The sequence below is a fragment of the Lynx rufus genome, unplaced genomic scaffold (genome assembly GCF_022079265.1).
Source record: "Lynx rufus isolate CCGP_SWC_20201006 ecotype Redwood Valley unplaced genomic scaffold, mLynRuf1.p SCAF_8, whole genome shotgun sequence".
Classification (NCBI taxonomy): domain Eukaryota; kingdom Metazoa; phylum Chordata; class Mammalia; order Carnivora; family Felidae; genus Lynx; species Lynx rufus.
The window spans coordinates 135670766-135742854 of NW_025814896.1; positions in this window are offsets into that span (position 1 = coordinate 135670766).

Here is a 72089-nt window from a genome sequence, read left to right on the forward strand (position 1 = left end):
GCTGCACATGTCGCCTCAGGCATCCAGGAACTGATGGGAGCAAGGGCAGGGTCCAGGTGTCCATTACAAGCCACTCATTCCCAGGAGCCCGAGGGTCTTGGCATTAAGATATCTAGCACCAATGATCTGGAATATATACATAACGGCCTTGCCTGGTCTTTCTTCAGATGTTACCTACAATGCTGGGAGAGTCTAAAGAAATCATTAACTCCTTGTCCCTTACAAGGAGGACATGCACTAAGGCGGGTATAGGGCAGTGTACAGGTCCTGGCAGAAATAGAAACAGGAAAAGGAGCAAAAAGATGTTTTATGGCGTTCTTTCAGTTTCCCTGTCTCAACCCCAAGCTCCCCTTCCCTCCCCCGGAAGGATGACTTCATGTGGTTGTTCCCGGTTGTGGCATCAGGAAAATGGGCCACTCTGAGGCAGGGCTGGATTGGGAGGGAGCTGGTGCTAAGGAGGCCAGCTGCACTGCCCACCATTCACTCCAAAGTTGGAAGCAGGGCATGGGAGGTATCAGGACCACATTTACACCTTGGCGTTTCACCCGCGCCTCAGCATTTCTCCATCTTCTCTCCTGGATGTTGTCCTCTCCAGATCTCTCCGGGGCCGCTTTCGCTTCTGGCCATTCTCCACTTCAACAGGTGCCTCCCTCTTTTCCCCAGACCTCAGCTTCGGTGCTGATCTTCCAGCTTGTCCATATTCGAATCCACCCGTTTACCTCTTTCTCTTCCTAGTCCTAATGGGCAGCCTGAGAGGACAAGTGGGGAGCAGAGGCTGGGGCTCTAATGCACAGAGGCAAGGCCACTGGGTCACCTGCTCACGGAGTGCTGAGTTTGCCTCCTATGGAACCAGCCACTTTTTCTTCCCCATTGTTTACAGATGACAAGGTGACCCTGGCTGAGAATGGACCTCAAGATTTTTGAACCCTAGATGAAAAGACAGAGAGAAACTCTTTAATTTGTAAGCAGTTCTGTGCTTTCTACCAGGTGGAGGCCAGGATTTACTTTTGATGTAGACTGTTCTTTTCTTCTGGGAAAACCACCCCAAGGACCTTTAGATATGCAAATGTAGATCAAAGATCCTCTTCTGGAATGGATTTAAACTGCTCTGAATAACAATGTGGCAGGTTCTGTGTACAACTTCAGAGCTACACTTCCTAGGGCTACCTTCTCTTTAAAAGAATACTTCTTTTCCAAAGCAGGTTAAGACAATAAACATGAGATTGAAAATTATTATTATTTTTTAGAGGAGATGGTGTGTGTGTGTGTGTGTGTGTGTGTGCATGTGTGGAGAGAGAGGTTTCGTGTGTGTGTTCGTGTTCAAACATTTGCCCTTAGAAAATCAGGAGTGACCCCCAAACACTGCTTAAAAGATACACATAGCTAAAGGAATGACTTGGAAAGAGACTGAGCATGGATGAGCACTGTTCAGTCTAGACTTGGGAGACAGTTCTACAGCATTCAGGCTACTTGTAGGCCTGCAGTTCTTTGGGGGTGAGTATCTTCCCCGCCCCTTCCTTCATTCACTTGGTTTCAGGTTTCTATCATGCTGCTCTTCTCAATGTAGGCTCCTGTAGGTCAAAAATCTTTTAAATTGAGATGCCCAGAAGCCAACGGGCAGCCCAAGCAATACGAAGTAGAACTTACCAGTGGCCTCTTGAAGCTTTTCAGAAATTCCACCTCTATTAATGTAGCTGAAGAATACATTATCTTTCTTGGGTACCACATTTCAGTGTTGACTCACACTCAGTTAAATTTATGATAGAGGAAAACTGTGAAATGTAATCCTCATCTTTCTGAGATTGAGGTGCTTTCTTGGAACCAAGTATAAGACAACCCTCCCCATTAAACTTAATTTTGCTGTATTTACTTCTATCTATTTGGATCGTTTTGTGACTCAGGGTAGAGCTTGAAGACACAGCTCTCTCACTAAACAACTGTATTAGGTTGACATTGACCTATTAATCTGCTTCTTTCAGGGCAGAGCCTCTCCTCCAGTGAAAAATCCTTTTAAGATTACCATCACCCAGATGAGTCATGAGTCACCTGTATTTAGACCATAAAAGTCTGGCCAAGACTAAAAGTCTTGGCAAAATGCGTTGCTGAAGTTCTGATCTGTGCCTTTTCTGTGAAATGCCTGTCTAAAGGTCTGGCCAAATGAGGTGCACCTGGGTGGTTCGGTCAGTTAGGCATCAGACTCTTGGTTTTGGCTTAGGTTACTATCTTGTGGGTTCCTGAGATCAAGCCCCTCATCTGGTTTTGCATCCCTCTGTCTCTGCCACTCCCCATCCTGTGGGTGTGCTCTCTATCTCAAAATAAATAAACATTATAAATAAATCAATAAATCGTTCAATAAATAAGTAATAAATGTCTGGCAAAATTAAAAATACAGTAATTAGGGGCGCCTGGGTGGTTCAGTTGATTGAGCGTCCGACTTCCACTCAGGTCACGATCTCATGGTCCGGTCCTTGAGTTCGAGCCCCGCATCAGGCTCTGTTCGGACAGCTCGGAGCCTGGAGCCTGCTTTGGATTCTGTGTCTCCCTCTCTCTCTTCCTCTTCCCCACTCGTGCACTGCCTCTTTCTCTCTCTCAAATATAAATAAACATTTTTGAAAGAGAAATAACCATAATTATTATGCACAGAGGGAAAACGTAGTCTCTGTGCCTTATGTTGACTCTGTTAAGGTGCATAAACACATATGATCTTCCCTGGAATTCACAGCAACGAATAAAGACAAAGAAGATACCCCTTCACACGTTTTACATCTGAGAAAGTTGAGAGGCATGTCGGTCAGTCACAACCACAGTCGAACCATCTGCTGTGCAGACAGCCCAGCTCCATCTCGTGGCATCTCCGAATTTCCCTCTCCGACCCACTGCCCGCAGCTCCAGCCCCAAGCATTCACCACAAAGCCTACTGATCGATTTGGCTTGTTCCAAACAGTCCCAATAGAATACCCCAAATTATAGGATCTCAGAGTTGGGGGGAATCCTGAGGATTCACCCGACCCAGGCCCCCCACACTCCAGAAATCCCCACCACAGCGCGGCATGAGCGGGGCAGCCCCCTCAGGTCTACACCACTGCGGGAAGGGCTCCTGCTTTCCCAAGGCTGCCATTTCATGGCAGATTGGCCATTCCTCTATATGACAATGAAAAGCTGCCTCTTCTACCTTCTCCTTGAGGGCTCTAGATCAATCCCTCGTACCTGCCCAGATCGTCTTTCTCTACTTCGGGTATTTGAAAAACTGCCTTTGCCTTTCTTCTCCAGATAGTGCTCCCCCAAATATTTAGCCACTCGCCTGTGGCCCAGTTCTCAAACCACCTCAGAGTGCCTCCTCCTTTCCGTGCGCTCCAGTTTTTCAACATCTTAAAATGCAACACCCATAATTAAACAGAATGCTCCAGATGTGGTTTGATTGGCACAAAATTACTTCCTCTTTTGTTCTGGACTATGTTGTTTCCTAATGTTGTTTACTGCTTTTTCCATAATTATTATTTCATACTGGAGATACTTCTGATCCTGAAATTCCCTAAAGCCAGGGACCTTTTTCCCTGAATGCAGTGAACAGTCCCAGTTTTCCGCTCTCTGGCTCCCTGTACTGGTTCCCTGGACTCAAGTGTAGGTTTCCAAATTTGTCCTTATTGGATTTTCTCTCTAGTTTTTCCCCATAATTCAATCCAGTGAACTCTGTGAACTTCCATAAATACTGTTTAATATTTTCATGTCTGATGAACATATCTCCTGTGTCTTTAACAAAATTCTGCACAAAAGTACAAAACGTTCAGGAATGAGTCCTTCACACTCATAAAATAAAAGAGATCTGCAACAGTTAGCCCTGTTCAACACACCTTGGAGAGACAGAAACACACAAAGAGCTTAGCTTCTAATTGAGGAAACAAGTCTAGCACAACTGGAAGTGACCCACTGAGGAAACCAGATGATTAGGTAAGATATTGATTTAAATAGGCATCAAAAGTTTTAAGGATTTAGGGGATTTAAGGATTAAGGACTCTTTTTTTTTAAGTAGTTGGAGCAAATGCAAAGGCATATTGCAAATGTCACGGGCACCGGGAGGCTTGAAGACGGTGGTCTCTAAGGCGGAGGCTGTTGCAGTTCCCAGGTGACAGATGAGAGTAGTTTCCAAAGGATGGCAGCAGTGGAGGTGATGGAAGGTACTGAATTCTGGATATAATTTAAAGGTAATGACTCAAGGGTGAGAATGAGTGCAACGGAGGAAGGTCTCATCGATGATGAAAACTTTCAGCTTCCGCAATTCTAGAGTTAGAGTCACCAATTACCCAGAGGGGGGAAGGTGACAAAGTGGCTCAGAAGGGACAGTTAGGAGCTCAGTTATGTACACGTTAACCTTGAGAAGCTTGTGAAACAGCCAAGAGGAACGTTCACTGGCAAGTAGACTACGTGAGTATGGACTTCAGGAAAGGTTTTCCATCTGTTGGTATATTTGGGAGACATTGCGTATGAATGGCACTCAGTGCCATGGTAGAAATCACAGGACAGGGAGCATTAATAAACCTGAGATACCCGAGTGGAGCTGGGACATTGCAACACGAAATGAAAGGGAATGAGTCAAGGACATGAGAATCAGTGACCAGTGAGCAGCTGTAGACGGGACAGATAGAACATGCTCCATGGGGCAGGAGCACAGTTAAGAAAGAGGCGGAACACAAAGCTGACGGAAGAGATTGAGGCCGTCTCAGGAAAGCCGTGCCTTCCATGCTGAGGACATGGATTTGGCTGGAGGCAAAACTGTTATTATGGTGTTTTAAGTACAACAGTGTTTTCTTCCCTGTCCTCCTGGCCTAAAGACAGTCCGAAAACCCCAATTATTCTGACAGCAGTCTCCTGAATAGGTCTGTTCAGGATGTCATAAGCAGGGATGTCATAAGACATCACAGACCTGAATGTGACAACTGCAAGGATTCTCTGCTTCTAGATTTAAAAGCATCTTGAAGGGATGGATGCCTGGGTGGCTCAGTTGGTTGAGCGTCCGACTTCAGCTCAGGTCACGATCTAACAATTCCTGAGTTCAAGCCCCGCATCGGGCTCGCTGATGTCAGTGCCCAGCCTGCTTCAGATCCTTTGTCCCCCTCTTTCTCTGCCCCTCCCCTGCTCACACTCTCTCTCTCTTTAAAAATAAATCAGTAAACTTAAAAAAATAAAGAAAAGCATCTCTGGTCATCAACACAAAACTGAGATGGCAAAGCAACAATCTTAAGGGTTGCTTTGCTCAAACTTCTGTTCCTGTGGGCCTCCGAGCATTGCCATCATGGGAAAGCAGATGATTACATATGGAGGTGGGGTGGGGTGGGGTGGGGTGGGGGTCCAGGGACAGGTCTTCTGCATGGCAAGTGATATCTTGAGTTCCCCTGTAGAACAGCTAAGGACGGGAGAAGCAAATTTGCTGAAAAGGACCAGTGATTTCATTTTATTCATCCTGTATCAAATTTCTGCATCTTGCAGTTTGGGCACAACAGGAGGTGACACTGTTAACTGTTACTCTTTTCACTTCCTTTTTTTCCCCCTCGCTGAACATAAACATATCATTACACAGTTACACTCCACTATATTTAGAGTTGATTTTTAACTATCTATTAAATCAAACGGGGAATCTGGGCTCTTCTACCTGGAACCAGTGGGACCGGCTGGGAACACGGACGTGTTCACTGGGAGAGGACAAGACAAGAGTGAGAGCCACGTTGGCAACCGCCACATACCCCCAGGAGCCCCCACCCTCTCTTCTTGGAGACGCAAGCAGACCACTCTAACTGGGGCAGGGCCAACATCCTCCCCAGAACCCCCCCTGCAAACCTCTTGTTCACCAGTAATACAGGCTTCATCTCCTTCTCAAGGTCTAGATGGAAGGGACTCCAAAGTTGTCTATAGTGTCTATTCCAAGCGGTGCCCTCATCAAAAACAAAAACAAAAACAAAAACAAAAACAAACCATGATTTAAAGTAGTTCAAGACATGACATGCTCTGTGGAATGTGTACTTTTATTGTTAAACAAATTTGGAAAGCACTGCTTATTCCACTCCTTCTTGGAGTCTTGAAGGTGTATGTCGGCATCCTAGGCGGTCAGAGCTCTGCACTGGAGAAACTTTCCTGGTATCGTTCACCCCAAGGTTCTCCCGTCCTATTTTACCATGGAATCTTCTATTGCTGACGATGCCCGTTAATGCTTCTAGAACTAACCGTTATAGAACACGCTTTAGAAGACACTACTACGACTCGTACCGGTATGGTGGTTTACAACATGCCAACTGGGCATTGTTTGTGGCTTTGTCACAACACTGTATGTGAAGACCTGGAGATGTTTTCTCCATCTTATGATCCAAGAAAATGAGACAGTTGGAGGCGTCCAGATCAACAGAGATAATGGTGGTGGAGCCCTGAATAAGAATGCAGCCCTCAGGATGTCTCTCCAATTATGCTTCCTTTAGGCAAGACAACCCATGCCTGGTGGAAGATCGAGTAGAACTCTTTCAATCAGGGTGAGTACCAGGGATTGGAAACGGGCTGACTAGTAGTACTGATAATGAGTGTAGCCGGGGACAGGAAAATTGGAGGGAAAGGATTGGGAGGGTACAGGGGCCATGCTACTACATCACCGGCTGCCCCTGTCTATATCTTTAATTCTTCTTTATGTCTTTTAATCAAATCTAATTACAACATGATTAACACAGAATCAAACAGGTCCCACTCTCCCAGTTGGCCACATCATCATTCATCAGTTATCTGCCAACTTTGTCATGAAGTGTATTGTTATTTACCCATTCTCTGATTTTTAACTTAGTACTCTTTCCGTTGTCTCACTCTGTCTTGTTTTTGCATCTTCTAACCTAAAAATGGACGTTAGAAATCGCAGATAATAAGCAGGATCTAAGAAATCTTCAGAAATGAAGGACACTATTATTCATCTGAAAAGATGCATTTACCAGACTAAACCAACCTTTCCGTAAAATTTTCTAATCTAGAAGGGAATTATGTCACGTTGGTGAACTAGACAGTCATGAGTTCCAGCTTCTCCCTACTTTCTTCGCGAAGAGAAAATGCCACATCTGATATGAAGCGAAACAGGATGATATTAAGAGTTTCTACAATATGTTAAAGCCCTGGTTCTAGGTGGTGCCGTGATTATTAAGCGAAGCCCCAAATGCACTTAGTGTGATTGTTTGCATGCCAAAATTTGCATGTTTTTACAGTACAATTTAAATGCATATTGACTTCATTCTACTACCCCACACATATCATCGAGTATCTATTTTGTGCCAGGTACAGACGATTCATAAATGAATCCCTTCCTACATGTTGCTCAGTCTATCAGCCTCTTTTTCACATCTAAGAAGAATTCAAATGAATGTGTGTTCTGGGCAATAAAACTTAAAACATGTAAGAACATAGTGAACCAATCAAACTTCTCCGTGCCTGCGTATAACCGGACTCCGTTAGATTTTCTGTTGCATCCACCAACAACACATAGGCTCACTGCAGCCACATGGTTCTCGATCTGCTTGGGGAGGGGAGCCATAAATTCATAAAACCAATGGACAGAATAAACAAAAACGCCTAAATTGAATAAAGCGACAGTAGGTATGAAATAGCCACAAAAGTTTAAAGTTTGTTGTATAATGTCTGAGGAAATAAAAACTTCTAAGTTCGGTAGGAAAGAGCCCCCTTTGCTGTAGTTTGGATAAGCCTGTGAAAGAAGAAGAGAGTCCTGAAGGATAAATATTTTGCGAATGGGAAGAGAGAAAAGAGGTCTTCCGGAAAACATTGTTCGCAAAGCCTTAGGGCTAAAAATTGTCAAAGATTGTAGGGGGATAGATAGTAAGAACTGGGGGTGGGGGGGCTGTTCTTTACGATGGCATACGTAGCCCTTAAAGTGCAGAGACCATTTTTTAGTACCTCTCTCTTCTGTGTGTGTTCTGCTCAGCAACACTGCCACCGTCACCTACTCTAACACATCAACCGCATCCCTGCTTTGCCCTATGCCCTTTGTCCAGAATACCCTCCTCTCTGCTGTTTTCATAAGCAACCCTGTCTTGTTACCTATATACCAGTTCATCAGAAAGACCTTCTCTGACCCAAAGATTTGAAGATTTGAAATCGCTACCCTCTCATCCCCTCAATGGCTCTCATGTTTCAACCCGCCTCCTATGACTAATTTAATTTGATTCCTAGTACTTATCACCGCCTGATAGTTTTACCTTCTTTGCCTTGTTTGATTGGTTGGCTGAACGGCTGTCCCCTCCCTGTCGAAGTGTTCTGCCCAACACAGTAAACAGGAGCCAAGCCTGGCTATTTACTGTTAGATTTAAATGAATTAGACTTGAATACGATTTAAAATTCTAGCCCTCAGTTCCCAAAGCCATCTTTCATGGACTCAAGACTCACCTTTGTTTAGTGATTATGATCATGAAAAATGCAGAAATAAAATGCTTCCATCACTCTAGAAAGTTTTTTTGGACACTACTGCTCTTGAATGTAAGTTTTTCGAGGTCTAGGGACCTTGTTCTGTATACCACAGTGGGTATTTGTTGACTGAATAAATGGACCAGTTTCATAGAGCAAATGGATCATGCAGAGAAGAAAAATAGGAGGAAATGGGGCGCCTGGGTGGCTCAGTCAGTTAAACATCTGCTTCTTGATTTCAGCTTGGGTCATGATCTCATGGTTCGTGGGATCGAGCCCCTTGTCTGGCTCTGCACTGACAGCACGGGGCTTGCTTGGGATCCTCTCTCTTCCTTTCTCCATGCCTCTCCCCCTCCTCTTGAAAAATGGGATGAAGCTGAATCTATCATTGGATCCAGAAAATAAAAGGACTCATATGATTAAACAAGGGTTTTATGCTCCTACCTTAAAAGTCATAAGAGAGTCATTGAAAGTTTTTGAAATGCAGAATGGCCTGATTGACCATCTTGCTTGAAATGATTCTTCCAGCAGCATGAGCAGAGTGAGGTGTGACAGAAGGGACTGAGGTCACGAAGACCAGCCAGGAGGTTACGGTCACTGTAAAGACACGAGATGACAAGGGACTGAACTGACTTCGACGAGGAAGAATCGATCAAGTTGGCGCCCATGTTAGCCAGAAGAGTCTATGTCATGGCAACATCACAAACAACTTCAGCCGTCTCTGTGGTTTTATACAAGAACAAAGAGTTTTGGGGGTTTTTTGTTTGTTTGTTTTTTACGTGAAACATTGCATGTGGGGGGCAGATAGTTCTGTTCCACGCAGTCACTCAGGAACCCAGGCTGACGGCAGCTCCACTCTGTGTGACTACATCATCTAGAATGCCTGACTCCCTTAGTCACCACGGCAGGAAAAGAGATGCTGGCAATCGCAGGTGGCTTTGCAGTCCCTCACTGCTAAAGTGACACATGTTATTTCTATGGAATGTAATGAGCCCCAACTAAATCACATGGCTCTGTCTTACTGCAAGTATTTAGGAAATTCAGATGAGCAAAGAGGTTTATCTATATATTTATTTTGTGAATCAATCTGTCCACCATATTGATAACGAGATTGGAGGAAGTAGGGAGAGAGAAGTGAGTCACATATATCTCTGAACTTCCCTGCTCATATGCAATTTAAATCTGTACATAGCAGAATTCCCAGAGATGTTTGACTGTCCAAAGAGAGGTATGTTCAACATAATGTGAGTGGTACCAAGCATAGCATCCTAGCAGATGATGGGTGATGAAATGATGAATAATAATATATGAGTAACACTGTTGATGTGTCAAGCACTTGGAAGAGTGGAATGAACACAGCAAACATTATCTCTGCTCTGACTGAGCTTAGATTTGTTTTTAAAAAAATTTTAATGTTTATTTATTTTAAAAGGGAGAGAGAGAGAGAAACAGAGCGTGAGTGGGGGAGGATCAGAGAGACACGGAATCTGAAGCAGGCTCCATGCTCTGAGCTATCAGCACAGAGCCCCACGTGGGCTTGAACCCACGAACTGAGAGATGGTGACCTGAGCCAAAATCGGATGCTTAACCGACTGAGCCACCCAGATGCCCCTGAGCTTAGATTTTAGTGTACAAGGCATGTGACAAATAGCCAGTCCCATAACTTGTTAATTATAATTTTATATGCTACAAAAAGAACATATAGCATTATACCATAACAATCGTTTATCTGTAATGCTAGTTAGTGATCATTTTTTAAAATTTCTGCCTTTGTTATTTTAATATTTCTTTAATGCATATTCTCTCCGAGAACTTAGACCATTCATCAGCTGAAAATAATAAGAAAAGAGAATTCATGATAAGATGAGACTTTAGTGAGCACCTCTAATAATCTATTCATTTATTAAAATTTTTTCCACTGGGGTATTCTACCAGTGAGTTTTGCTAAATCACTTCATTTTTCTTTTTATTCTTCTTTTATAATTTATATCTAGAGAAAGAGTATGTGAGCACACAGGGAAGGGACATCAAGAAAGAGAGAGAGAGAGAGAGAGAGACAGAGAACTCCATCCGGGCTCCAAGCCGTGAGCACAGAGCCCAACGCAGGACTTGAATCCACAAAACGTGAGAGCAGGACCTGAGCCAAAATCAAGAGTTGGACGCTTGACTGACTGAGCCACTCTGGTGCCTAGTTTTTTTTTTTCTTTATTTAAATATCTAACTATTGTGTAGGGATCAGTACGCTGTCTGTCTTTGCATAATCTTTAGTGTAATACAGATATTCCAGAATACGTTATAAATTGAGGTAACACATCATAAAGTATATGCTAGGAAAAGAAATATGAGGATACTGTATCAGCTCAGATTTTATATGCCTGCCACCTTATCACTTCATGGGGCTTTACAAATGGCCTATGTTTGCTTCCTGAATGAAAACGGATGTGTAGAAATGATTGCACACTATGTATGTGACTCTAAGAATTAGGAAACGGTGCTTCTCGATGACTCTGAATTGAGTTACTCTCAGGCCAGAGTCATCACTGTTGAGGTTCTTTGTGGCATGGTTAACAGGGGAATGGCCACATTTTAATAATATTTCTGTTGTCATGTTATTCGAGAAACAAAGATACCAGACAGGAATCACCAGTCCCAAAATGCTTCATCCTTCTGAGACCCGGCATATTTTCTGTTTTTGTCTTTTCCTTTTAAGCGAAGATATTTTCTGATCAACTCATTTCTGCCAAGTATCATTGGAGTTCCAAAAACGGTCGTCTGTTATTTAGAAGGCACACGATGAAGAGGGCTGGTACATCACCTACCTCCAAAAAGAATATAAACCCAAACGATATTCCCATCTCTGCAGAAGTTTCCCTAGTAAGATCCAATAACCTCAGTGGCCCCGATTCCTCTCTTTGAGCCCAGTGCCCTCTGCATGCTCTCCCTCACTCTGCTAGAAAATTCCTCGGCCTTGGGTGCCCCATAGCCATCGGAAGGGCATACCGTGCATATTTCTGTCCTGTACCGGCAGAGGGTAATAGACCTCACAGCACTGCTCACATTCCTCTTTCCCGTTCGGCATTGTCTCTCTTCCAGAACAAGCGCGTTCAGACTCTGGGCTGGATTCAGCCTTCAAACGTTCACGAAAGGCTGCAGTGCAGCCAACATATTGCTGAAGCTGCAACATCAGTGTGACGATACAGAATGCATTATGCAGCGGTGGGGCCATGTTTTGCTTTGACTGGAGTGCCAATAACTCAGAGATGGGCTTTCTTTGTTTTTGTTTTTTCCTCCCCCCACTATTCTAAAGGCATAAAGGATTGTGCCCATAACATTTTCTGGCCATGCTGTAACTGTAGCTCCCCCGCCGCCGACTGCCCACATGATAATGGAACTCTGCAATAATATTAGGGGTGTGTGGAAAATCTATGGCCAATTTAGTCACTCAAGCAGTGCTCAAAATCTCTGGGTTAGGGCTGCAATGGGAGATAACTTGCCATAAGATGAGCTGCCTGGAACTCTGCGAAATACATGCTTCAGTGCCTCCTGGAACAGTCCAGAGCCGTGCATGCGCTCGCGAGGGAGAAGGGAATGGGCAAGGCAGATGCCAGAAGCCACAGTTTTTTGGGCTTCAGTATAATGACTGATTTGATGGCTGTTTTACTTATTTTTCAAAGGTAATTTGGATGCTGTGCTCTCAAAATGTCACCACCAAACAGTCCTCTCATATGGTAGAGAGCCATTCTCGGCCCTGTTGTGCGGAAGGCTCCCCGTCTATTTTGCCACAGCAAAGTTAAAAAGTAGAAAACTTCATTCCTTTTTTAAAAAAAATGGGGGGCATCAAATTGTATCGGGCACAAAGCTCAGACAATAGAATTTTGCTTCTCGGGGTAACGCGGCTTGGCCAGCGTGGAGCTGCACGCGTCCAGTGGTTTCTGGCACCAAATGTGCGCGTAGGAACACCTGGAGTTTGTGCAAATTAACCTATGTGGCCGGGTCAGAAAGAAGAATGGCCGTCTCATCATCAAGCCAAATCCGTTCAGTATGGACCCTAAGTAGCGACGGCAAAAATCACAGACTTTCAGTCCTGGAGCACAGACAGCGGAGCGATGGAACATTCTTACATAGCAGTGACTGTATTGTTTATCTCCCGTGTCAGGGAATGACAGCTTCCGAGCAGGATAAGTCTTCTGGAGGATTCAAAACGCTGCTTAGATTTGTATAAAATTCACTTCTTGGTTCACTTTGTTAATGACTTACGAGTCAATGTTACATCCACCTGCAGCAGTCAACAAGACAGGTGTGCCCTCCTCTCAGGAAGCATATGATTTAAGGCAAAAGCCAAACAAGCAATTACACTAAAGAGTGATGAATGGTCTGTCTGGGGACGCACGCGGGCGCTGCGGGAACACAAGACGGGCACACTTGACGGGGTCCCGGGGGCAGAGCCGAAGCGTGAGCAGAGTCACTGGCCAAGGGTAGCCGGACTGGAGTTCCGTATCTCTCCCCTACCATAGTTTCCTCACGGTCAGGCAGAGGGGAGTGGAAACAGTGGTAGAGGCTGGTGGCTTCTCTGAGGAACCGCTTTACTGAGCCTCCCTCCTCCTTCTGTCCCTCTGTGTGCAGGGACAGAAGGAAAGCTGGAGGAGAGGGCTCCGTGGCCACAGTGTGGGGCTTGTTCACGTCTTGGCTCCAGGGGAAGGAAGGACTCCCTTCAGGTGGCAAGACCGTCCTGGGCTGCTCTGGGCCCCGGTACTGAAGTCCTGTGGGGCGTCCATCCTGAGATTCCATGGAAGGTGTCACTCTGTCCTCCCTTGACCTTTCCCCTTACCCATTTAGCCGTGTGTCCTTCCAGTGTGGACGGGCCCGCAGGAGCCTGGACCGATCGGCCGACGGTTGAACCCTCAGCCCGGCTGCCCTGTCTGCCATCAGCAAAGACATCCACTCATTTTCCTCTGGATGCGGGGCTAGGCCCCAGTCTTGACACACAAGTTGCTTGTCGTATCAGAGGGGATTTTCCTCCGAGCAAAACGTCCACATCTAATTTAACAATTTGAGCCGACACTTTGCCCTGCTCATCAGGTGTTTTATCACCGTGAACTTGTCCTGCTTAGATATGCCAACTATACACTAAACACACGCTTCACGGTCTCCCTCAGACCCCCTGCGCCCCTCAGCATGGATCCCACAGAACTCCTGGGGCAAAAGCCGGGGGCCCACTCTGCTATAGGAGGTGATGGGAAGCAGCGTTAGGAAGCAAACCCCCAGGAGAAAGTCTGCCCTCCCCCAAACCGTCCACAGCTGACAGCCTGAGCAAGGGCTCGGGGGGAGCTTTCTTCAGTGTAGCAGGAAGAGAGAGGGGCGATGTGGTGGTGGAGACCTGGGGCGGGGGGGACCTTCCAGGGAAAGTGAGTTACATCACTTTCGAGAAAGACAATGGAAACACAATTAGCCTATTTTAATGAGGGGGTGTGTGTGAAACTGATTAGAGGTCTGTTTTGGGGGAGATCTGTCCTCTTACAACAGCCATACAAGGACAAAGAGGCTTTTTATTCCCATTTGACAGATCTCTGCCCGAGATCACAGAGCTGGAGGAGGGGGGTGACGGCTGATTCCCAGAGCTCATTCCCAGACCGCGGCCAGCACATACAGCCAAACTGGTTATTGCCAATCCGTAAACCCTTAATAGCCAATTTTTAAAAAGTGATGCATGAAGAACATCGTTCCTTGGCTGTCAATCCTGGTGCCATCCTATAAAACGATACTGGTGTTTTCCCTTTGGTGACAGTGCTCTCATTGTTGATATAGGCGGGAAAGAGCTCAACCACTTTCTAATCTTTTCCTGCGTCAATTAGGTACATATTTAATTGTAAGACAAGGACGATCACACGGCAGAATATTAGACGCGCTCCCAAGCCACACCTTGATCTTTTCCTCCTTTTGAAGTTTGAGCATAAAGTAACTTATGGTAAAGAGTTAATAGACATTCCTTTTTGGAGTAACTTTATTTTGTTGAGGAAAAATCAGTTAAATTTAAAATTCTGTGGAGAAAATTCACTTATTATGGAAAGAAGAAATCTGCTGAACCGCCCAAAAATAACTCAGGCGGCGAACATTCCCCAGCTTGCCTACACTATTGATACATTTCGTTTACTACTTTCATTCCATCTGCCAGATTCACCTGGTTTCAGATGGGGTGGTATTTGCTAGCTGAATTAATGAAGAATACAGGATCTTTAGAAAAAAATAACCCATTTGACGCATCATTTAGCCGAAGTTATCATATATATCACTGTGCCCTTAATGTGGCTTTAAGTCACAAAAAATACATAATTAAGACACATCCATCAATGCAGAGTTCTTAGTACAGCTCAATCCCATATTGCTTAACATGATCTGACGAAACAAAATATGGATTTTTAAGGACGACTTTTTTTTCCCATAAGCTAAACCAAATTCAAGGGCACCAAGTTTGGACTCGATGAAAACAAAATAGCTTGCTAGTAAATAAATAGTCTAAGCTGGTTCTTTATTCTTTTATTCATAGTACATGGTCATAGGAAACAGATAATACTTTTGAGTGCTTTTATGGATTTTACAAGCTCTTCTCATGCAAAATCTCTGTTAAGCCTTTAAGTATTGTCTTAATCCCCTGGGGAGGTAGAGACCTGAATTAGACGATCTTCTGTTGGAAGGTGGTCAGGACTGGGTTTGGCATTGAGTATAGGGGACCCAAATCTGAGGGGTGCGGTTGGGGACCTCAGGAGAGTGAAGGAGTTCAACCTGTGCTTGATGGGAGACCCAGAGATTCAGAGCATCACGTGGAGAAAGATCACACGAAGCGGTTGATAACCTTACAAATGGGTAGGATCTCATGTGACATGGTTAATGGCAACAGCTAACCTGAATGCTTCAAAGGCAAGAAAAACAGTCCCCTCCTCTTAGGACGAAGGAAGCAGCAATTATAGCAGGGAAAATTGGGGGTGAAGATCTTATTCACAGATACTTGCGACAAAACATGTGAATGCTGATATCCCTGACTAATGTGCGCTAGGTCTTATCAAGGGGGAAGGTTGGGACAGACACAGGAGAGCCAAACCTGAGAGGCCATTACTCAGAGAAGGAATGGAATGGAGTGCTGAAACCATCTGTAAACAACAGATGTGGGCTGTCTGCAACAGTCCTAGCATTTCCGCGTACTTGGGAAATGCCTGGGTCCCAGCCGGGATCCTGAGACTAGAACGTGCCCACCTTGCCGACCTGACAAGAATGCTGAGGCGCTGAGAGAACCCACCGCGGGAGCAGATGTCAACCATCGTGTTCACTGTGGTGTGACGCCAACAGAAGCCATTAGTATTTCGCCTCTTTGGAGTCAAGCAAAATAAACTGAATCGGCAGGAATGGGAGGGCATTGAAATTGGGAACCTTCCTGGATCCATTCATCCATCCCTTTATTTATTCTTTGACTTTTTCTTCAATAAATATTTCCTGAGCGCGTGCTTGTTTCTTCACCGACCGGCCCCAGCACCCAGAGGCAGGGAGAGACTGGAGGAGGAGGCAGGCCCCCGCAGACGGGTCCCTGGTGGGTTTTACAAGCAAGGAAACTCACTTACAGGCTTGTCCTGGGCACCACGAGACAAGATCTGCGCGCTCTGCAGAATCTCACAAGTTCACAGAGAGACAGAGAGGCGGCCTCAACACGGCTCAGGCCCGACCACCGTTGGATGGTCTCAACACCGCTTGCTCTCTCAAGGCTGTGTCCTTGAAAATGCTTCCTGGCTGTGGGAACGGTGGGCAGGGCACACCCTGGAAGGACGGTGGAGGGGGTCAGGAGCCTCCGAGTGAGCACAAGGGGCCAGCTTGAGGTTTAACTGGCGGTCACGTCTTCTTGATAGAGGCTCTGGATTTTAAGTGAGGGAGGAGGCCATCGGAGGGTCTTCAGTGGGAGAAGGATGGACCTAATTACCTTATAAAAGGTTCCTCTGGCTGCTTGCTCACCACCATGGGAAGGAGGCCCAGGACAGCTGAAGCAAGGAGGTAGCAAGGATCTCCTCACGACACTCCCAGCAAGCCCGACCACACTGCAGCAGGGTGAGGGCAGTGTGGGTGCTAAGACCCTGAGAGGTCCAGGATGTCTTCTGAAAGAGTTGTTGAGCCATGCTTTTGGGTCTGCTTTGAAGGCATGCACTCAGATCAACGCACAAGCATTGTGTGTGCAAGCCTCTATGCGCTACGCTCTTGGTGGCCACTTGGGACATCCTGGTGGCCACTGAGGTTTACACATCAGATGGAAGTCAAGGAGCTAGCTGTGTGAGGATCTCATGGTGTAGCATATGAACCTCGGAAGTAGGATGTGATTATTTGGACACTGGGTTTTGCTCAAACATCGCTGATTTTTTCAGAGAAAGAGAGAGAGTGCTCACAGACGTGTGCATTGCACAGAAGAATAAAGTGTAACTCAGGGCTGACGAAATGGAAGCCCAATGATTTTAATACTTTGTCCAAGGGTTTAAAGCAAAAACGAAAATTGCAGGCATTGCCATGACAGGCCCGTCTTAAAACGGACTTCATGGCCTTCGAACAATATTGTGCTGCCTTAACACTCCTGATTGTCACTTAACTTGTGCTCCTAAGTTTTATAATAACATGAGGGTTTGTTTCTGTAATTTTTTTTTAATGAGAAAAATTTTAGATGAAAACTTTAAGCAACGTCGGTAGCCGATACCGTAGGGTGACTCACTCAACATCCATTTTATTCATCCCCCCTCTGCCATCCTTTTTTAGAGACAGAAGGAAGCCTGCTGTTTAATTTTTACACCTAGTTTCGATCAGGAAGGACCTATAGAAGATAATTGTGTCCAGGGAACTCTATGTAGATATCTGCTGGCAAAGTCTCCCTTTCCTAAACAAAATGCAAAGTCTCGCAAAAAGAAGGTTTTTAAAACATTCCTTTTCGGGGCACCTGGGTGGCTCAGTTGGTTGAGCATCCGACTTCGGCTCAGGTCACGATCTTGCTGTTCATGAGTTTGAGCCCCACATCGGGCTCTGTGCCGACAGCTCAGAGCCTGGAGCCTGCTTCGGATTCTGTGTCTCCCTCTCTCTGACCCTCCCCCGTTCATGCTCTCTCTCTCTCTCTCTCTCTCTCTGTGAAAAATAAATAAACTTAAAAAAAATTTTTTTAATTACTTTTCCACCTTCTGATGCCTCGAGATACAGCAGGCATCTTGTGACCAGGAGGACAAAAGACACAACAGTAATGACAGCAAAGCAAGAAACTAGGCATCTGTCATTTTGTTGTTGGATTGTTCATTGTGAGATCTCATACCATGAATCTTATCTACCTTTGGACTTCATTCTACGTGCGGAGGATACTCCGTGTACGTATTTAAGACAGTTCGATCACACGTGTAGCTGATTGATTCTAGAACCCGCTACGCTGACGCATTTCTTCCACTTCTCTGTATTTTAAAGTTCTAAAAATAAACTTCGTGCTCCAAGAATGCTTGAGGTCACATCATTTGACCAGTTGAGGAAACCTGGGCTCAGAAGGGAGGGGCTTGAACAAGCAAACACGGAAGGTTTCATGGCAGGTTTTCTGACACTTGGCTCCGTGTTCTAGTCACCAAACCCAACTGCCACGTTCATCTGAGAATTCAGTACCGAACCGCCTCTTCTCTTTGTCTTTCTAGAACAGCCGCCCGCCTAGGCAGTAGTTAGTAATGCTTTTCTGTTGATGGTGGGGACTCCGACGGCCGGGGCTGGGGCCCAGGTGGGGCAGGGAGCTACAGGCAATGCCAGCACCCCCAGTGCGCCCCACCCCCGGGACACCCACACTAGGCGACCTGCAGGGTTAGTGCAGCGAGCTGAGTGTGGAAAGCAGATGAAGACAGGTGTATTTCTGCTCCCTTTAATTTCATATGATCGGAAAAAGAATATGGAGATTTCCTTGAAGGGGCTATTTGCAAAGGGGGCGGTTTACTGTCGCAGGAGCAATGTAAAAACTGCAACATAAGGAATCTGTAAAGGAGGCGAAGGTGGATAAAGCCCTGTGTTCAGAAGGAAGGGGATGCTGTGTGCAGCAGAGCGAGTACAGAGTTCCAGGAGGACACAGAGACGGGAAGTCCCCACGAGGAAAAGAGGAAAAACAGAACCGGTACAAAGGATGGAAAATACTCAAAGGAACTGATAGAGGAAGCATTGTGGGCCCCTATCATTTGCTGTCAGTCCTGGAAAAGGATATTCGTCCCTGCCTGTCGCTGTGTGGCCCGCCGTGCCTCCCCCGAGGGATGTACATCCCCACCCCTGACAAGGGTCGGAGCAGAAGGGAAAGTGATGTGTCCCAGTCCCCAGTAGGTGCATTAACCCTGGCTCTTCTCTGTCTTCTGCAAGCATGACAGAGGCTGCCTGTCAGGCAGAGGCGGGTCTGGGAGAGGGACCGCAGAGCCCAGCCGGACCCGGAGGGAGGAGCCAGTGTGGAACCGGACCTTAGAAAGGAGCCTGGCTGGTGCAAGTAACAGAGGCATCAGGAGAGCGTTGTTCGTCAGTGAATCTCGCCAACCCACAACGTATCGAGATCGAGAGCTTTCAGATCCTTTCATTAATATTGCCCAACAACACAGCAGAAGTGGAGGCCCCCCGAGGACACACCAGTTACAATAAATGAGTGTCGTACACATAATCATGCCCGGACGTCGCAGGCAACCGCATTACCCTGGAGGCAATGGCCCAGGAGGCGAGAGATGCTGTGGGATCATGGAACCAGAGGTCCCCTTCCGGGTGGATTATCTGCTCCTTTCAGGTTTCTGTTTCCGCCGTGGTTCTGTCCCTTTCCCTTCTCTCTCCCGATCCGCCCCTAAATATAAAGTGGCACAACATCCCTGAAGCGGCAACGCGGAGAAGATCAAGTAAATCACTGCTGCAAAGCCCAGGACCTGCTCAGAAGAAAGTCTGGATAAATCCTGGCTCTAATTATAACATTAATATGGCTGGGATCACGGAGGCAGAGACAACCGACATATGGCAAAAGTTGCGGGCCCCAGAACTGCAAAGGAGAGACGCGTTCTGAAAGAGAAGACAGGTTGCCTAGGGAAACAAGGCCACCCTGCACACAGCCTGCACCCGGAAAGTTTCTTCCTTCCAACTGCAGGACGCCAGCTCCCTGAAGACAGCGAGTGGGACAAACCCCGGGGGGGTGGGGGTGGGGGTGGGGTGAGGCCGTCCGGTGGGACTCCGAAAATTCTAGCCCCGTTCATCGATTCACCCTACACTGCATGTCAGACACCGGGTACGGCTACTGGGCAATGAGTGACGTGTGGTTTTCCCCCCAACGCATGTAGAGACACTTGAAAGAGAAGGATAATCAAGCCGGGGTCTCAGCATGATGTGACGGGTGGGGATAAGGAGGCGATGCCAGGGACACCCAGAGGGAGTGTCTACTCAAAAGGGGAGCCCAGACAGAGGGCATCCTGAGCCATGATCAACAGAAAAGGGAGGAGGAGCTCTGAGCCAAGCTGACCTTTCTCCTCCCAAGTCCCCCCCTCCCCCCGACAGTCAGAGCTTAGCTGGGGCTGCGGGAAGGGGGCGGGGGGGGGGGCGGCACCACAGAGTCGGAGCCCCTGGCCTGGAGCCCCTTCTCTGCCTAACAGGTGTGTGGCTTTCCTGGTCTTCACAGGCACCTGAAGCTTCTCTGGAGCCGATACTAGGTCTGAGAAGAGGAGCTTCTGGACTCTTCTCTAAAGCCACACGGCTTCCCACTCCCTGGAGTTCTGGAAGAACTCTCCCTGGTGGTGTGCCTCCTTTGAGATGCTTTTGTTCACCATTTGGTCCTGGTTCATGGTCTAGGCCAGGACTTGCACACGAGAAATAAAGGTTCGCCTTTAAGCAATTAAGTACCATGTGGGGTCTTTGAGGATAGAAAGAGGTTTTAAAATGATCCTCTTCAAGGTTGGAAAGGTGGGATGAACTTAGCACCTTCCTACACTTCAGAAGGGCACAAAAATTGCACGTGTTTTCTGGAAAACAAGGGGAGCGTGTGCGTGCGTGTGTGCGTGTTGTGAGAATGTACGTAGCGTAGCCTGGTGATTCCACTGCTGGTAATCAATGACAACGGAATGCAATGGTGGTGAATGTGTGTGTTCCAGGTTGCAAAGAGAGTCACTAAGTGGTGTGTGTGATAAAACAGTGGAGCCCACCCCCGCTCATCACCAGAGGGAACATCAGACATGTCAAGGCACATGCATAGAAACACAGATCATTTAAACTTTACTTTAAACAATTCGGCGGAAATTTGAGAAACTGCTAAAATGTCACGGGAAGGGAAATGCGAAGAAACTGCAAAAGCTCTAGACTGCGTATCTGGGATAACGATACCGCGACCTTAAGTAAGTCTTAGGATCGTAAGACTCGGTGCGATTTCCATTCTCTTCTTTGTGTATTTCTCAATTTTCAAATTCCTTACAATGAGCCTGTACGATTAACAAGTCATTTTAAAGAGCGTTATGGAAAAAAAAACTAGAATCGAAAGTCTCCAAAGGTTACAGGGTTGGTGTCAGGAGGGGATGGATGGTGGCCAACCTGGGACAACATCAGCGTGAGCCCAGCGCGAGGGCCAGCCCTGTCTCTTAACATCACTGTGACCCTGAGGCCAGCCAGCAGGCTCATTCCATCCTTCAAAGGGCATTTGTAGAGAATTACTCTGTCAGGTCCTTCCTTGCACCTGGTCAATGTCATGTCTAAAAACAGGACCCGTGAGCAGAGGAAGATGACATCCCTTCCTCGCTCACTTTGGTCAGGAAATAGCATCATATCTTCATTCTTCCTCTTCACTTGTCTCACTTTCTCGAAAGCCAGAGCCACCTCTGGGGGCAAGTCGCTTCTGGGGCGCTGCTTACATCACTTGTACTCTTAGAGGCTCGCTTGTCTGCAGGCCTGTCTGTCCACCCTCCCCTGCACTCCCCACCCCTCCCCTGCACACACACACACACACACACACACACACACAGGCTCAGGCGTCCTGAGCTGAAGGGCTCTCTGGCTAAGCTCCCTCAGCCATCAGCTGCTGTTTATTTCTTCGCCTCCTCATTTGGCTCCTGGGAGGATGTTTCAGCAGACTTTTTAGAGAAAGAGAAAAAAATACAATAGCTCATTAAGCTAATGACCCTTAGCCAGGCAGGCTGCAAGCGAACAGAGGCAGGGACAATTGGGAAGAAGCTTTCCACTGCACAATTTCCTACATAAAGTATCCTTTTCCCCTCTGCTTTCAGCTGGCTAACTAAAAAATACGTGGGCAACCCCCCCTACCTGCATTTTGGGAAGGAGTTTTAGGCTCGGCTGGTCTTCAGATGAGAAGGGACCATGCCCTGGAATACAACTGCAATCAAGAAACCCATAATAGCCACGACACCCAGTATGCATGAATGCTTTTGCCTTTAGAAATTGGATCCGCACCCTGCACTCACTCAGTCCTCAGCCTCTCTTGCAATGGCTGGCACTGTGTTGTTTCTAGAAAAGGGGGAGTTTGCAACAGATAAGTAACTGGAGGAAGATCCAGCTTCTAGTTACAGACTTAGGTTAATACCCAGCATCAGGAATTGACAAAATGCATCTTCCACTGTGGCTTCTCAGCCTGACCTGGTGACTTTCCCATGAACGCTTTATTTTTGTCCTCTCTGATGTGAGTTTACGGAGAGATCCATTTCTCATCTCCCCCGTTCTTCACCGGTGCCCCCCCTCCCACTGTCTTGCTCGATCCAACTGAGCCTTGGTCTCTAAACACCCTTTCCCCACCCTCACAAGATAGGTATGGGTCTACAAGAAGACATTGCTTTTGAGCACAAATCAGATGTTCATGTGTCCAAAGGCATTCCTCTGGTGCCCCAGCCAGGATTTTCTTGTTCGCTTTTACGAATTAAGGGGGAAGGGATAGTATTGCCTGCCCGGCCTTCATTTTAGGACATTTCCAGCACACATATACACACACCCCGTTTTAGTCTTTCTCTCTTCAAAAAATTTGAGGTGAACTGATAAGAATTTACACCAAAAAAAAAAAAAAAAGTAAGAGGCTAGAAGCAAAGACTTGGAAAATACAAAGTGGAAGGGGAATCTAGCACATAAATATTCAGACTGTGAAGTCCATACAATCATTTCTGTTGAACTGCAAGTTTAGTTCTGAGCTTCCTCTTAGCCAAACCAAAAATAGGAAATATGTTCATTACATTAATCACTTTCTGTCTAATAATGATGGCTATTTATTGAATGCATGCTCCAAGGGAGGTTCTGTTCTGAGCACTTCACATGACCTAACTCATTTGATCCTTAACAATATCCTCTATAAAAGAGACACACTTAGTGATGCCGTTGTACAAATGGGCAAACTGAGGCAGAGTGAGGACACGCGGCAAGTTAGAGCTGATGGTAATCCAGTTCCTCTCCGTGGACGCCAGACATGAACCCTCATTTCTGAGCAACCAGCATAAAGAGAACAACAAAAATGTCACTTCTTCAGGGAAAACAACACATTTTCTGGCATAGGAATTTGAAAAAAAAAAAAGATTCTAACTTGCTTCGTGATGTAGAGTGAACGAAATCTCACAGTGATGTGTCCTCGGCAACGTCTACCCAGTACCGCAGGCTCTGCACAAGCCCTTGGCTGAAAGCTGGGAACGTTTTGGTGTTAACCCACTTGACTTTGTGGCCAGTATTTGGCATACCTGGGCATTTCAAGTGAGGTTGGATTCGAAGGCTAAAGCAGAAACTCCAGAAACAAGTAGACTTTTAAACACGTCAACAAATACAAAAGTGTCCGGATCCCTGACTCGGAATGGGTTGTTCAAAGTCTCTGGAAGGACCGATGAAACAAGCAGAAGGACTCTGGAGGGGAGAAGGACTTCCTTTCTCACCATCGGACCGTATGTGATCGCCACCGCCGACCGGGTCTAGGCTCCGGACTGGAAAGCTCGGCACCCAAACTGAGCGGTACGCCTTACCTGTCCGAGTCACGAAAAGGAGCCTACGCCACTGCCCTAAAAGGGAGTGTTTGAGACAAATCAAATTTCGAAGCTACTCACCATCTGCTTTGGCTGAAAGTCAAGAATACTTAATTCTTGTGAGGTGTGGCACCAACCCGCCTATCAACAAATGCTGAGAGTTGGGTTGGCAACTCTAAACTCTGCATGCAATCCAGACGGCGTGGCCCCACCCCAGATATTTTCAATAGGCATTTTCAAGGATAGATCATTTTTGTGTGTGTTTACCAGCATTTGGAATGAGACGGTGTCATCTTTCGAAATGAAGAAGCTGCTTCTTTTGTTATGAGATAGTATCCCTGGGCTGCCTGGCTGCCTCAGTCGGTTAAGCGGCTGACTTTGGCTCAGGTCATGATCTCACGGTTCGTGAGTTCGGGCCCTGCGTCGGGCCCTGTGCATGACAGCTCAGAGCCTGGGAGTCTGCTTAGGATTCTGTGTCTCCCTCTCTCTAGGCCCCTCCCCTGCTCACACTCTGTCTGTCTCTCTCTCTCTGTCTCTCAGAAATAAATAAACATTAAAAAAATTTTTAAATAAAATCCCTAATGGACTTTATGTGCAGAATCTGCTATACTCAACTCCTGAACCAGCTGTCTTTAACCAAATGGAAGCAAGCCATTGGCATCACCTCCACACCCAACATTAGTGTCAGCTCAACGTCGGAATAGACTTTTGTGGAGGACCTTTCACCTACCATGCAGGAAGGCAAGCCAGCCTGTCCCTGCTAAGAACAGCTCACCTTCCTGCACCCACTCAGCGGGGCGGCTGTCTTCCCGATTAAGCATAGCGGGTCTCAGTGGAGACTCAAACCCTGTCCTCAGTCTCTCCATGTTTGCGTAGAGCCCTGACATTCTACAGCCCCCAAGCCCACCACTCCTGCTTTCTCTGTGTTTAAAAAAATATGGAAAATTCTATAACAAAGCCTCCTATATTCAACAAAGAAGTAGCAAATGCCAACTTTTGGCCCTAATTATTTTAATCAAAAATAGAATTTTACAGATAAATTGAATTACTTTCGTACTTAAAATCAGCCCCCCCCCCCGTATTTAATGCCCTCCCTCCCCAGAAGCAATTTCTATTACAGATTTGATGTATATCTCCCCAGCTCATGTTTCAGGCTTCTCCACAAATTTTTCTGTCATCAAAAACATAGCAATGCTTTGCTTGTTTTTTTAGATTTTGAACACATGGAATCATATTGCAGTCATCACTCTGCTATTATAAAAAGTACTTCTCTATTCCTAATTAGCTATGAATTGTGAGTTGAAGCTCTGCCGGTTTTTAGATATTAATTATTATGCAATAAACATACTAAACTCTATTTTTTAGTTCTAGTAGTTTATAGATTATCTTGGATTTTCTATGTAGACAATAATTTTATCTTCAAACTATTATTTTTTTCTGCCTCTTGTGACAGCTCCTCTTTGTTTTTCTTGCTTTATTGCATTGGGTAAGATTATTGAGTAATAGTTATGATAGCAGGATCTTTCTCTAGCTTTCGATTTAAATGAGAATACCTTTAAAATTCTGCCAAGAAAAAAATAAATAAATAAAATAAAATTCTGCCAAGAGATGTAAGTTTTGATACGGATTTTGAGTAGTTATACTTTATCAGATTAAGACGACTTTCTTGGGGGCACCTGATTGGCTCAGTTGGTTAAGCATCCAACTCTTGGTTTCTACTCAGGTCATGGTCTCATGGTTTGTGAGTTCAAGTCCTGCATTGGGTTCTGCACTGACAGCACAGAGCCTGCTTGTGATTCTCTCCATCTCTGTCTCTCTCTCTCTCTGTCCCTCCCCCTGCTCACACTTTCTCTCTTTCTCTCTCTCAAAAATAAATAAACAAACAAACAAACAAACAAACAAACTTGAAATTAAGAAGACTTTCTTCTACGCCTAGATTGCTATCAGTGCTCCTTTAAATAAATTAGTTTTCTCCCAAATGTTTTTCCTTCTTCTACTAAGATGATCATATTTCTTACGTCGTACTGTATAATATGATAAAGCACATTGGTAGTTATTTTTATGCTGAATGATAATTACACTCTTCGGATAAAAAATTGGTTAAAAAATAAAATATGTGTATATACTACTTGTTGTAGTTTGGGTTGCCAGAACAAAAAATGCCACAGACGGGGTGGCTTCAAGAGCAAACATCTTTTCCCTTACAGTTCTGGAAGTTGGGAAGTCCAGGATCAAGGCACTTGCAGACTAGGTGTCTGGTAAGGGCCCACTTCCTGTTTGCAGATGGCCATCTTCTTCCATGGTGGAAGAGGAGAAAGGAGAGACAGAAAGAATGAGAAAGAGAGAGAGAGAGAGAGGAAAAAAATAAAAGAAAGGAAGATCCCTTGTCTCATTTTTTTAAATAAGGAAATTAACCCCATTCATGAGGGCTCCATGTCATAGCCTAATTGCTTCCTAAAGACCCCACCTCCTAACCCATCACACTGGGGATGAGTCTTCAATATATGAGTATTTGGGGGGAACACAAATACTTAGTCCATGGATCATACATGGATCATACATGCTAGGATTTTATATAGCATCTTCCTGCCTAAGTTCTATTCAACTATTCATTTATTCTTCCATCCACTACTTAGCACCCAACTAAACAACCAAAACTGTGGATATAGAGCTGCGTGAGAGATGCTGTCCATTGAGTTACATGCTAGCATAGACGTAGATATATAAGGAAAAATATAAAATAATGAGATGCATGTTGCAAGAATAATGTACAAAATGATTTGTAGCTATAATCTCTGTATCTATAATCTTTATATATGTATGTGTATGTATATATATGTATACACATGTTCTCTGTATACATAGACATGAACATAGATAGAGGGTACCTGGGTGGCTCAGTGGGTTGAACATCTGACTCTTGATTTCGACTCGGGTAATGATCCCAGGGTTATAGGATCGAGCCCCATATCAGTCTCTTCACTGGGAGCGGAGCTTATTTAAACTTCTCTCTCTCTCCTTCTGTCCCTCTCCTCCACTCATGCTCTTCCTCTCTAAAATAAAATAAAAAAAAAAAAAGAGAGATTAATGGATAGAGCAATTTCACATCTTCCTCTATTCTTCTCAAATACTAAATGTTGGAACACTTTATAGAGTTCTTCCCTGAGTACCTTTTCTGTCTGTTTTCTAGCTTCTGTTCATTCCTTACAGATGTGATCTCACATATTCCTTGGGTTTTAAGTATCAGTGCTAGACTTATGAACTCCAGTTAATATTTTCTGTTTTTATACTCCTAAAGCCAATGGCCTCCTTGATATTTCAGCTTCAATGTCTTACAAGGATCTCAAAATTTAAATCTCTAAAATAGAATCCACGACCCCACACTCCCGTCTCAATCCTGCTTACACAAGCCTTTCCCCATCTTAGTGAATGACTTTACCATTCAGCTAGTTCCCCAGGATAGAAACCTAGGAATGATATTTGTTCCTGCTTTTTCTCAGCTCTGAATTATCAGAACCATCAAGTCCTATAGACTATACCTCCAAAATATGCATCCAATTTATCCACTGTTGTCGCTTTTTCTCTGACACCACTGAAGTTGACAGCCTTAGGAAAATATTCCCATTTTAATCGGAAGATGGGTGAGATACCCTCTATCCTCCAAACCATATCACATCATTGTCAATTTCTTGGCAAGCAATACACATGAAATAAAAGTAAGAAATATTACTTTTTAAAATCCAAGAGGCAAAATTATTTTTTGCAGAGAAGCTCACCCAGAAGAACCTAGGGAAGAAACTTAAAAAAAAAAACATTTTAAGTATTGTGAAATTAAAATAGAAAATGCATAGAGGAATCCAATGTCTTTCCTCGAAACCACTTGGTAAATGTAATGAAAAACTGTAAAAAAATACCTTCATAAGATAGCAAAATTTCATAACATTTAGGAATGTGCCATCTAGATTATGGATATGATATTTTGATGCCTTATACATGGTAGATTTCAATAAATATGTGTCTGATCAAAAGGATAAGTAAAGGAATAAATAAATGAGTTTGTTGTCATAAAATCAGTTTAACCCCCATGGGAGTCCAGTGAGGATTTTAAAAATATTTTTAGTAGCTATATACACACTATACTACCATAAAGAGTGGGATCTTTGGTTATTTCAATGTATTTATTATTTTGTAACACTGTAATAAATATGTGCATCCAGATATTATTTGCTATTTCCTCATCTGTTATTAGAGGCGATTGTTGGTACCAAAAATCCCTGGTTCAGGAAGGAGAGCACGGTTTTCGGGACCCATGATACAGAGAGTCATGCTGTCCCTGTCTCCCTGCCCGTCGAGAACACACTGACCCTTTCTTGTCCCATGAGTGTTCATCCGTGGCTGTTACGACGAGGGTCATCAGCAAATGTCTAGAAACAGAGAGAAAACAAGCGACAGCGTTGGCCAAAACGACCCCAGTTCCTTTCTCTGGACGATTTCAGGCATAGGCTATGCCTCACAGCAGGGAGAAACCCAAGAACCCTTGCCAGGGAGAGTCAGAGAACATCAACAACTCAGGCAGAAGTGCGTGAACTTGTTGGCAGTTTGTGGACTAGAAAACAGGCTCTTAGGGGCATCCGTGGATATTCTTCTGCTAGGAAAATGTAAATATAAACCCTTCCTTGTTTTTTTTTTTTTTTTCCTTTCTTAATTGATTACAATCTGACTAACCAAAACATGCCCGCGAGTCACCATCTCAATAATTTTCCATTCTGGCAATTTAGAAATGGTTTGGAGCATAACAGAATGCCCAGGTCCCACCTGAGGCCAATTAAATCAGAATCGCTGGAGGCAGGGTCTGGACAGGCAGTACTTTTGAAAGTTCTCCAGTGATTCGAGGGTGTTACCAGGGTTGAGTTGTGCCCACTTCCTGCCGCCGATCGTCAACTGGGCACCAAAGTGGGCATCCAGCAAATGCCTTGTTCACTCAGGGCTGGCCTCGGCTGCCAAGGAAGGCTGCCTGGCGGTGGCATCGCTTGACAAAGGTCTTGAAAGGCATTTCAGTTGGACTGGGGATGGGATGCTATACATAACAGGCGAAAAGAATGGCAGGAACAGAAGTAGGTCAGAGAGATAAGACCAGATGCTGCTCCAGGCAGGAGGGCTGGAAAAGGGAAGACTTCAAACTAAGTGAGCTGAGAAAAAAATGAGAAAAGTCAGTGTGGGGCACAACTTCACTTGAAACGGTGGAGTTTTCAAACTGGTGGCCCATGGCCCCCGTCAGACCGATAAACATGTTTGTGTATCTCACACGATCATTTTTCATTTGAGGCAATGTCTAAAAATCGAGAGTTTTCACATAAAAAAAGTAAGATCTATCACCACCAGGTCAGGGCTGCTTGCTTCAGGTGGACAAGCATTCTTGGATGCCCTCCCTGCCCTGAAATGCTCCCATGTGCTTACATCACCTATGTGCTCCTGGAAGCGACTGCCCCTCTCTCTCTGGCCAACACAGCCTGTTTCTATAGAGGTGGCATGATGAACTGCAAGTTTCCCACCCAAGTGACCTTGGGCAAGTTCCCTCGCCTTCAGTAGGGCGAGCTGAACAAGGAAGACATGGAGGTCCACAATTCCTGGGGCCCTTTAAACCTTGAGAGTCTTTGTTTCTACCTAAAGGTGGATCGATCCCACCAGCAGCTTGTGTGTATGTCGTATGGAAAGCCAGCCCTGAAGGGCAGGGGACCCAGAAGTCAGGAAGGAGAGCCACAGAGAGCAACAGACCCTTAGACTTCAGTCCTTTGCCATGAAAAGAAAGACTTTGGGTCAATGGTCAGCCATGTAAATTTCTCCTTTCATTTCTACTGGGGCTGAAAGAGCTGTTGACCTCACCCAACTACACCACACAAAGAAATCAACCATCCCCTAAGGATCCAGTAGTCAACTTAAAGGGACAGGACCGCAGAGTTTAAGTGTCCCACATATCCTGAAATGAACCCATGTGTCACATCCGCCCGGGGCCTCTGACGCCCTCCCTTAACCCCATAGGACTTTGAGTCTGGGGCTGTCATGAGCTCAGCAGAACAACACAGCAGAACAACGATGGGACTGAGGGCTTCCTGGAAGGAGCCTATAGAATTGCAATGATATGTGATTTAGTAAATGAAAGTAGCAGAGAAACAATCAATAAGATCAAATGTCAAAAGTTCCCTAAAAATAAATATAGTCAGTGATGGGTACCAAACAAAGTTCTCTGTGAAGGTGTAAAAAAAGGCTGGAGAGCCCAGCCCTTAACTTCATCAGGAGGAAAGGTCAAGATGGAGAAATTCTGCTGGCTGAAAGCGAGCTTCATTATCATTGTTCATGCTATGTTCTCAATTAGAAAGCAGCAGAAACACTTGTTGGGCTACTTAAAACCAGACTGCTAAGCTCCATGTCAGGAGAGTTTGACTCAGTACAATTGGGGGTGCTTTTGAGGCAAATTGTCCACCAGTTACACTCTGAGAACGTGCGTTATACGATGTTTAATTCAAAACAAAATAAAACTCTGCACGGCAATGAACCTGGTGGACCCCGGCCCATAGTGAACCTCCAGTTGTGCTGTTTCTCCTCAGTATCTTTCTCTTTCTGGCCATTGGCTGTTCCAAGTCGCGAATATGGCTACCGTAAGGAATCTTGAAGTTCAGGAGAAGACAGGGAAATTTTTACCTTGTACTTACATTGTTCTCTTCACCAAGTCCAAACCTATCTATCATGCATATCTCAATAAAAGATACTTTTTCTTTTTTTTTTATTAATTTTCTTTCTTATTTTTTTAAATTTACATCCAAATGAGTTAGCATCTAGCGCAACAATGATTTCAGGAGCAGATTCCTTAGTGCCCCTGACCCGTTTAGCCCATCCCCTTCCCGCCACCCCTCCAGTAAAAAGGTGCTTTTTCAAGGGAAGACTTTCTTTCAAAATGCTACTGCCTTCACAGCAAGATTTCCCAGTCCTCCAGTGGAAAGAATCTTCCCCTCCACGTATCACCTTTACATGCACCTTCATTGCTCATGGTGCCAATTATCGGTGTGTTTATATACACACATTATATGCATCATATCTCCCACCTTTCATACCCTAGAAGATGCTGGGTCATTAGGCCTTGGAGAGTAACAGGCATACATTTTTTTATAAAAGCCCCCCCAGAACTTTGATTTAACTCCTGCAAAAGAAAAAAAAACTATTAAACTATACTGGGTACAGACATTCCACACTCAGAAACGCGTATGGACACATATGCACGTGCATCAAATGAAAAAACTGACTTTCCCAAAGGACTGCATCCCGACAGACAATTTGAGGAAAGGGTAGTTGGAAGCTCAAAGCACAAAGGTGGCTTTAGAAAAATGTGGATCTCAAAATGGAGGAGGCTTTCTCCTGAACTTTCTCCTCTGCTACGGCTATGTGACTCTCTCTATGGCTCCTACATATCTTTGTGTATCTACATGAGGCTTGAGGCTTGGGTGCGTGTGTGTGTGTGTGTGTGTGTGTGTGAACCTTGTTTCTCTCTTTGGCTGTAAGTTCTGTTTTGTATTATGTTCGCCTGCATTAAGTCTGTTTGGTGTGATTCTTACAGATGGCGTAAAAGGGTATTATTGAAATGACGTTTCTAATAGTCTGGACATCTTCCAACACGTAGAATCATAGAACCAAATTCTTTCATCTAATTAAGTTTGAAGATAATTTAGCTGATTGATAGTTGGGGTAGGAAGAACTGGTCTAGACCGGGGAGCCAAAAATGGCACATGCTTTAAGTAATCTCACCTCCTGGCACTTTCAGAACTTTCCATAAATTAATTCTGCTAATGTATTTCCCAAAATGTGCTGAATTATCGACAGCAGAAATCATAGTGGGAAATTTGATCCATCACCTCTCTGATGCTTGTCATTATAAACTCAATTCTGTATCGCCACCGTAATTTCGTTTTCTCTTTTCATGTCTTTATGAGTAAACAATTCGCAAAGTTCAGTTTTATTCGCAAATAAATTAACAACGAAACATTTTTATTAGCAGTTCTTATTTCACATTCTATTAGTGCTTCAATTAACTAATGCAAAGCCATACAACCCATTTAATAAATAATTGATTATTAGGATCACCTGCAGACTATTACAGGCCATTTACTAGCTACTCTAGTTTGCAAATCAAGACTGCTGATCCCAAGGGAATAAAAGAAAAGTGGAGGGCTACTGATCAGGTTGATTGCTGGACAAACCACTCAAAGTCTGTGCCAAATTGAGATGTGTCTGTAATAGCCCCTTGAGAACACAGAGGAGACCGCTCTAGTTACAAGGCACTTTGTCCCTAGTGACAAGCCCCCTCTGGGTAGAATTACTTCCCATTCACCTGGTGACACCAGCCCTTTACATATAATAGGCACTTAGTATGTGTTTATAGGAATGAATATAAAACCCACATTGCTCTTAAACTTCCACTTAGTGTTCTATGAAAATTAAAATGATGTAACCTTAAATGCAATCTCATAGAATTTGAATTCTGTCATTATTTTGTCCATTTCATTATTTAGCCAGTTATCTAGTTAATTTTGTGGGCTCTTAAATGCTTTGAATAGAGGAAAGTCCAAACATGTCTGTGAATAGAAAAAAAAAAAAAACAACAACTTTTTTTTTCAAAGCAGAGAAATCTTTCATTATCTTAGATTATCCAGATAGTGCCTTATTTGCTAAATTCAAAAGGAATTCGCAAGCAAGACAAGGAGTCTCTCCACTCTCTCAAGACTGTTGTCAAGACTCAGTTATGTTACAGTACGTTCCATCCCAAAAATATCGCTGACAGCATTTTTTTAGGCAAACCCTTCATCTCTGCACCAAAGCCACTCAATTTTCATTATCTAGTATTTTAAGAGCAATTATCTTTTAATATGATTCCAAAATTATTCTCAAAGCCGAAGTAAATGTTGGCTGCCCTAGCCATTTGATTTCTTTATAGAGTTATTTAACTAATAGCCGTAAAGCCACAAAACCTGGGAAAAATGGACGAAAAAATGTTACAAAGCTCTGCTTTTCCTTAGTGGTTTCAATCGCCTGAACCCAACCATGTTAAAATTATAGCTGCACATAGAAATGCAATAAAATATTTCACTGAAGCTTTGTTTCTCTTATAACTTCTACTCCTTTTTTTTTTTTTTTTTAAGCAATTAATTCTGCAACTAACACTCTGTGATGGATGTCATTCAAACTGCAGAAGCTTATCGGGGAGTTAAAAGGATAAAATCAAGTAGTCATTCTACTAATCCCTTTACAAGGAAACAGCTTTCTGCATAAAAAGTGGAACTTATGTGGCCATTAGCAGATGCTACATCAAGCGACCAAAAATATACACATTTAAATTCTTAAGCACAATCTATGAACACTACACAGATGGTTTCCAAGAAACTGTACCTAAATTGATTACGATAAAAATGATCTGCTGCAATTGTTTCTGTCAAAAGGGAGAACAGAATTTGTCCCAATGTGTCGCTCTGCCCACTCATGCAGAGAACCCAGCTGCTGGGACAGATGTTGCTCTAAGCACTTTATTTTAGGGTCATTAAAATGGTTACAGGGGTTAGTCATTCACTGTTTTATAAATTGTGCTTACTAGCTGAGCTCAACAGATGCTGGAAAACTTCTTTGTAGTTGATCAGAAACAAAGTTTCACGTCAGATCCCATCTACCTTGTGTTTAGATGCAGAAATTAGGAACAAATGGGAGTGAATAGTCAAACAAAGAAGTGCATGCAAATTCTGGCGCATCTGATCTAGGAAGGCATCTTTGCATTGCCTGTATTAATAACGCGGATGCTCGCCTGAGAGCTTCTTCGACTGGCAACGCGAAGCTGTCTAGAAGGCATGCGTTTATGTTACTGAAGAAGTCTGCGGGTCTCATATTAATATCGTATAAATGCTTTTTGAAATTGACTCATATCTGTGTCATTGTCCTGTAAAAATCTGTCAGACAGTAGTACAGATCTCCCTGCCACTCCTGCAAACCCTCTTCTTGAAAAGATTGTTCCTAAGCCTTTCCGGGAATGCTGTTTCGGCTTCCCCGTTAGACGTGACCGTATCCCCATCAACTCTGACTTTATATCATGATGTATTGAGACGTCACCTAGTAGAGCAACAAAAACCCAGGAATGTCAACAAAAACCCACATGAAATGATGGGCACGGGTGTGGTCCTGCAAGGCGGCGGTCATACTTAACGCCACGTGATCCATGTTGATGATGGGTTAAACTATTACCACTATTGACCTTGAGGAAACTAGGTTGCAGAATGGATCAAAAACACTGAAAAAATTAACAGGGACCAAAGGAGGACCCCACAAAGTCCCATTATGTAGGAAATTCAGAAATTCTGAGGGGACACCTTGCTCAAGAGCAAAGGCTGTAGAGACAGATGAGATAAGAGGAGAGAAAGAGAGACACGGGGCCAAGCTGGGCCCCGTTCTAGAGAGTAGCATGGTCTAGAGGGTACAGAGCTGGAAGGATTGTGAGCTTAATCTGACTTTAGAGGAAGGACAGGCAGGCAGGGACTTCAGCTACTTAAAGAGACTCCAAGCTCAGCCTAGAGTTGAAATCAAGAATTGAATGTGGAGAAGTAAGAATTCTAGCTTTGGAGTGAAGGTAGGTCAGCAACTTTGGAGCCCCAAGCTTGTAGGTGTAATTTGCGAGGGGGCGTCTATAAGAAAAAGAATACAACTGTCCATAGATGGTTCCCATCCACAAAAGCTGTGTTTGAGTGTGAGTGTGTCAGGGCAGCAGAGGGGAAAATAACTTAGCTGTAGGCACTTCTGAGAACAGGCATCTCAGGATCATACAGCTTGAGAGGCATGGATTTGAACCTTGTTGGGCAGCTGGTCCAACTTCCTAATTCATTTAGAAAAAGAAATCCAAGTACAGAGAGGTCAAATCCAATTGTCTATAACCAGTCTTGAGATAGCATACCTCCCCTCAAAATATGTATTTTATTGGAATGAGGTTGTCATGGTCCAGGAGATTTTTCTTAACCTTGCATGTGATCTCAACTAGGCTTTACTGCTCTCTGTCTTGCCCACATTTCTTGGCAGCATATTTACTTTTTTAAGGTTTTATGTACACTCAAGTTAGTTAACATCCAACGTAATATTTGAGGTGCACAATGTAGTGATTCAACACTTATCTTATCATTATCTTAGATTATCCAGCTACATCACCTGGTGCTCATCACAAGTGCCTTCCTTAATCCCCATCACCTCTTTGACCCACCCCCCACCCACCTCCCCTCTGGTAACCATCAGTGTGTTCTCTATGGTTAAGAGTCTGTTTATTGGTTTGCTTCTCTCTCTCTCTCTCTCTTTCTTTCCCTTTGCCCATTTGTTTTGTTTCTTCAATTCCACGTATGATATTTGTCTTTCTCTGACTTATTTAGCTTAGCATAATACTCTCTGGCTTCATCCATGTCATTTCAAATGGTAAGATTTCCTTCTTTTTATGGCTGAGTAATATCCCATTGTGTGTGTGTGTGTGTGTGTGTGTGTATACACACACCACTTCTTCTTTATCCATTCATCCATCAATAGACACTTGAGCTGTTTCCATACTTACACTGTATAGACAATTTATTGTAAATAGTACATACTGGAGTTGGTAAGACACATAGTTGACGTCTTCCTTCTACACAACTACTTTCTACCCCCATGTGAAGATTCACATTTTCCCGTTTTGTAAACACCCATGAGGGCTGAAATAGTATTAAATAAACTTAATTCTCAAGAGGAAAATATTAGCAAAACAGTTCCAAAAATACAGTATCAATAATGCCTTTGCTATTGGGACATTGGGGAGAGTGTTTAGTTATTCACTTATTTTAAGGAGTTGCTTCTGTGCATTAAAATCCTGTTGAATCACAGAGTCTTTACACAGTTGATTTGGTTTTTCACAGTTTACACTACACCTTCATATATATTAAATATCTATACTTGCATTATATTTTTAAAATAAATTTGGAGGTGGAAGATGTAAAAACCCTTGATAATAGTAGTTTACGAAAAATATTCTTTAAATCATTTCCTCTCTGTGGTATTACTTGGGCATGCAAGACTGAATTTATTATTTTTTTTCCAACGTTTATTTATTTTTGGGACAGAGAGAGACAGAGCATGAATGGGGGAGGGGCAGAGAGAGAGGGAGACACAGAATCGGAAACAGGCTCCAGGCTCTGAGCCATCAGCCCAGAGCCCGACGTGGGGCTCGAACTCACGGACCGCGAGATCGTGACCTGGCTGAAGTCGGACGCTTAACCGACTGCGCCACCCAGGCACCCCAGGACTGAATTTAGACCCTTCCACCTTGAGTTTCTTTATACAGTAAGGAACTGGATTCACTAAGGAGTAATTCAGTCTTGCACTGAGCAGTTATTATTACGGTCTTTCAAAGATGGAACTTTCATAAGATGAAATATGTCAAGTAAGCTTTTGGACAGGGTACATATGCTGAGCTATTTTACAAATATTTACAAAGCAACATAAAGAATTTATGGAAATAAAGCCATTAGTGAGATCAGAATCTGTGATCAATATCACCATAGAGGTCTTAGCTCCCGTCCATAACTACTTTAGAAGTGGTCATTCTACCCCTGAGCGCCAGCTCAACTTGGTACTTAACATTGCATATGGCATGTATGCGTGTTCCATACACTGAATTCTAAGCCCTTTAAAGGCAGTGACTGAACTTTACTTCTCTCTGTATCTGCTATGGATACAACGAGCACAGTTTGTCTTACCCAGTAGGTGCTCAATCAACAATGAGTGAATGGTAGTCAGAAGAGATAATTGCAGCATTTACTTGAGAGGAAGCCATAGGACCATGATGAAGAAGATCAAGCTAACAAATTGACATATAGAGATAACACATGGCAATGAGTTTCAGCTTAAGCACATGACCCCTACTCCAGGAAATATGGTGGCACAGGGCATGCGTTCAGACTGTTCATGCCCTGAAACTGTATAAAACAAACCTAAAAAGTATGCAGTCCAATTTATCAGGCAGTGGGATACAGAAGGTATTTCTAAAACACAAGTTTTCGGGCTGCCTGGGTGGCTCAGTCGGTTGAGCATCTGACTTGGCTCAGGTCATGATCTCCCCTGTCTGTGAGCTCGAGCCCCGTGTCGGGCACTGTTCTGACAGTTCAGAGCCTGGAGCCTGCTTCGGATTCTGTGTCTCCCTCTCTCTCTGCCCCTCCCTGACTCATGCTCTGTCTGTCTGTCTGTCTCTCTCTCTCTGTCAAAAATAAACATTAAAAAAAAATTTTTAAATACAAGTTTTCAAAAATAGCGGCCTGTTATCAAGAAGCAGGTGAACAAAGAAATGTCTGAGGTGTATCCACCCCATAATCATACCCTTTCCCATTTCTCACCAAGAAGGGTGCACTCTCTCAATGTAGTGATGTTGAGACTTGATGCAGTCGTTATTCGAAAGAAATTATTAAAAAATCCTAATTTAATCCTTCTAATTCATCCGGCTATTATGTGGAACACTGATTGGAATAGATCGAGAATAGGTTCCGTAAGATCAGCTGGGAAGCTGTTGTAAGTAAAAGATGTTGGTGATTTGGACCGGGCTTGTGGTAGTGGATATTGGAAAGATTTGGAGACCGAGCTGACAGAGTGTGACAGATGCAGCTGACAGAGGAGGAAGGAGATGTTGATGACCCTTTACTTTGGCCTGAGGAATGGGATGCATGGAGATATTTTTAAAATAAAATATATTCCTTTGAATTTGCCAGATGGTCAAGACTGGAAACTTGAAAGCAGACAACAAAAGATGGCAGGCAGCATAGCAAAATAAGAACAAAGAAAATGAAACGTTGGAAGACAAAGCAAATCACTTGCAAGAATAAATGTAAATAACAAAAAGGAAACTACTGGAAGAAAAGAGACTTTACATGGTCAAAACTCTACAGCCCTGAATGAAGAGGGATGAGCCTGCGATAAAATGACCTAGAAAACGTGAAGGTAAAGGAGGAGTACAGGCCGACCCGGCAAATTCGAGCACACAGGGAGAAAGGAACGGAAGTGAACCCTACTGAGGTTTTAGCCTCTGAGATGCAGCAAATGTCATATGCCCGGAGGACAGAATAGAGCTGGGCTGTGTGGGATGGCTGCTCCAAGACAGAAGAGCCATTCATCACACGGGACTTGTGAGCTGCCCCCAAGAGTTCGCAATGGGGACGTGATAGAACAACCATGGGTGGTTTGCCCCTGTGTTCAGGGAGAGAACAGGGAAGGGAGTGGAAACCTTCAGATGATGCTGCTCCAACCTTGGCATCACACGAGGACGCCTCCTTCCCTCCATCTCCTCAGTCTGCACTGACCATCTGGATGAGCTTTAAAAACAGTGAAATCTGATGATCTCATGGTCCTGGCGAGACGCTTCTGCTCATAGGACTCTAAGCCTAAATTGTTAACCCAGCCTCCATCCGATGGCCTCCGCTGATTTTGCTACCTCTGCGCAATTCTTCTCGTATTCCCTCCGCTCTACACAAAGCAGTCCTGCATTTTCTTGTAAGATCTTTGTTGCTGCAGTGCTGTCACACAGGCTTCCGACTTTCTGGAAGACCGGCTCCCCTCAGGTGGAAACCTTTCCTGACACCAGCCGACATTCCCATCCTTACCAGTTCTTCCCCTTAAACCGTGTAGCAATTTACAACTCTGTATTCCTAACACTGTCACATTGTCTAGTAAGTCTCAAACTACCTGTAATCTTCCCTAAGCTACACACCTCATGAGGGTCCATTTTACGCAGATTTTTATTCCATGTGTAGCTCAGAGCCAGGCACAGAAGCAACACTGTTTGCTCTGCGCTATTTTAATGACTGTGATCATAGACGTATGGTGCTACGGGAGACATGGGGAGATGGAAAGTTGATGGATGAACATCTACTGGGTGGATTCATGAGCCCTGGGACGTTCTTTCTTGCCGATGCGATGTTGCTAGAAATAAGTGAGGGAGGGAAGTGAGCAGGAATGAGTACTTCACTCATCTTCCCTTTGACTTACTTCTGTGGGATGGTTTCTGTGCATTTGTTTCTGCACTTAGGTGATAAGAGCTAGGAGCAGAGATCTCATTTGCTTCAAAGGAGACGCTGGCTCAGTGTTTCCATCAGCGAAGCAGAAGAAGAAGCAAAAGTACTTATATCTAAAAGTAGTGAAGTCTGTTTAGCCTCATCCCTCCCAATCTCTTTACAGTGTAATCCATGTAAACCCAGAAGATGTTCGGATGGCATTTCCGCCATGCGTTGTGGCCAGAATCACCACAACCAGTCACAAAGGCTGCTGGCAGTTTCAGTCATCCTAGCCTGGTACTTCCCGTTTTCCTCTGCCTTCGTCCTTGGGAAGCCGGACTGCCCCCGAGCTGGTTCTGTTGGAGTAAACTTGCTGTCCATCTCATTAAGTGATGGAAGGAAGGTTCCCTAGTCTTCCTTAATGATGAAGGTGATGGTCTTTGGTTGATGGAAAGATTTGTAACTTCAGGTAGAGTTGATTACTGAAGTGATTTTGAAGATCAAGCAGTTTTGGGGAAAAAAGTAAACCATACAGATTTAATAGATTAGAAAAATGTTTAAATCTCTTTATTCCTGGGATACTGTACAGATTAATAACTTATTGTTTGCTTTCTATTTCAAGTTGGGGACAAAAAGCAACAAATGAACAGGCTGTGAATTAATGAATGCTTGAAACTTCTTTATCATTTGTTACCCCATTGAACTTTTTTCTTTTCCTTTCCTTCCCTTTCCTTTCTTTTCCTTTCCTTCCCTTTCTTCTCCTTCCCCTCCCCTCCCTTCCCTTCCCTTCCCTTCCCTTTCCTCTCCTTTCCTCTCCTTTCCTTTCCTTCTTTTCCTTCTTTTCTTTTCCTACCTTCTTCCCTCCCCTACTCCTCCTCCCTCAGTCCCTTCCTTCCTCTTTCTCTTCCCACCCCCATCCTGTCTTTATTTTTAGAAATCTGTCTGTGGAGCCTGCTTGGGATTCTTGCTCTCTCCCTCTCTCTCAGCCCTCCCCCCCCCACTTGTGTTCTCTCTCTTTCTCTCTCAAAATAAATAAGTAAACTGAAAAAAAAATGAAATCTGTCTGGGCAGTTTAGGATGCAACAAGAACATGGAAGTCCATTCAAATCTAGTTTATTAAGTCTGTGAAAATCCTACTGAGCGGTTGTTGCCATATGATGAGGTGGATTTTGTTTCAGAATCACACCTATCGAGAGAAAATGCTTAAAGCAGATTTGTTTTTGTCTATGAAACAAAAACAAAAAAATAAGAACTCCAAAGACTAAAGTAACAAATTCAGTGAAATAAGGGCAAACATGTAAATGATTCGATTTTCTAATAATCTAGTTGGGTCACGTATCATTTTATGTAAATTGGTTTTGGGGGGGAGGTAGAGTGTTGCCTATTTTATTTCTTATAAACTTAATTACGTATTTTTCCTTTAATGTTTTTAATGTTTATTTTTGAGAGAGAGATAGAGAGAGACTGCTAGTAGGATAGGGGCAGAGAGAGAGGGAGACACAGAATCCAAAGCAGGTAACATCCAGGCTCTGAGCTGTCAGCACAGAGCCCAAGGCGGGGCTCAAACTCATAAACCGTGAGATCATGACCTGAGCTGTAGCTGTTGCGTAACTGACTGAGCCACCAAGGCGCCCCGATGATGTATTTCTTAAAGATAAAAATGTATTTTTTATATTTTTTAAATATTTTATAGAATTGTTGTCAAAGTTATGTTTAAATTGAATAATATAACAAAATAGATATCTAGAGTGTCTAAGATCATGTTTTCTGTCTCAGTCACTGCCTTGTGAGGTCTAGCCCTGGACACCCCACCCATGCACAGCACAGGAGAAAATGGTCCCCTTAATATAATGTCTTTGTTCGTGGATATAAAGTACTATGAACTACCGGCTGGCAAACAGGCTTCTCCTTTGTGGCATATACACCATAGACAAATACAGACATATGAAAATGTCCCCCAACAAGGTCACAGACTTTAAAAGTGATAAGGATGGTTTTGAATTCTCCAGAACCTGGTCACATTAATTTTTTCTGTTGTTTTGTTTTTTTAATGTTTACTTATTTATTTTAGGAGAGAGAGAGAGAGAGAGAGAACAAGCACAGGAAAGCAGGGGAGGGGCAGAGAGAGAAAAGGAGGGGGAGAGAGAGAATCTGAAGCAGGCTCCACACCGTCAGCTCACAGCCTGATGCAGGGCACGGTCCCCTGGCTCGTGAGATCGTGACCTGAGCTGAAATCAAGAATTGGATGCTTAGCTGATTGAGCCACCCAGGCACCCCTCCTTCTGTTATTTTAAAATAAAATCATAGAGAAAATATTTTGTATACCAAGTTTTAATAAAGTACTACATAAATGTACACGTATTAAATATTAAAGTAAGTACAAAGGGAGAACAGAAACACTACCATAGTCGTAGTTTAAAATAGATTTGATTTTTTTTTTTTTCTAACTGCAAATAATACCTCAAAAACCTTTAGGAGGTACAGAAAGCAATTCGGAAAATAAAATGTACCAAAACCCATCACCAGAGACTCTCGATTGTTAATATTATACTGTGTTGTTTTTTTTGCTAGTCTCACAAACAGTATGTCAGGAAGCACATTAGCATAAGACTCGAGAGGAACAGCCCATTTCTCTGATCCCTGAAGATCCTAGGGATTGACAACTTGAGACAGATGGCCTGTTGCAAAGGCTCCGGTTCAAGGCCAGAACCTCTATGTGGGTAAAAATCCTCCCTGCCAAGACTTTGTCTGCGCTTTCTCGTGATGCAGCCCGGGAGGCTCTCCACTGGAAGAGTTTTGATAGCAGGTACTTGGGGTTGTGGCTGGAGGACAGACATGAGCCTGGCACACCTTGAGGTGAGGCCTGGGGGTAGACGAGGGTGGAACAGTAGTATTCCGGTGGGCTGTGTGCTGGCTGGCTCCGGTAGGCATGGCTGGGGGCAGTGCAGCTTCTGTTTCTTTGGCACGAACACATGCTAGTCGTGCTTTCTCCTTCAGCATTTCTTTTCCCATTAATCACAGAAGATCTAAGAAGCCTTCCTTGCTTTTTAATTGTTTTTTGTAATTCGATGGCTGATACATAAGAAGCGCCCGTGTCACGAGATCTCTAACTGACAGAGTGAAATCAGAAATAGGATCAAATTCTTACGGCTTTTCATTGCTTATGTGATTCCCTCTTCATAAAACATGAATCTGTGAATGTTCTGTCTATCAATAGGTAATATTATAAGAAAGCTGCTGGCATCTTTTCAGGAAAATGTAATGGAGAATTTTGGGGAACTGACACCAGTCCCCAGACTTTCTTATGGGATGCTTGAGGTAGGCAGACGCTAACGTAATAACCCAGAGATAAATGTGGGTTCTGTGTTTCACGGAGGTGACACACGTGGGTCGCGTCCTGAGGGCTCAAGCCACAGGAAGCCGAAAGCAATACAAAGAAATCACCGAGCAATACTGTATCTCTACGCTTTTGCCTTTGGTTGGCGTTGGCTGTGCTTGGCATGCCTTTCTCCTCCGTTATCCATTTGGCTAATTCCTACACTATCCAAAATCCCTTCTAGAAAGGCATCCTTGACTTCAGCAGGCTCAGTCGCCAGTACGCACTGACCTTCCCGGCTCTCGTACTTCTCTTGGTTCTAGGGGTCAAAACCTCGTTTCTATTTGATTCCTGGTTCTTTTTCACCCCATCATACTATAATAAAGCAATTCATTTTGAAATGAAGGTTTTAATACTTTAATGGAATCCACCCTGAATTTGATATCAGAAGAAGTGAGATCAATGTAACCCTTGAATACATTATCCAGTTTAGATTCATTTTTGCATATGGTTCAAGGTAGGGGTGAAGTTTCTTTTTTTCCCCATAACGATATTTAGTGGTTTCAGCACCGTTTGTTAAAATACAATTTGTTATACAAATAATATATTCATTCTACAAAAACGTGAAAGGAAAGGAAACAAATTATGTGAAACTCTTCAATCTATAGTATTTACTATTTTCCTTGGGTCTGTTTTATATTTATAAATATAACTGTATCTTGTTTTTATGCTCTCCTCTCTTGCTCTCTCTTACGATAATCCTATTTCTTCAATTATAAAATGCAAAATGTTTACATCTTATCATTTATGAAATGGATATAAATCTTACAATTGTTTTTTTAAAGAATACACAAAACTTCTTTTAAAGGCACATAGAACAGGTGGTGATTTGTCCTGACAGGAGTACTATGAACTTTACTATGTGTAAAATTTTGTGTTTATTTTACTGCCACCTCAACTGAGTTATTCTCATTGGAAGTTCCAAATATGATTAAAAATTTAAGGGGCGCCTGGGTGGCTCAGTTGGTTGAGCGTCCGACTTCGGCTCAGGTCACGATCTCACGGTCTGTGGGTTCGAGCCCCACATCGGGCTCTGTGCCGACAGCTCAGAGCCTGGAGCCTGCTTCGGATTCTGTGTCTCCCTCTCTCTCTGCCTCTCCCCCGCTCATGCTCTGTCTGTCTCTCTGTGTCAAAAATAAATAAACATTAAAAAAAATTTTTTTAATTTAAGTCAGCTTGAATCTCTATTTGTCTAAAAAAATTTTTTTAGCATTAAAAGATCCGAGAACTCCCATTCTAACAATTTAGGAGTACTTGGTATTGAATTTGCCTTTCCAACAAAAATAAGTAGAAAAATAGACACAAAATATGAAGTAATTTTTTTCAGATATTGGCCAATGGACAAAACATAAGTGTGATTACTGAGATGAGGTAAACAAATGAGCTGAGCCCTATTATTACCCTTGTTTTTTCTCCGGAGTCATTTTATAAATCTTGAGTCAGGAAAGAAGAACTCAAGCTGAGAATGGCAAAATCTTCAGGTCCACGAAGCAGAGATGGTAATTTGTGGAGGCATAGGTGAATGGAATTTGAATGACAATGTGTAAGAGAGAAAGGAACTATTCAGACAAGGCATCCAAAAATATAGAGTGGTCCCCTTGAGTCTGTTGCTGGAGTCTAAGTTTTGCATGTATAAAGTGAAATTTCACAAGGTTAGACAAAGAAAAATCGTCACTGTAAGCTGATCAATTTCCAGAGCTTAACATGGTTGGAGAGCCAATCGAGTAAAAAGACCGTATTGAACACCTAGAAGATTCAGCAGGTACTCCAGAAGAATAACATCCTATAGACTGGGTTGAATTAGCCCTTGATTAAAGTTTTTTCTAGACATGCCCTAATAAAACTTCAGATCAAGCTCAAAATAATTATGGTAATCCTCAAATGACTCAAATCTCTGCCAAAACAAGATTAAACAATATTTAAAGGAAACAACAAAACACAAAGTCAATATTCAATAACATGTCGCAATATCCATCCTCCAGTAAAAAACCACTGGCTTCAACGAAGCAGGAACCTGTAATACAGAACCAGATCAAAAAAAAAAAAAAAAAAAAAAGGACCAATACAAGTGAATTAAGTAATAACAGAAATTATGGAATTAGCTGACCAAACTGCAAAACTGATAATATAAATATGTTTGAAGATTTAAAGGAGAAAATGAACATAACGATAGAAGAAATTAAAGATTTGTAGAGCCGGGGCACCAGGGTGGCTCAGTCAGTTAAGCGTCTGACTACACCTCAGGTCGTGATCTCAAGGCTTGTGAGTTCAAGCCCCATGTCAAGCTCTGTCCTGAGAGCTCAGAGCCTGGAGCCTGCTTCAGATTGTGCGTTTCCCTCTCTCTCTGCCCCTCCCCTGCTTGTGCTCTGTCTCTTTATCTCTCTCAAAAATAAATAAACATTTAAAAACAGATTCTTAGAGCTGAATTGAATTTCTATATCTGAAAATGATCTGAAATGAAACATTCACTGACTGATCTTAAGTGGAAATTATATATTGTTGTAGAAAAGATCACGGAATTTGAAGGCAGGCAATAGAAATTATACAAATTGAAGCACAGACATTTTTTAAAAATGCCTAGGGGCGCCTGGGTGGCGCAGTCGGTTGAGCGTCCGACTTCAGCCAGGTCATGATCTCGCGGTCTGAGTTCGAGCCCCGCGTCGGGCTCTGGGCTGATGGCTCAGAGCCTGGAGCCTGTTTCCGATTCTGTGTCTCCCTCTCTCTCTGCCCCTCCCCCGTTCATGCTCTGGCTCTCTCTGTCCCAAAAATAAATAAACGTTGAAAAAAAAAAAAATTTAAAAATGCCTAAATATTTAACAGAAGCTCAGTGGTCTGTGACAATATCAAATGGTCTCATATACAAGAAATTTGTGTTCAGAATGGGAACAGAAAAATAATGTAAAGAAAAAAAATGAATATATGTGTTCAAAATTTGATGAAAATTATAAACTTGTATTATATATACTTGAAGCTCTATGGTGGACCGCAACTGAAAATGCTGTTCAAATGTGGAGACTTATGATGCCATACACACACACACACACACACACACAGGGTATGAAAAGGCTTACTACTCACATAATGAGGCTTCTCTAGAGATTAAGGCAGCCTTCCCGAGCTGGTCTGACAATGGCTAGAGAGAATAGCTAAGAGAATGAGAATGGCTGTAGTTTTTATTATGGTTAGGGAGTAAGGCCAGGGTGAAAATTCACCAAAGGAAGGGCACTTGGGCTTTCTCACCAGCTTTTCCAGATTAGGGCAGAAGGGGGAGAGGGAGGAGTGGGGTTTAGAAGCTGTCAGCCTTCAAACACACAAAAAATAGACTCCGACGCTATTACAGCCCACAAAGCCAAGAAACTTAAGAAAACTCAAACAGAATGAACACAAAACCACACCAAAGCACATCATAAACTGCTATAGTACAATTTGAGAAAGAGAAAAAATTTAAGAAGCAAGAGACACGTTACATATAGAAGGACCAAGATAAGAATGACTACAGATTTCTGATCAGAAACAATGCAATGTAGTGTATAATGGATCCAGATCTTTAAAGACACAAAAGAAGTGACACACAAAACAGAATTCTTTTTACAGCAAAAACTCCTTTAAAAATGAAGGTGGAGAGGGGCGCCTGGGTGGCGCAGTCGGTTAAGCGTCCGACTTCAGCCAGGTCACGATCTCGCGGTCCGTGAGTTCGAGCCCCGCGTCGGGCTCTGGGCTGACGGCTCGGAGCCTGGAGCCTGTTTCCGATTCTGTGTCTCCCTCTCTCTCTGCCCCTCCCCCGTTCATGCTCTGTCTCTCTCTGTCCCAAAAAAATAAATAAAAACGTTGAAAAAAAAATTTAAAAAAATAAAAATAAAAATGAAGGTGGAGAAAAGTGTAGGCGTTTGGGAGGAAATGGCTAAGTAAGATCATACGTGACTCATTTTCCTGCAAATGACATGGGTACACTTTGAGCCCAATGCAAAATGCACTATGTGAAGACATTGGAGAGTCAACAGCGCTTTCAGATTTCGAAGGCTAATACACAGCTCTTGGAAAAAAGTTATACACAGGAGAGTTGCTATTATCATAGCTTTTAGCATGGATCGAGAAAAATCATATGCAAATGGGGAAGGAAAAAGAGAAGAGGAGAGAAGAGAACATGTCTACAATAGATCCCCTGCTACCTGGTCAATAAAACCAATGTAAGACACAAATAACTAATATATGGCATTAAAGAGAGGACATTACCAAAGGTACTGCAGAAATTAAAAGGATGACAAAGAAATAGTCTGAGCAATTTTATGCCAATAAATTTAATAGGTTAGATGAAATGGGAAAGTTCCTTAAAGGACAGTAATTAAAAAAAAAAAAAGGAGCCTAAGAAGAAATAGAAAAAAATGAACAGACCTCTATCCATTAAAGAAATGGCATTCACAATCTGAAACTTTTGAAAATGAAAACTGCTTACCTACATGGTGTCAATGGTGAATTCTATCCAAAATTTAAGGAAAAACTGATGGCTGTGTTACGCAATTCCTTCAGAAAATGTACGAGGAAGGAACACTTTCCAACTAATCTTATGAATCCAGAATCACTCTGCATAACAACCGGATGAAGGTATTACGAGAACTGAAAAATCCATCATGTAAAGACACCCCAGACTTAGGAAAGTCATAGCAAATTAAGTAGAGAAGTGTGTGTGCATTTTGCATATATCATACGTTGTGTCATGGGTAGGGGGGCTTTACCAAATAAATTCAAGTTTGGTTTAACATCCAAAACTCAATTGGCACAATTGATCATATGAGTAGTTTAGAGAAAAAGAAACATGGGGCGCCTGGGTGGCCCAGTCGGTTAAGTGTCTGGCTTCGGCTCTGGTCATGATCTCACGGCTGGTGAGTTCGAGCCCCACGTTGGGCCTGGAGCCTGCTTCAGATTCTGTGTCTCCCTCTCTCTCTACTCCTCCCCTACTCATGCTCTGTCTCTCTCTCTCTCTCTCTCTCTCAAAAATAAATAAACATTAAAAAATTAAAAAAAAAAAAGAAAAAGAAACATGGTCATCTCAATAGACGCAAGAAAGTATTTGACACGATCCAACATGACGGAGAGCTACAAACTGAGGAGTAGTGGAGTTCTCTCTGCAAGATAGGTGCTGTGATGAGAAAAGGAGGGACAAATCTGGAAAACAGATGGGAAAGTGACGTGACTCAGGGGTGAGTGGGGAGTGGGTTAGGGACAAGGAAAGGGATGCAACGAAGGCGAACAAGAAACAAGAGTTGAGTGAGTGACAAGGACAAAAGAGGGGTAAAGATATGAGAATTTGAGACACGATCAAGGCAGAGAGAAGCAAGAAGGGATAATGAGGGAGTGTAAGAGGCTCTTAAAAGTCTGAAGACTGACTTGAATATCCATGAGGATTTGTGTTTTCATTTCAAAAAGTATGTATTTTATATGGCTTATTACTCACACCGTAGTAAAATGTAGGTGCTTACTGTGTACGTGTTCTAACGTACAATTTCCTGGCTGTCATTATCCTGGTACCACTGTCAGTGACTCGCATGTCCCAGAGCAATCTTTCTCAAGTATGGTCTTCAGACACTTGCATTAGAGCCACTTGGTTGCTCTTATTAAAGGGCCACTTCCTCATGCCCCACGCCATACATCCTGACTCAGAATCCCTGCAGGGCAACCTAGGGAACTCAACTTTAACATACATCCCCAAACGATTCCAATACACATGAATGTCTAGAGAGGCAGTTTAAACACTTAATCACACACAGAAAACACAAAACAACAAATCCCTTAAGTGGTCCCCTTCGCGGATGCCTGCAGTCTGAGTCGAATCTATCATTTGGTCTCTACGTCACGCAAAGATTCCACATGGAAGGTAGACTTCAGGCACCACGGCATGAGCACCGTGACTGCAGGGCTATTGTTAGCCCTGCTTGTATACCGTCCTGCCTTCTAAGCTTCAGAACCATTTACTGCACAAATGTAGCCCCTGGTGACCATTTCTCCTCTGAGCTCCGGCGGTACTTATCGTCTGTGCCCCCTTCTCCAGTCCCGTCGTGGTTGCGTGCCAGGTCGGATGATAGCATGGTCTGTGTTGGTTTTCTCTCCTACCCTCTCTGGAGGCTCCTGCGACACAGGAAGTTGGCCCTGTGATTTTGTACACGCTCGCCTCCCTGTGCAATATCAGTACTTAGAAACAGTTTATTGGTGGGGACAGATGGACACCCAGCAGATCCTCAGTGGCGGTTGTTAGCTGCTCTCTTCACAGAAGCTTGGTCATGGGCGATGACATTCACCACGACTCTCAGTACAGACACGTGGCCGATTCTCTGCAGCCCCTCTCCTCCGCCCAGCTCACGTAGGTTTGTGCTTCTCAAACATCTCGCAAATCCATCCTTAACACGCCGCCTCCAGGCAGCTGCCTGTCTTCAGTCCTTGTTTCTGTCCTCAGGATCGCACATTGCCACCTCATGTCAGTCTCTGGACCCTCCAGCTGTCCCCCTCGCCAGTCCTGTCTGCACAATAGCTGCCCGAGATATCTTTTTAAAATATACCCCTGGTGGGGCGCCCGGGTGGCTCAGTCGGTTGAGCGACTGACTTCGGCTCAGGTCACGATCTCACGGTTCGTGGGTTCGAGCCCCGCGTCGGGCCCTGTGCTGACAGCTCGGAGCCTGGACCCTGTTTCGGATTCTGTGTCTCCCTCTCTCTCGGCCCCTGCCCTGCTCTCTCTCTCTCTCTCTCTCTCTCAAAAATAAAGAAACATTAAAAAAATTTTTTAATATACACATGATGAAGTCCCTCCCCTGTTTGAAGTGCCACAAGCACTCCCCGCCTCCTCTGCGTTATGACAAATGACCGCTGCCTCAGGCTGAGCCTGTCTGTCCTGACTGCACCGCTACAGGTCACGTACTGTGTCCTGGCAGTGTGGCTTTCGGGGCTCCATTTCCAGAATGAAAAAGAAACCTGGGTTTGAATGGCACCTGCATTACTTGTTAGCTACTTGGTTGGAATAAATTCTTCTATTCCTAAGCCTCAGGGTTATCATATAAAACAAGAAGACAAGAACAGTACTTGTCTCATGAAGCTGTCACAAAGAGTCATGAAACCAGTGTGTGTGCTTAAAACTGGCACCTGGAATATAGCTAGAGCTGAATGAGTACTAGTTATCTCGTGCCTTCGTGTCTCGATACAATTCCTCCTGATTAGATTAATTCCGGTGACTCCTTTCTAGCAAACTCCCACTCTTTCGTTTCTGTTCGGCTGCCACCTACTCAAGTCCGGCTTTCGCTGCAAAACTTACTGATCATCCAGTCCTCTTGGTCTCCTAATTTCCATTAGACATTTGACCTTGTAGTCTCAGTCATCTAACTCATTGCAGCATAACAGAGTTAAAGTACATACCTTCCTTGATAGACAAGGAAGGAAGGAGAGAGCTCTCTATTGTGTGTGTGTGTGTGTGTGTGTGTGTGTGTGTGCGTGTGCACCCCCGGAAGCTACAACAGTAATGCTATGACTTTTAGTCATCAGTGAGTTGGTTGAAAGAATGAATGGCCATGCAATTTCAAAATATGAAATTCGATGTATGAAATAAATCCACCAAAGGTCATTGTCATCTCTTTAAACATAGTAGAAGTAGCATTAAAGTGTGTGGGATTTTCAGAGCAGAAGAAAATAATCACGTATTTCCTTCAAACTATGGCTGAACTGGAAGGATGAGTGAGTGTAGAGAGAAACAATACTCGGAATGAATCCTATAGATCCCCAGTCCATCTAGATCCTAACCATCTGCCCAGTGGGCCTGATATTGGCAAGCACCATATTCCTGTGGAGGTGGTGGTGACGACGTTCTTGCTCAAGGACACGGGTGCAACTGAGGCTCATAGCACAACTCTGGATTGTTGGAAGCTACCATCCGGCGTGTGAAAGAGGCTCTTCTAAACAGTTCTTCTTTGTAATCGGAGCCCAGAAAACTGCGCTAAGCTTTTCTTCTTGTAGTTTTCCTAATATGTTGGACCATGACAATTTCAGGAACTGAGCCTGTCGTCCGTTTGGGGCAATGTGTTAGGTTAAAAGACCCATTGTCTGTGACTTGGAAGCATGGGTTTCCCAGGCCTCCGCAAACAGGCAATCCTCTGAAAACAGCTTTTGTCTATTGCCACACTGCAATCACTTGCCTCATTGTTGAAATTCAGTGTGAGAAGAAAAAAAGGAGAGGAAAGAAAAGGAATTGTCATCTGCAGCTGCAAACTCTAAAACCTTCTGGGGCTCAAGATACAAGATACAGCAGAATTGCTGAAGCTCTTGGAAGAATCTTTTCCCATTGTTGCTGGACTTTTCCACCTTCAGTTCCCTTCTCCAGTCTCCTCAAATCCAATGAGGATTATGCTTTTTGTTATCTAACCATGTCATAGAATCTATGATTCTTAGCCAGGAAGCAGATTTTTTTTAAATAAATAGAAGTGTTTCCAATTTCTCTCTCTACTCTACCTTTAAATGGTTTCACTTTTTAGCAAATAACTGGATTTCATATAAATTTCTGAAAGCCATTAACTGATATCTCAGCAAAAGAAGCACCAGCCAAAGTATCTTAATTGTGCACCAGACCCTTTTCCTTGCTGTCATGTTAATTGTAGATTTCCCTAATTGAGAATCTGTGGGTGGGTATCTGTCCCGGAAGGCTCGTATGCGTCAAGACATCTGGTTTGCTAACCATCATAGTGCCTTTCAGAGGCGCCTAACTGCAAACACCACTTCTCCCAGGGACCCGCCACGCAAACACAGAGTTGCTTAGATCTGGAGCCGGCCGGCTACGAGGCTAGGGCAGTGTGCAGAGAAGCGTGTTAGGTGCCTGGGCTCCTTTGTTCGGCTCCTACCCTGGCTGTTGCAGAGCAATTGTAGTCATACAACCCGCAAGCCACGCCGATCCGTTGGTAATTTTTAAAATAACACTTTTAAAGAGTGAAGTGCTTTGTTGCGTGGAGTATGTCCGTCAAGTTCGAGAGAAACAGAGCATTTGGACAAACGCGTTCCAAGGCACACGGCGTTCTCGTGTGTTCTCCCCTTGCAGCGTGCCAGGATGGGCTGCAGACCTCACAACACACCGGGACAATAGTCCAAGGAAAAAAGTATTCTTATTTAACCAAAATACTGACTTTACCCTAACACCGGAATTTTGGCTCAGATAAAACAGTACTTATTTTCCGTTGTTCTCTCAGTGTGACGTTGGATGAATTATCTAATCTCCTCCCTTCTCCCTTGTCCCACCTACAATTCCTCTCCCTCAAGTCATTAGATGGGATGAACAGAGAGGTGAAACGTCTAGTGTGTGCCACACGGCATTCCCAAAGAGTGCTGCTTCACCTCTGTTGCCAGAAGTTCTACCCCGTTAAGGAAAGACGTCCCTACCCCTCAAAAGTTAAGTAGTAATCAGCTTAGGTTGGAGTCCTCTGACTCCGGGAAAGTTGACCGTGGTGGATTCAACACAGAAACAGCAAACATTTTCCGACCTCCCGTCAGTCATCTGGTGTAGAAAGGGACACACCTCCGTGGATAATCGTAAAAAATAATTTAGACAGAAATGACTGTGACACGTACCTGGAGAGAGCCACAGAAATTAAGTCACAAACCCCAGCAAAATAGAAGTCCCAGTGCATAAGCCTGATACCCCAGCAGAATTCAGTCCTTCTGGAAACACCATAGAAGTCTTCAGTGGAAACACTGAACAGGTGTGTTTTCCTGATCCCAAGGGAACCACTTAGCACATTTTTGCGGAGACAAATTTAAGCAGGTGACCACATGATGGGACAGATGACCCATGGAAGTGGACACTAATGCCAGCGAATACCTTGGTGTCACGCACACTGTCGCATGTAGTTATTATCTTCTGGTTCTCTGATTTTGACCTTAAGTTCCACACAGGTGCATTTTTCCTTGTCAACTCCCCTCCCAGAAAACAATGGCCCTCAACAGATGAATCGAAAAACTGTGGCCAAATACTATTCAACAGTTCAAATTCACACAGAAACACAGTACGAATCAGTACCAACAATCTCTTAAAACATGCTGCCTTAGCAAATATATCTTTGGGGAGGAAATACACATGTGCAGCGTGATGTCATTTATAAAAAAGCTTTGAAACCTGCAGATATGTTTTAGAATTTCTCGCGGTAAACAGTCACCCCTTAGACACTTGTCGAGGAGGAGAAACACTGAAGGCCGGACAGTGATCATCTCCTGGGGGGGGTGGGGATCAGGGGACAGGGGTCAGTGTAGTTCCCGGGGGCCTCCTCAGCTACATCACATTTATCAGTTCGCAGAATCTTCCTCTGTGGCAAACGTGGCACAGGGTTGCCATTTGGTAAAGCTGGGAGTGACGCCTGGGCGTCCGTTATTTTATTCTCTGTTTTCGTCAAAATGTTTATCGTATTTCATAAAACAGGATACGGTAAAGAAATAATATTAGTCTTAAGGAATGAAAAGTCAGATTTTCCTCTGGCTGCTGAAAGAATGATAAGAAATTCTCTTCTAGTGCAATGTCTTGGCCGCCAGCTGCACCGTGGCTAAGACACTCAGATCTGCGTGGCTCACGCCCCTGCTGAATTTGGAGACTGCCCCTCCCCTCCAGAGAGTACATCACCCATTCAGAGGAGCTGGGTAAATAGTTAGGTCGAATTCAAAGCTATTTTTGAGCCTGGCATCCAAGATCCTTTGGGCTCCTGCTCAAATGTCCTCTCTGAACGCCAAGACCTGTCAATTCTCAACATCAGTCATGTGAAACAGTCACGGTCATCGCAGACTTTCTCTGATACAATTAGCCCTTCCGAAGAGACAAGGTAAATTAGGCTCTCCCATCTCAGTGCCCCTCGTTGTACAGATGGCCACGGGGTACTTAGCTCAGCACTACGCTCTAGGCATCCGTTGACTCACCCCCCTCCTCCTCCACTCTCTGGGCTGTGAGACCCTCACCCACAGGGCCATTATTCACCCCGCTGGCACATGCTGGCCCTAGCATAAACGGCTATGAAACGCTGAACAAAATGTTTACCTGAGATATTAATAATGTTCCGACGACTCTTCAAAAGGTGGTAATTCTGAGCCTTACCATTTCATACACCACCAACAGGTTTGCATTAAAAAGAATGTGTGTGTTTCAGAATGAGAACACCAGAGCAGCAGCTGGTAGGTCACAAGGGCTGTGCTGCACAAGTGTCGTCACTGGTCAGTCACAGCTACTTTGTCCTTTGCACACTTCGGACTTTGGAATGCCTCTCTGGGGGCCTCGGAAAGCTTAAGAAGTCCCTGCTGTTTGGAGCCGCCCCCGCATGCTCGACCAGGCAGCGCTGTGCGAGGGGCACAGTGACTCCGAGAGAGCAAGCTTTGCAGGCAGAGCCGGGCAAGGCCGGGAGGTGACTGACTCTCCCCTTGACTCAGCCCCGATCGGGTCAGCCTTCATGATGGCGGGCACTTCCAAGAGCGCTTCTGAAGCCTGAGACAGCCCGGGAAAGGCCCCAGCATCAGTATTACTCGGGGGGGGGGGGGGCGGGGAGCACAGAATGGCCGGGCCCCACGCCATTGAAATTCCAGCAGCCAGGGGACCAGAGGATGGCCCAGCAGCAGTGGCTCACCTCTGGGACTGACAGGTTTACGTTTCTCACCATTTAGGGAACTGGTGGCCTGGGAAAAGTGGTCCTGAGCTCAGACTTAGGAGTCTGGGTCCAAAATCTGGCTTCAACACAAATGGCGAGACTTTCGTAGAGGCATTTAAATAACGCTCTCAGTCCCTGTCTCTTCCATTGTTAAATGAGCATGAGACCGACCTCTCAGCGTGGCTGAGGCTGAGAAGGGCATGGAAGGTAGCTGTGGGGTGCCCACGATGGGTCAGAGTAGAGACTGGGCGTTAGGGAAGGATGAGAAAGCATCTTCTTTCTCCGTCACCCCTCCTTCAGACAAAGGCAACAGATACCCATCGACCGTGTTTTGTGCGCCGGGCACTGAGCCCGTCGTTAATGACACGGGGGGACACACAACACGGCCGTGTTTCCTGCCTCGGTGGCCTCTAATCTCTCTACCAGGCACCGAATGTCTTAATTCGACCTACTTTCACCTCATCCCTAAAATACATTTAAAAACGAACACACCTTAACTCTTTTACGGTGAGGGAGACAGAAACCTGAACACGTGAAACAACACAAACAAACACAGCCACGTTCTGAGGTCTGTCGGAGTGCCTCCAACGTACCAGGCCCAAAATAAAACCCATGTCAAAATCTACATGGAGAACTCAAAGACAGGAGAATGTTTTGGCGACGGGAGCTTTCTAAAGAGAAACTACTGAGAGTGTCCCCAGAACTGATGAGGCACACGCTGTCTGTCCCTTCCGGCTCTGGCCTCCTAGACAGGGGGCTCTGTAAACGAGAGAGTGGGGGGACGGCCCCCGGGAATGGGGGTCCTGCCCACCTCGGGGCAAGGGTGTGCTTGTTCCTGCAGCAGCACCCAAGGCCGGTGAACGTCACTCCTTACTCCCCAAGCCCGCTCTCTCTCCACACCCCTACACCCTTCAGATGTGGGGCCGGCTTGGCGAGGACAGTGTGCACTGGGCAGACGAAGTGGGGGACAGCGGTACCCTTCATTCTTCGGCCGAGGCTTCGGGCGGGAGGTGAGCGGCAGAAAATTCTGGGCTGGGAAGAAGAGCGCGATTCTAAGGTAGGAGGGCAGCGAGAAGCGCCCCCTTGTTGCTCCCCGAGTTTACAGCTCAAGGAGGCTCTGTGTGTCACGCGTGGGAGGAGACCTGTGAGCCGCAGGTCCCAGCGAGCCCCTCACAAGCCGGAGGCACAGACACCCTGCGCTCGCCGTGCCCCGCAGTCCGCTGCACCTGGGACTGTGTAGGTGTGTTTTTCTCCTCTTGTTGATTTGGTTACCGAAACGAGCTTTTGATGGAGACCACATCCTTTTACTGAGTATCGGGAAAGTTTATTAAAAGTGGCTTCGAGAACACAATAAAACCCCCAACTATCTGATTCACCTAGGCATGCCTCACTTTCCTCTCTCTGTCACCCAGGGAGGAACACGCGTTCCCCCAGCAGCTGCATTTTCCCAGTTGAAAGGAGGTTTCGGAAAGTGAGATAAGATAAACAGTGGCGGTGGATAATAAATCAGAACGTACATAGGACTCCTTCTAAAAGATATGCCGAATTTTCAATCAGAGTATGAGAAGGCATGCACGGCCGCGTGACAAATGCTGATATGCTTTAACCCCTTCGCTGGTGACGGCCAGGCCTGCACTCAGGAAAGTGGAAACCGCTCTCGAAGAGCCCTTTCCTCTGGTTTGCATTTCACTGCCGACAGGGCGTGCTGCCCCCTGGGAAAGTGGCTTCTGCCCTCTTCCCCTTCACTGCGCCGCCCTCGTCTCCCCCCTGCGATGTTAGTTTGGATGTCACCTTCCTTCGGATGGTTTTCCCCGCCACCCAGATCTAATCGAGGTGCCTCACTCTGGCCCTCCCAGATCCTCTGTGTCCCCTGCTTTTGCAATGGTCCCTGTTGTAACTCCCCGGCCCCTTGCCCATAATGTCCAGTGAGGTCAGCCCGGTGAGGACAGAGACCATTTTGCTTTTACTTATCAGTGTGTCCCCAGCATCAGGCACACCACGGGGTTCTCAATCGACGTTTGTTAAAAGAACAACGTACAAATAAATCTATGAAGAAAAAAACCTCCTTGGCCCAGAAAACGGAGTCTGGGTGGGATGGGGGGGTGGGAAGGTGAGCATAGAGAGAAAAGAGACAGAGATCAAAACGATGATTTTCATCTCCAAGCACAGAGGGATAGAGGGGCCGTGGCTGGAGGAAGACGCGTGGCTGACCTTTACCGTGTGGAGAAGGCACGGCTGGGAAAGGCTTGGGGAGGGGACGGGGTGAGGCGTGGGGGCAGGTGGAGGGGGGAAGAGTACCCTAAGCCGAGAGATACCATAGGCAGCAGCAGGAAGGAGTGAAGAGAACAGCAATTCTATAGCTATGACACTATACTGATCCCTTTTCCGTTGAAGCCTTGTCACAGCCAAGTGAGGGGATGAGCGATGTTTCTGCAAGATGCATGAAGAGGGCAAACGTCAGAAAAACCACATGGCTTGCCAAGACCACTGGTTAAGTGGAAGACGCAGAGCCGGAGTCCACAGCTCTGTCATTTGCGAGCTAGGACGCGTGGAGTGAGTTATAAGCCTCAATTTCCTTATCTTTACAATGGGCGTGCTTAATGCTGACTTCGGAAGACTTGCCTGAAAGGTTAAATTAGGAAAGAGATGTAAGTCCTAGAATCTTGTGTCAGGTGCTCAGTAGATGTTTTTTTTCTTCTCCCCACCCCCCACCCCCACCTGTCCTCCCAACCTTTCTTCTGTATTAGCCTCACATCCCCTCCGTGAACCTTTCTCGGTGCAATGGATTCCTATTCTGCTCCACTTTAAGGCCCAGACAACCTGTTTGTGGAATGAGTCGGATTCCTGCTTGCCCCGGAGCCTGTCCGGTCCCCGGTCCCTGAGCAATCGCCTCTCCATCCCACTTCTCTCGGAGCCCACACGGCTGCCACCCTCCCTGCTCCCCCGCGCCCTCTGCGTCCTGAATTGCCATTTTCACAACCAAGCCCAGTGTCTGAGTCACATACATCCTTACTGTCTCGGGGCCCAGCACTTACCAGGGGCTTCACGCGTGCTTGCTGCTGCTGAAAGTCTTTCTCAAATCAGAATTACAGAACAATTACAGCGTCAGGGCGAAGGTCAGCCGCTCTATCTGTGATGGTTAATTTTTAACGGAGCCATCAGAGAGCATGGTGCGTTGATGTCCTCAAGTCGGCAGGACAAAAAAGTCACGGAAGCATAAACATTTCTGCTTTAAAAAAAATCAGTTTTAAAAGAGAGGACTTTTGGGAAATGTCATTCTTTGGAATGAGCTACGACGTTAAATACATACAGCTGAGTCATTTCTAATTAATAAAGAGCAAACATGGCAGGGGCACGAGCACCGGTAAATCGTCTACTTAGCGTTCAGCCCATTGCCTCCCATGTCCTACCCATACATTATCCCATTTAATCAGTATTCCTCAGATGTTCCACAGAGGAGATATCTTCCATGAAGCCAATGACAGTGTATCCCCAGGTCATATCAGCTGCTACAAAATCACATTTTTTATAAAGAATTAAATAACCTACAGAATGAAATGCTCATTGTATTAATCAGTTTTGTTGCATGACGTTGAGTAAGAAATAACCTTCAAACCTCAGTGGTTTAAACCACAAAGGCCTATTTTTTATTGAAGTTATAAATCGGCTGAGGGGGCACCTGGGTGGCTCAGTCGGTTGAGCGTCCGACTTCGGCTCAGGTCATGATCTCGCGGTCTGTGGGTTCGAGCCCTGCGTCGGGCTCTGTGCTGACAGCTCAGAGCCTGGAGCCTGCTTCGGATTCTGTGTCTCCCTCTCTCTCTGCCCCTCCCCCACTCACACTCTATCTCTCTCTGTCTCTCAGAAATAAATAAATGTAAAAAAAAAATTTAGAATAAATCAGCTGAGGTCAGTTGCCGTCCGCAGTGATGAAATTCCCAAGGGGTTCAAAGGAGGAATAGAGGATATCGTCAAGATCTTGGAGTTCTTTACGGCCATTTGGACGTGGAAGGTTTTGTAGTATGCGACGTGAAAGAGTCTAGACTTCAGGGCAACTGGGTCATCAGTTATGCTTTGCAGGTTGATTTGATTTCAGGCCACCATCACTGTTTCCCCGTCTTCCACAAGAATGAAGGTTTCAGGAAAGGTACATAGGACAGCCACATTGCAGTTCATATTCTCATAAAAGTCGGAGCCGTTGGCTTACTCAGGAAAGATTGGTCCGTAGTGGACACAAACAGGTGGGAACCCCCCTGTGCTTAGTGTCATGCGTACAGACTGAAGGGGAAACCTGGCAAGTCCAGCACCAACGGACAACAGTCTAAAAGCTGCATAAAATGGTAAATGTTTTCGTAGGCAGCCATAGTTGAGTCTAATATTTCAAAGTTAAAACGATGGACAAGAATTTAGAGTTTTAAGTGAGTCAGAAACAGATTTTCTAACTTCACTTCCAACAGAAATTAAATTTCAATAAAAAGGTAACAATACCATAGCATAGATTCGAGTTTCTGTCAGGATTTGTCACGGCAATTCCTTTCCCTTTTCTGGCCCTTTAATTTTTCTCTCTAATTAGAATTTGCCAACATTTCTTCTTGTAAGAATGAAACCAGTTGGGATCCAAGCATTTGTTGGAATGCAAGCTGAGCTTTAAGTTAATTTCCCCAGAGAAAAAAATAAGGTCTCCAAATGGGTCATCTTTTTTTTTTTAATGTTTATTTGTTTTGAGAGAGAAAGAGAGAGAGGGAGAGAGGGAGTGGGGGAGGGACAGAGAGAGAGGGAGACCCAGAATCCGAAACAGGCTCCAGGCTCTGAGCTGTCAGCACAGAGCCCGACACAAGGCTTGAACCCACGAACCGCGAGATCATGACCTGAGCTGAAGGCGGACGCTTAACCGACTGAGCCACCCAGGCACCCCTCCAGATGAGTCATCTTAGCCACCAGAGGTTGAGTTGTATGAAGGTATTGGAAAAATCCAGAGCTGAAACAGCCCTGAGAAAAAACTGGGAGCAATGATTTCAATTCCTTTCAGAAGAACAGGAAAGCAACAACAGGCTCATAGGATGATGAGACATTGTTTTCCAAAACTAAACAGAAGGAACGAAGTCCGTTCTATAAGCTATCAGAAATGGATAACTTACTTTAAAAAAAAAATCTGTCAGAATCTCCTATATTGGACAAGGCTCTGTGTTAGGTGCTATGGAGGTTACAGCAATTGAAACAGAAGTTCTGCTCTCAGGAGGCAAATAATTCGGTATAGAAGACAAAGACATAAGAGAACACATCCTCGTATCTGGTAGAACTGCGTAAATCCCAAACAGGGTGTTTTGGGGGAGGGGTTGTGCATCGGTTTATATGTTTATTCCTCAAATACTTTGGGAGACCTACTAGGTCCGAGCACTATGCCGTGTACTTCCGATGCAGCATAAAGAAGGCAGAGTCCCGCCCTCACGTGGAGGCACAATTGTGGTTCGGCACGAGACTTGCCAACACACAGGCATAAATGGAACACCAGTGATGAGTATCGCATATGTTTTGATCTCAGAATGAGCAGAATTTCATGACTTCCTCACTGATTACTTTTGTGATAATCACGCACTTACATTTCCTGGGATTTATTTTTCTTGTTGGCAAAGTGAAGGATATTTTACTTACTGCAAAGAACTAGCCTAAAAGTAGACTAGGATTGCGTCTGTGAAATGCAGGCACAGGTCAGTACACCTGGGAGAAATTGCATATGGCTGCTCTCGTAGTGGTCTTGCCATGAGAACCAGAGGAGAGAACAATCCTTCCTTCTTGCCAGGTAAAGGCACAGTGTCATGAAAAGTAAAACAGCATCACACACACACACACACACACACACACACACGATATTATTGGAGGGCATTTCTCCCCTTCAACTTCCTTGTGAAGTCTAATTTTATCCTTTAAAACTCATGGTGTTTCCTTCCCTGGGAAAGCCTTCTTCCAAGAAAAGTCCATCACGTCCTTCCTTTCTCTTTCTACTATACATCAGCCTGTCGTAGCACTTATCACCCCCCGTTGCCAAGCGGTAAAACATGTTTCTCTCCAATTAACCTGTAATGTTTTTGGGAGAGGGAACCTTGCTTCCGTCATCTTTGTGTCTCTCGCTTCTGGCCCCACCTAGCATAATACGATGTTCAGTAAATAAGCAATTAAGGAGCTAGAGCGCCACTGAACTTTCTGGTACCAGAAGAAACAATGGATCACAGGAGGATTAAGCCCCGGCACCATTTCTCTTTGCGCTTTAGGAACTGCGTTGTGCAGGCACGCTCTCTGCCCATGCTAGATCCTTCGAAGCAAAGATTCCATGTTGAATCACGTATTAGTTTACCGATTCTTACGGTGGCCAGTGTGTTAGTCTTACAAACGCAGACTTGATCCGGCCACTGTTCTTGAAATCGCCTGTATAAATACAAACTACTCATCTTCTTTTCTGAAGTCTTTCCAAAACTTGTGCTATTTTCACCCCAGTCACCTGAAGCCCTTCCCCCAGGCCTCCCGCCCCTGTGTACACAGAGTTTCTGCACACTCACGAGCCCTTAACACTCTCAATTTTTAATGATAATGATTTATTTATATTTAACTTAAAACTATTCTTTCCTAGTCACATAATAATTATACCTCACTGCATTTTTTATGCTTGTAGGATGAATACTGTTTATGTCTGTTGATTATTTGCACTTCTCTTGGTGAGTTATTTTTATATGCTTTGTCTATGTTTATTCTACTGTACTTCTGTTTTCTTAGACATATATATTATGAATTTTTTAATGTGTACTTTGTCATTTTTTTCTCACAGTGTGCTGTTTAACTTTGCCTGTGACACTCCTGACATGTTGATGGCTTTTAAAAATATAATCAGACCTATCACTCTGCATTTGGTGTCATGCTTACAAACGGTAACTCAATTTAGTTTTAGATCCGCTGATGCAAAAAGCTGCACCAGGAAAGAATTATGAACTATTTCATTTTGAGATGAAATCGCGAGCTTGTTTACACATATCAGATTGTGACGAGCTATGATGATTTGAGGGTGCCCACGAGGAGTTAAAATGGGGGTGTAAACCATGCTGAGCGGCGAGGTTGGCTCGAGACCACACCCAAGCACTAGACTGACCAGCAGCACCGCATGTGACTCAGAATTGTGACGGCCTTTGACTTACTGGAGCATCTTGCTTCTTGTTTGGGAAAACACCAGATCTGAGCATATTAAAACTGACATTTTCGAAGAATGCAGTTCACTTAGACAAAATGCTTTCTGCCTGTGACTTAACGAAAAGATAGTATGGAACTAGGAGATTGGAAACCTGGCAGTGGTTTTTATTTTGCTCGACTTAGGGCCTCAGATCATTTTATTTCTCAACAAAGAGTTAAACCCTAACATCCCTGGGATCTTAATCTATGAGCCTGCTGAAATTCACACGTTAAATAATCTTAAATCCACGCATCGTGCACTAACACCTTTTTTGTGACCTCAGACAATGAAGACACTTGGTGTTGGGTTATCCCTCTGGACATTTCTGCCTCTGCTAGAAGACGGCGCTCTGTGTGGAGTGCATGACTACGGCAGAAGAGAGTGGGTTTTGGAGCCGGAATCATTTGAAACTTAACTTCTGCCTCTTGTGACCTTGAGAACTTTCTTTGAAACTTCCTTTCGTCTGAGGCCAAGATGTTGTCATGGTAATGTGAAACGAGAAGTGTCAGATGCTTGACACATGCTAGACCCTGAGTAAGGCACCATAAGGTGCAACCTTGCCCAAAAGGAAATAGCATGGAAACATAGGATCTACTGTTGATAAGGACTGTACCGTCTCGGCCTCTGGCTTTGCAGCTATAAACTTGGGTAAAAAAAAATGTCTATCTTGTAGGAGTTCTGTCATGAGTAAAGGAGATAAAGTATATTTCTCGTAAATCCCAAGTGGATTCTAAGTCCTGGTACATCTCCCCTCTACGTTTTCCAAGACAAAAATTTTATGCTTCTATTCTTTACCCTTCAACATAAACCTATCCCCTTCAGTCCCAGATAACCTCACTTCTTATTCCACTGATGAAGCAGAAACAATTAATGGGAACGAAATCATCTTCCTGACATCCAAACTACCAGCCTGCAGCATTGGCCCCCACACTCTGCGTTCTCCAGTTTCACTCCGGATTTTGCCATAAATGACCTTTCATTCATTTGGAGGACAACTCCTCCAAATGTTCACCAAATCTAATTCCCAGGAGTCTACTGAAAGATTTTGTTTCCTTATTCATCCGCCTGTTTTCTGCATCATCAATATTTCTCTCGTGGATAGTCCCATCAACATTCAGGCTGCTATATCTCCCTTCTTACACACGCACTCATACACTCACATGCATTTCTTTACCCTACATCCTTTCGACACACAATACTGCTGCCATTCTCTGCTCACTTTTACTATGAAACTCCTAGCCAGGGCTTTCCAGCCTCTCTCTGTATTTGCTGCCCACATCACAACCTTTCTGGTCAAGGCTACTAGTGACATACTGGTCCAAGTTACCATCATATCCGGGCTGGAAATGTACATTAGCTTCCTATATAGTCTCCAAGCTTTTACATTTGTCTTCTTCTAATTCACGTTCTAAAAAAAGGGCAGAAAATGGTCTTCTTTTTTTAATTAAAAAGAAGTTTAATTGTGGTAAAATAGAGCGTAAAATTTACCGTCTTAACCATGTTTAAGTATACAGTGTAGTAGTGTTAGCCACTTTGACGTTGCTTTACAACCATCTCCAGAACTTTCTCTCACCATCCCAAATTGAAACTGCATCCCCATTAACTTTTCTCCTCTTCTCAGCCCCTAGCTACTTTTTGTTTCTATAAATCTGAACACTCTGCGTATCTCATGTAAGTGGAAATACAGTGTTTGCCTCTTTGTGACATGTTTATTTCACTTAGCATTCTGTCCTCAGGGTACATCTATGTGGTATCATGTGTCAGAACTCCCTTCCTGTGTAAGGCTGAATAATATTCCATTGTTTGGAGAGACCACATTTTGTTTATTCATTTATCCGCTGATGGGCAGTTGAGTTGCTTCCAGGTTTTGGCGATTGTGAAGAATGCTGCTGTGAACACGGGTGCACAAATGTCTCCCGGGGACTGCTTTCAATTCTTTTGGGTGTATACCCAGAAGCGTAATTGCTAGATCATATGGTGATTCTAATTTTAATTTTTTGAGAAACCATCATACTGTTTTCCATAGCAGCTGCACCATTTTACATTCCCACCAACAGTGCACGAGGGTTCCAAGTTCTCCACATCCTCACCAACAGCAAACTATCTTTAAAAAAGATAAATTCGATCAAAGCACTCTCCCGTTAAAAAAATTGGTAACAGCTTCCCATATACCAATGTGTGCGTGCGTGCGTGCGTGCGTGTGTGTGTAAAATCCCTGCTGTGTTCCACAAGGACTTATATAGTATGCCCTTTGTTTACATATCCATCCTTGGTTCCAAGCATCTCCCCCCCCCCCCCCGCCTTTTTTTTGATCATACTCGAGCCGTACTGGTCTTGCCTGTAATCTTCAAATACGTCTACCCCCGTCTCTCTCATAACACTTGCTATGTCCCTTAGCTGGATGCTCTTTCCCCGAATCTTTAATCCATTAGATTTCAGCTCGAATGTTTCATTTGTACATAAAATACTGCCTTTAACCCTCGTCATGCTTTCTTTTCTTCCTAGCAATGACTTCCTAGCAATCAGAAATTACTTAATGGAAGCTTCAGAATTGTCTGTCTCCCTCGCTAGAATAAAAGCTTTAGGAGAGGAGGAACATCTTCTGTTTTGTCCCCAGTGTGTTTTCCACTCCTGGAGCAACGCCTGGCCTAGATCAGACACGCAAAAAATGTATGTTGTGTGTTGAAAAATACACATACATAACATGTGATAACCATTTTCAATAAGGGGGGAAGTGATAGTGAGGGCAATGATGACTCTGATGGTCTTATGATGAAGATAATGTTGTTGTTGTTGTTGTTGTTGTTGTTGTTGTTTTTCCCATCCTTCCGTTTCTTCAGACACCCAAGAGAGGTGCAATTATCATGCATGGCATGATTGCTTTGTCTCTACCTTTATTTTGAGTTCACGGGAGGCATAAAGCCAAAGGCAAAGATAACACAAAGTAGGAACAAATTTCCCTGGAATATGCAACTCCTATTTAGAGAAAACATGAGGTAAGCCTGGGATCTGAAATAGATGAGGATTTACAGTCGTGACACCGAAGAAATCATAGCAGCTTCTGAATGGCTGTAACCAAGGGAAAAAAGATCCCCATCCTGGCAGGGGGCCAAGGCTATGCCTTGCAGGGCTCCTCCCAGCAGCCCGGGTCTGGCACACAGGCCGGCTACCCAGTGAAGCCCGGTTGAGATGGTGTGTGCCAGAGCACGGGGCACAGTCAAAGGAACAGCCTGAGAGCGGTGTTGTCATAAAGCCCTTCCAGGCCCGGGCAGGGGCAAGCTAGGCTATTTGACTTCGATTGCTTTTTCCCTCAGACAGTGAGTAAATAAAGTCACAGAATTAAGAACCTGAAATAACCTGAAATACTAATGCAAAAGTAAGCACTGATATGCGGCGGTCCTGGTCCAACTCTCCCTTAGATTCGAAATCAGCTTGACGACATCTTGACCAGACAACAAAAGTACAAATGTGGTCTGAGAACACATCTCACTCATTAGGGAAATCTCCAAAGGAAGAGGAAAGTATCCAGTCGCCACAGCTCATTAACAAACCACCACGGCCTGTGTCTTCTTGACCGAAGGGGCCACAATCATTTCTTTCCGACTTTCATTTCCGTCAACTGTTGCATTTCTAATTTATATGGAAAAGTTAAGACAGCTCAGTGAACTAACAAAATCCGATGCCCTCGTGGAGCACATGATTCCTTCAGGCATGCCTGCTTTACATTCGACGTTTACTACCACATTATAGATACATCAGCTGTTGACATAAGGCCCCTAGAACACTTCTGTAGTCCCTCTCCCACACGCTGCCCCACAATCCCAGCAGAAACTTAAATTGGACCTTGAACTACTAATGTGTGAGGCAGCCTTCTGGGTGCCAAGGACATACAAAGACCCTGAAAGCCCTTTGATGACCTCACACAATTAAACTCTGGAGATAAACGTGTGACGTATGTCAGAAAGGGTCCGAAAAAGTTTATGGATATGTATTCATGTTTTCCTTCTCCTGCAGAAGTCTGTGCACCTGCTTACTGAGATTTCTGTTGGGATGAGGGGAAGTCTCTTTTGCCAGCAGAAAACTGAAGGAGCTGGGAAGACCGGACTGATTTAAAATAAAATAAAGAGGGGTTCATTCAAGTTGACATTCTGGTTCACCCCTTGAGGCTTCCGCTCTGCGTGAAAGACAATATCTTCAAGAAGAAACAGAAAGTGAAACTCTGAGGAAACAGAGGTGATGCAGGGGCGGAAGAACAGGCCACATATCAGATATGCTGTAATATGCTCGGGGGAAACAAAGAAGGCATTGCATCCACGAGAACACTCCACGTCCATAAATACAGAAGTGCTAGCAACTTCAACTTTGGACGAAGAAGAGTAAGAAACACACACACTTAAATATTAGTGTAAAATACTGTAGAGGAAATTTCCTAGAAAGTAAAACAATGACTGTGACTAGATACAGTGGAGAGAAAAGACAAGAAAATGTCACAATTTTTGTACAAAGATGAAGGGTCATATAAAACTTTTGCTTTTGAATTCAGCGGGGTGGCTTGGAGGAGACCGATATTTCATTGAGAAACACTAAAGAGATAGGAGTTTTGGTGTCTTTTTTTAATGTTTATTTATTATTAAGAGACGGAGACAGAGCATGAGCATGGGAGGGGCAGGGAGACGGGGAGACACAGAATCCGAAGCAGGCTCCAGGCTCCGAGCTGTCAGCACAGAGCTTGATGCGGGGCTTGAACTCACAAACCACGAGATCATGACCTGAGCCGAAGTCGAATGGTTAACCGACTGAGCCACCCAGGTGCCCCAGGAGGTTTTGTTTTGTTTTGTTTTGTTAAAAATAAGCTGTTTAAAGGCATCAAAGAACTACGGAAGCAAAAAAGACTGGGGGAAAGAGAAAAATTCTCGAGGAGATAAACCCAGGGAGGGAAACTGACATTCTAAAGCCACCTTCTTTCTGGAGATATTTATTCGCTGATTCCGGGTGAGGACAAGAGCTGAGATTCGAGGCTCTGTCCAGTAGAGGATCACAGCTGCCTCAAGACAGAAGAGTAAGAGGATCCGGTGGCCTTGTGAGGCTGGGGAACAAAACTGAAAACAGGAAGGATAAGATCTTGAGGCACAGAAAGTGGTCCAGAAAGTCATCCAGCCACTTTCTCCTGGATGACACTCACAAAACTGTGAAGTTTCTTGGGGGAGAAAGCTAAAAAATGTATAAGCCAGAAGCCTCCGAAAGTTTCTAGATGCTGACGAGGCACGGATTAAGAGTTCAAGACAGATCAGTGCTCAGGACTCCAGTGACTACACCAAGCTCTCAGTTGAAACTCCCAGACGATTTTGTATTAGGAGCAAGTGCAAACCAGAGATAAACAGATCCTCACCCAAAAGGAAACTGAACCTACACTCAACCCAACCCCTAATCAAGTTAAGATAAGCGGCCTCCACTTTTATCGGCAGTGGAAAAAATGGTGCCCCTTTCTGTGGTGAAAAGTTACATTACCAGAGCCTCTGTCATTTTTTAAGTGTTTATTTATTTATTTTGAGAGAGAGAGAGAGAACACAAGTGGGGAAGGGACAGAGAGAGGAGGAGACAGAGAATCCCAAGCAGGCTCTTCACTACCGGCACAGAGCCTGATGCAGGGCTTGATCCCATGAACTATGAGATCATGACCTGAGCCAAAATCCAGAGTCAGACAGTTAACTGACTGAGGCACCACGTGCCCCAGAGCCTCTATAATTTTTTATACACAATGTCTAGTATTCAATAAAAATGTACTAGACATTCCAAGCCATTGAAACCAGTGATAAAAACCAAAAGAAGAAAGAAAGAGCAGAAACAAACCCATATTTGTTTTTAATGTTAGAGCAACTGTAGATTCACATGCAAAACAAAAACAAAGAATGTAAAATTTGATCCATACCCTCAAGATATAAGCAACCTCACTTTAAATGAATTAGATACCTAAAGATAAAACTTACATCATAAGACATTAAGAAAAAAAAAAACAAGAGATAAATTCTGTGACCTTGAGTTAGGCAAAATTTTCTTATATATGACATCAAAACCATACTCCAGAAAAGAAAGAAATAAATGACAAATTGGGCTTCACCAAAATTAAGAACTGCACAGACTGAGAGAAAATATGTGTAAATCACACATCAGATACAAGAAATGTATCCAGAATATATAAAGAAATTTTACAATTCAGTAAGAAGAAACAACAAAATACAAAAATAAAGAGGCAAAAGATTTGAACAGCTACTTTGCCAAAGAAGATAGGGAACAGCAAATAAGCATATTAAAGGATGCTAAACATAATGACTCTTTAGGAAAATACAAATTAAAGTCATATAATGTATTGGGGCGCCTGTGTACCTCAGTCGGTTGAGCGTCCGACTCTTGATTTCAGTTCAGGTCGTGATCCCAGGTGTGGGATCAAGCCCTGCATTGGGCTTGACACTGGGCATGGAGCCTGCTTAAGATTCTCTCTCTCTCTCTCTCTCTCTCTCTCTCTCTCTCTCTCCCTCTGCCCCTCTCCCCCATTCATGCTCTCTCTTTCTCTCTCTCTCTAAAAATAAAAAAAAATTAAAAATCACAATAATATACCTATACATGCCTAGTAATGTGTCTACTATTAAAAAGACTGATTACACAAATGTTGATGAGAATGTACAGTGGTTGAAACTTTCATATGCAGCTGTGATTAAAAAATGATATAAAAACTCCAGAAAGCAGTTTGGTAACTTTGTTTTGTGAAAGCCTATGTCCATACAAAGACATGTACATCGATATAAATAACAGGTTTGTTTGGAATAGCCTCCAAATTGGAGAACTCCCACTTTATGATTTTAAGCCTTGCTACAAAGATGCAGTATAATCAAAACAATGTGGTTCTGGCCTAAAGTGGGACATATAGACCAATGGAATAAAAACTGAGAGTCCATAAATAAACTCATATGTCTATGGCCAATTGATTCAACAAGGGCACCCAAGTCCATTCAATAGGGAAAGAATAGTCTTTTCAAAAAATGGTACTGGGACAACTGGATTCCCACATGCTATAGAATGAAGTTGGTCATTTCCTTCACGCCTTGTACCAAATAACTCAAAATAGACCATTGAGTTAAATACAAGAGCTAAAACTACACAATTCTTAGGAATGGGTTTTCATAACTTGGATTCGGTGTTGGATTCTTAGACGTGATACCAAAGCACAAATGACAAACGAAAAACTAGATAACTTGAACATCCCTAAAATTAAAAACTTTTGTGCACCAGAGACATTCAGAGAGTGAAAAGAATATCAGGGACATTAAGCCAAGAAAATACATGGAGGAAACTTGAACGCATATCGCTAAGTGAAAGAAGCCAGTCTGAAAAGGTTAAATACCACACAATTTCGATGTTTTGACATTATGGGAAAGAGCAAAACTAGAGACAATAAAGACTGGTGGTTTGTCCAAAGTGGGAGGATGGGGTAAGGAGGGAAGGGAGATGAACAGGTGGAGCACAGGACATTTGTAGTGCAGGGAAACCATACTGTATGATAGTGTGACGATGGATGCGTTATACACAATTTGGCAAATCCCGAGAATTTAAAACACAAAGAGGGAACTCTAATGTAAACTGTTGACTTTAATAATAACAGATCAATATTAGTTCAGAAAGTGTAACAAATATGCCATACCAATACAAGACGTTAGCAAATAAGGGAAACTGTGGGCAGGGAGGGTGGGGAAGTATATGGGAACTCTGTACTTCCCATTCAGTTGTTCTGTAAAAAGAACACTTCTCTAAGAAACAGTGTCCCCTTAGTGGGGGAAAAAACACTAGTGACTGTGACCCGAGGAACTATCAGATTGATAATGATAATTCTTTCTTCTAGGTTTTATGAGGGGACCCTTTGCAGTGCAGTTTGGAGGCTGGGAAGACGGGCCTCCGCTATCTTCTCTATCGTTAAGAAAGCACAGTAATTTGAGTTTTGTCTTCCTTAAAATGTCTGGCATTAGACATAATGATGAGCTATCTGTGATTTTTACTGTGCCCTTTTGTTTCTTCAAAGTGCACCACTACTCTAACTGGCAAGAACATCAAGAAGAGATCAAAACAATTAAGTACAGAACCAGTCGAATAAGAATGACCTTCATCCAAACTCTCCACATTTTTGTCTCTCAGATTCAATCCTATCATTGACTCGTATGTGGCATGTGTCTTACTATAAAACTGATTTCGATCAAATATTTCGTTTTGTTTTGGTTTTGATGTGGTGGCTTGATCCCTGATTCTGTTTACTCTTTCCACTGAAGTGATCCAAGCCTCTGCTTCTGATTACACTATGTAATTGTAGCCTGGTGAGTTATTTGGTCAATAAAGGATTTTTACTTCAACAGAAATTGATGTTTTTCCAGTAAAAGTCATTATAATGGAAAAGTTATGTTGTTCTTGGATATTCATGTGAATTTGTAGGATTGAGGATAAAGTTATGGAATAATGATTCCTTTTGTGAGCTGATTGCTTACAATTGTTTAAACACTTCGTGCTATAAGAAATGTTCCATATTTTGGCCAAACCTTCTTTCATAAAACCACCTCCTTCTGTCATAAGTTAAATGTTATTGAATTCAAATATCTGCAGCAAAAGATGTTCATCTATCTGGTATGTTTCCTGTTTGATTTGACTAGACAGAAAAGGGAGAACATATGAAATCTCTGTCTTATCAGTCCCTGTGATTCTCTAAAGACAGCCAACAAATAAACAAAAAAGGAAAACAAATAAAGTTCAACAAATATTTATTGAATGCCCACTTAATGCCAGGCACTATTCTAGCACAAAAAGCCCATGGCTCCTGCCCTCACAGAGCATATATTCATTGGAGAAAGAAAGGTGATATATACATATATAACTGCTGCTATAAAAACAGTAAGTGCTACAATGAGAAGAAAGAGTATTTGTGGGACCGAGGGAAAATTGTGGGGGAGTGGTATTACATCTCTCAGGAGACAGCATTTGAGTAGAGGCCTGAATGATTAGGAACTATTACAGGAAGTCTGGAAATAATCTAATGTGTTGGCTTCCCACCATTTCATGGACCCTACAAGAAGACACATGACGCTAAGGTCAAAGACGAAGGACAGTTTGTTGTTTGCAAAGTTATTGATACCAAAGAGTCAACATTTTGAGGCCATCCCCAAGCCACAATTCTCATGGGGAGATGCAAAGAAAACCAGATGGCTCCGGAATAAGCAGTGGGTTGCATTATGGTACAGAAATTCTGAGCTTAGTGTACCATGGTCTTTTAGAAAAGACAGTAATCATGCCTGACCTTAGTACTTCTATCTTCTGAATGTTCACTATACAAACACCCCTGAAAAGATATTATGGAACAAAGCGCAATCGGTTCCTTGCTCATGGGGTATGTAGAAATGCAACAAACCTATGGAGATTGGATTCCTATCAGTATCCACCCCCCTCCAATTGTGCGGTCTGAAATTCTGACCACTTTTCCCATGAGTATGCCACTGTATCAGCCATCCTGATTAATCTTATTGACAGAGTCTGTGATCCATTGAACTGTTTCATATATAATTTAATGAAGAGTGCTAGAAACAGGACTTCAGGTAGCAGAATGAGGCCAACCTACAGTGTTGAGCTCAAATCCAAGGATATATGGATCCTCAAATCCAACCACAGAGCAAATTCTGTAAACCACCAAGGTCTACCTTAGAAAACCAGGTTCTTAAAAAGAGTTCTTAGAAAAAAAATTTTTTTTCATAAAAGAGTTCTTAGAAGCCATTCTTAAGTTTCTTTACTGACGTTTCTACTTGATATGAGGCATTAATATAGGTACAACAGAACGTCTTAGTGATTGCACAAACTCGGCTTTGGTCTGCAAGGAAGAAGGCACTGGACATCCTGTCATCCCCAACAACCCCGGTCAGTGAGTCAGGCTGACTTCAAGGCACTCCAGGGCTGAAGTAATGTCACCAACCTCTTCAACCACAGTGAGGGATATGTTGTGTATTGCCTTTATAATTGAATGACTCCTATCCTAGGATGGCTGCCTGTAGGGTACACATAAATAGAGTCTATTATCCCCCCACGAGGTTTCCCGCCTGTCGTCACCTGAATGATAACCAATCTATGGTGACTTTCGTAAACACCTGAAGTCTCTTATGACCACCTGAAGTCACCATGTTTCCACAATGAAGGCAAGTTAATGCCTGGGCCCTACACATGTACAGCTTGAGGTGTCCCTGGACAGAAAGTGTTATTTAAAATTGTCAAGGGGCACCTGGGTGGTTCAGTCGGTTAAGCGTCTGACTTCAGCTCAGGTTCGTGCTCTCATGGTTTGTGGGTTTGAGAACCACATTGGGCTCTGTGCCAACAACTCAGAGGCTGAACCTGCTTCAGATTCTGTGTGTGTGTGTCTCTCTCTCTATCCCTCCCCCACTCGTGGTCTCTCTCTCTTTGTCTCTCTCAAAATAAATAAATAAATACTAGATGTTTTAAAATAAATACATAGAATTGTTAGGAATCCCACAACCTCCATCAGTCAGAGAGCGTAAAATGGATCCAAATTAACCTCCCCACCAGCTTGAAGGCTTTGGGCTGCCCAGCCCAGTTTAAGTAACTGGGTTTAGTGCTTGTTTGGGGAGCGATTGAATGATGGAAGTCTAACCTGTCCCGTTTGCCCATATCATCAGAAGACTGATGGGTTTTTGCCCTAGGGTTGACAGAGTAATGGCCAGGAGATTGGGAGTGAGAGGACATTCCAGTGGAGGTGTGGGTGGATGTTTTGTATGGAAGGTGAGGGATCTGGGGCCACACTTTGGTGTTTGTGGTAGACTTCTCACTAATGGCAATCTGAACCTAGAGCTGCCCAATGGAAGGTGACTGAGCCAGCAGTCATGTAAAGCTCTGGGTTTGCTGTGTCAAGGCATTTTCCTTTGTGAGGAAAGTTCCAAGAACAGTTGTGAAAGACGCAGATCATTTCCATCCTTCTCTCCCTCATTCCTCTCAGAGTTTGGGATGTTCCCACTTCAGGTACTAGAGTGGTTCTCACTCCCCCACACAAAATCTGTGTGTCTTATTCTGGCTGAAACATTCCATCAGTGCCAGCAGAGAACAGGCCTTTACCACAGGCATCCACATGATGAGTGGAGACTAATGTTTCCCACAGCTGGGAAGCTGTCACTCTTACATCTGCAGATGGGGCCAGCTCAGCTGTGTTCTTCAATATAGCGTTTCCATTTGACCTACAAAGTCTAGTGGGTTACCATCTTTTCTTTTCCAGAAAATTCTGTATCTGTCCTCATCCCATGCTTGTAACGGACACTGTCAATGGGTGTGAGGGGTGAG